Source organism: Triticum urartu, chromosome 5, assembly GCF_003073215.2.
Source record: "Triticum urartu cultivar G1812 chromosome 5, Tu2.1, whole genome shotgun sequence".
Taxonomy (NCBI): domain Eukaryota; kingdom Viridiplantae; phylum Streptophyta; class Magnoliopsida; order Poales; family Poaceae; genus Triticum; species Triticum urartu.
In genome coordinates this window covers 264,881,345-264,953,433 of record NC_053026.1, presented here as the reverse complement: position 1 = coordinate 264,953,433, position 72,089 = coordinate 264,881,345, and positions in this window count along the sequence as shown.

Here is a 72,089-nt window from a genome sequence, read left to right as displayed (position 1 = left end):
CTAAGGAAAAGTTTCCAAGTGATGCTCATCTCAAAATCCTACACCTACCAATCCTTTTGAGTGAAGCCATTGGAAATCTCATATAGTTCAGTCAATTTCTTCAGTGACAGGGATGAAGATCTTCTGGTCTCTGAGGAATTTGTTCTGACTGAGGAGTTAGGAATTCGCAAGTGCGGATTGCCTACAAGTGAGGAACATGATAGCCCTGAGGAATTTAATAGTCAAATTTCCGACCGTTGCTGTGCTATGCGCCAACTGTCACAAAATATATACCCACCTAATGGTCATATCATTGAAGGGCATTTATGTCTTAGCATGTCGGGCTTCTCCCTAGGCTATAAATAGCCGCCCCCTACAACCACTAGCTAGTTCGCTGCTCTGTGAGAAACTGACACTTGTCATTGAGAGCATCCCATCCTCCGAGGACTTTGATCAAAATCATCAAGTGAGGAAAAACCCAAAAACCCAAACCAAACACCTACAAACCCAAGTGATTGAGCATCACTGAAGAGATTGTTCCTGTGTGGAACCAACGCTTGTTACCTTTGAGGACCATGCATCCTCCATAAGGTTAGGCGTCACAGTCTAGAGCATCCAAGAGGAAATTGTGGATCGCTGAGTGACCGAGTCTGTGAAGGTTTGGAAGTCACCTGAAGACTTACCACGAGTGATTGGGAGAGGTCTGTGTGACCTTAGCTCAAGGAGAATATGGTGAGGACTATGTGTCCTCAGGTTTAAATACCTAGTCGCTCTAACCAGATGTACGACTGTCACAACAGTTGGAACTGGTCTATCAAATCAACAACTTCACCGAGCTACTGGTTCTATTTCCTCAACTCTTTCATTTCCTCATTCAGATACTGTTGTACTTGATCATTACTGTTTGAAGACTTTGACTGAAGACTTTCTCAATTTCCTCAATCCTATTTCTTCAGATAGTTTGTCTTCAGCCTACTTATCCTGTGTTTACGCTACTTGTACTCTGTGCTTGTTTTCATTTCATCATGATGACTGTGCTACTACTCTGTTATGCTTGCATATGGGTACTTATTCCGCTGCTAAGTAGTTCATTGCTTAGGAATTTCTCACCCTGAAATTCCTCAGCGAGGAATTTGTAAAAATCGCCTATTCACCCCCCTCTAGTCGATATAACGCACTTTCAAACATCATTGTGCTAACACTCCCCTAAGGGCTATGAATATGTGCATTATTCTTCAAATCATTATGTTCATAAGTCCTCGAAGAATTTCTCTAGTTATTCATATGCTTATTCTAACCCATCTTATGTGAAACGAAGTGGATTGGCTTCTATGCCACCTTTCTCATATGGAGTCACAGAATGATGAACTCTTTGCCACCCCTCCAGATGTGGGTGGTGAAGAAAAAGAACCAATCTCTTATGCAGGGTCAGGTCCCCAGGCGAATTTAAATGTCTGAAGAATTTGCTGGAGACCTGAATATGCTTGAAAGGACGCAAGCTAATCATGAAGAAATGAATTTTCATTTCTCACGTCCTCATACTGCCATACCTGTTCTATTGCTTGATGAAATTGATTTGATGAATTTGATGTCATATTCTTCACTACTGAAGTATATGAGTTCGTAAGATGCACTAATTCATCTGTAGGATGATCAACCCAAAGCCACTAAGTGGGTCCTCGACAGTGGATGTACAAATCACACGACTGGTGACAGGAACTTATTGATGGACACTTCTTTATCTCCATTGCATCTAAAGCATATCACCTACGCTGACAAAGGAAAAATCAAGGTATTGGGTCTAGGTAAGGTTGCGATCTCAAAGGATCGACACATGGAAAAAGTCATGCTTGTCTAGTCCTTAGGATTCAACCTTATGTCTGTCTCAATGCTTTGTGATCTTGATATGATTTTTGTCTTTAGCAAGTATCATTGTGTTGTGATCATGGAAGCTGACAATTCCGAAGTATTCGAAGGCTTTAGGAGAGGAGACTTGTATATTGTTGATTTCTCTATAGGACCACAACCTGCTACATGTCTACTTGCAAAAGCTTTAGAAGGTTGGCTATGTCATCGACGACTTGGTCATGCTGGCAAGAGGAACTTGCACACGCTCGGGAAGAAGAAGCATGTCATTGGCATCGAGGGCGTCAAATTCCTCAAGGATCACCTGTGTGAAGCTGGAAAGATGACCAAGGCCAAGCATCCCTCAAAGAATATCATGACTACCACTAGTCCATTTGAATTGCTTCACATGGATCTCTTTGGCCCTAATCACTATGCCACATTCACTATTGCTGCATCTTTATATGGCTTTGTTATTATTGATGACTATTCTCGCTATACAGGTGCATATCATCACTTACAAAACTGAAGTGCAGGAAGTCTTCAAACGATTTTCCTCGAGGGCTTCAACAAACTTCGGAGTGAAGATCAAGCACATCATAAGTGATAATGGGACCGAGTTCAAGAATACTGGTCTTGATGACTATCTTGAAGAACTTGGTATTACTCACGAGTTATCTGCTCCTTATACTCCTCAGCAGAATGGCGTCGTGGAGCACAAGAACAGGGCCCTGGTTGAGATGGCTCGCACTATGCTTGATGAATACAAGACGCCTCCTCGCTTCTGGCCAGAGGCAATTGATACTGCGGGCCACATCATCAAGGGTATGTCTTCACAATTTCTTCTAAAAGACCTCATATGAACTCCTCACAGACAAGAAACCCAATGTGAGTTATTTCAAAGTCTTCGATGCTAAGTGTTGGATTAGAGATCCTCATTACAATTCTAAATTTGCACCGAAAGCACATGAAGGTTTTATGCTTGGTTACAGAAAGGACTCGCACACCTACAGAGTCTTCAACACCTATCACCACAAGGTTGTTGAAACTGTAGATGTGCAGTTCGATGAAACTAACGGCTCGCAAAGAGAGCACCTACCTCCTATGCTAGATGAAATGTCACGTAAGGAATCCATTAAGTTCAAGGCTACTGAGGATGTCATTCCTACCGAAGAATCTGCTGAAGAAGTCATTACAGAACGTGAAGAACATCATGCTGATGCACCTGAGGAAAATGGCTCTGAAGAAAATACTGAGCCCACTCAATATCATCAACCCGCCCATCCCCGCATCGCAAATGAAGTGTAGATTGAGAGAATCATCAACGACATCAAAGCACCAGGTCCTCTCACACGCTCAAAGGCTTCACATTTGTCTAACTTTTGTGGGCACTTTGCTTTTGTCTCTATCACAGATCCCACCAAAGTAGATGAGGCATTTCTAGAGCCTGAGTGGATTCAACCGATGCAAGAGGAATTACATTAGTTCGAGCTCAACAATGTCTGGGAACTTGTCAAGCGACTAGACCCGCGCAAGCACAATATCATCGACACCAAATGGATCTACCGCAACAAGAAAGATGAAAATGGCCTTGTGGTGGGGAATAAGGCACGACTTGTAGCTCAAGGCTACACACATGTTGAAGGAATTGATTTCGATGAAACTTTTGCACTTGTTGCTTGACTTGAGGCTATTCACATATTGCTTGCTTATGCTAACCATCATAATACCATCTTATATCAAATGGATGTGAAAAGTGCATTCCTTAATGGTAAGCTTGAGGAAGAAGTATATGTTGCTCAACCCCTAGGTTTTGAAGCTCCTAAGCATCCTGACAAAGTCTTCAGACTCAATAAGGCCCTCTATGGCCTCAAGCAGGCCCCTCAGGCGTGGTATGCTACCTTGAAGGAATTCCTCATGAAGAAAGGCTGCAAACCCGATTCACTTGACCAAAATCTTTCACCAAAACCTATGATGATGAATTATTTGTGTGCCAAATATATGTGATGATACTATCTTTGGCTATACTAACCAAGGATACAGTGACGAATTTGCCTATATGATGAGTGAGGAATATCAAATGTCTGTGATGGGAGAATTGAAATTCTGCTTAGGTCTTCAAATTCATCAACAATGCAACAACATCTTCATATCTCAAGAGAAATACCTCAAGGATGTGTTGAGGAAATTCGGCATGCAAGATTGCAAAGGCGTCAAAATCCCTATGCCCACAAATGGCCATCTATGCACTGATGATAACGGTATTGACTTCGATCAAAAGGTATACTGCTCCATGATTGGCTCTTTACTGTACCTATGTGCATCTAGGACAGATATTATGCTTAGTGTTTGCATGTGTGCCCGCTTTCAAGCTACACCGAAGGAATCACACCATAAGGTTGTGAAGCATATTCTTCGATATCTAGCTCACACTCCAACACTTGGATTATGGTATCCCAAGGGCTCGACTTTTGATCTCATTGGATATTCCGACTCTGACTATGCTGGTGATCGTTTGGACCGCGAGTCAACATCAGGCACATGCCATTTCCTAGGACGATCATTAGTATGTTGGTCCTTGAAGAAGCAAAACTCGGTATCACTCTCTACTACTGAAGCTGAGTACATGGCTGCTGGTTCGTGCTGTGCTCATTTGCTATGGATGAAGCAAAACCTCAAGGATTATGGCATCAATGTGAAGAATGGGCCACTCTTTTGTGACAATGAGAGTGCCATCAAGATTGCTCATAACCCAGTTCAGCACTCGAAGACAAAGCACATCTAGATTTGTCATCATTTTCTTCGAGATCATGTGTGATGTAGGGTAGAGCCCTAATCGCCCGATCTTTCACGAAAGGAGCAGATCCCGCGATGAACACGAAGAACGCAAGGGTTAAACGATGGGAAACACAAGGGAAAACACGGGAGAATCACTAAACCAACACAAGATAGTCACACATGTGCTAGATCCTCGGATACATAAGAGTTCACACAGTACACGATCAACTACGGACGATACAAGGGTAGCCGATCTTCTCCGAAGAGGCCGCGGTCTCTCTCGAGGAGTAGATCCGATGTGGATGAGCAATGCGCTATCTCTCAAATGAGCTAAACCAATGCTAAACCTAGAAAGTTGCACAAGGAGGAGTATATATAGTATTAGTACAAAAAGAGGGGGCGAAGGGGTACATGGGCTGCGGTCCAACACGAAACGGTGCACAGGCGTCGGACGTCCGGGAGTCACCGGTCGTCCGGAGGCTCGCTAGGGTCCGGACGTCCGGTGCGTGTCGGACATCCATATATTCGGCTCGGGTGGTCTTCGGTCGGACGTCCGGTCGGGGTCGGTCGCCCGAGGAGCGTCAGTCGTCCGGGTGGCGTCGGATGTCCGTCTGTTTTGGCTCGGGTGTGGTAGTGTCAGTCGTCCGGAGGAGGCCGGACGTCCGGAGCCTGGAGGTCGTAGGACGTCCGGGGTTCGTCGATCGTCCGGAGCCTGGAGACTTTGAACAGTTTTTCTTCTTCGTCTCCGTCTTCACATCCATCTTCCTCCTCTTCTTCTCCATGATACCTGAGAATGCACAGTGTCCGTATGAGGTAGTAGCCATGTCTCATGTGCATCAAAGTGGAAAAGTGAGAGGAGAGATGTCACCTCGGTTTCAAGGGCTCTTGCATGTGCTCGTGTCATGAGTCCAAGAGGGGTCGTAGGAGATGTAGTTGGGTCCATGGGGATGGCCATGGGATGCTCCGCATCATCTCCCCTCCCTTGTGGAAGATCCGTCCTCAGATCAAATTCTTCATCACCATGGAAGGGAGACAGATCTTTGATGTTGAACATGTCGCTCACGTTGTACTTGTCGCGTGGGAGGTCGATCTTGTAAGCGTTGTCGTTGTATTGTGCAAGCATCTTGAAGGGTCCATCCGCTCGTGGTCGAAGCTTGGATTTGCGTTCTTGTGGAAAGCGATCCTTGCGAAGGTGTAGCCACACGAGATCACCAATGTTGAAGACCATAGGTTGCGTGTTGAAGTTGAGCTTGGTCGCAAGGCGTTGAACTTGGCACTCGATGGTGTTTCTTGTATCTTCATGCACCTTCTTGAGATGTGTCACACGTGCACTTGCATCCAAATTGATGCGCTCTTGGAGTCGTAGAGGGAGAATGTCCAAAGGGGACAAAGGGTTGAACCCGTAGACGACCTCGAAGGGGGACTTGCCGGTTGTTGAGTGTCTTGCTCAGTTGTAGGCGAAGTCGGTGATAGGTAGGCACTCCTCCCACACCTTGATGTTCTTCTTGATGAGTACTCGAAGTAGAGCGGAGAGTGTGCGGTTGGTAACTTCCGTTTGGCCGTCGGTTTGTGGATGGTATGCCGTGGAGAAAAGTAGCTTGATTCCGAGCTTGGCACATAGGGTCTTCCAAAAGTAGCTAAGGAACTTGACATCGCGGTCCGAGATGATAGTCTTTGTCACTCCATGTAGACGCAATATTTCCCTACAAAAGAGATTAGCAACATTTGAAGCATTGTCTATCTTGTTGCAAGGAATAAAATGTGCCATTTTGGAGAAACGGTCCACAACGACAAATACCGAATCCTTCCCATTTCTAGTCCTAGGCAAACCAAGTACAAAGTCCATGCTAATGTCTTCCCATGGTTGATATGGAATTGGTAGGGGCATATAAAGGCCATGAGATTGAGCTTTGGACTTAGCTTTGCGACATGTAGAGCAATGGTTGGTGAAGCGATTGACGTCGCGAAACATCTTTGGCCAAAAGTAGTTCTTCGAGAGCGTAGCAAATGTCTTGTCTCGTACAAAGTGTGATGAGGACATCAATACCATTGTTACACCCACAGCCCCTGCTGCTATACATACTGGACCAATTACTAGATCTCGCGCACGCCAATTAAATTATCAGGTACTTTCCTTTCTTGGTAATGATTCTAATGTTCATGAGAATTTGATGCTACCTAAATTGCATACATTTGTTTTGCTTACAAATGAAGGGCCTGTCACGGATAAGCAGGATGAACACTGGAGCAAGACCAAGCATGGAGATGATGGCATGCGCAAGGGGATCAAGAACGGAGTCACAAGTGATGATTTCAGGACTTTGAAGCCACCATAAGGAGTGCATGAAGCCTTGGATGAAATATACAAGATGCCACTTCATAAATTTCGTCTAGAGGCTATTCTAGGTGCTGCATCACCTTATTATTGAGCCAGGCCCATGTATTTTTGAAATACTTAAGTATAGGCTGTTTTTAGAGTCCGTATGTGTGGGGAAACAAGAGTTAGGGTTGATTCTCCAAGGGCAACGAAATTCCCCCCTTTTCCTCCATATATACAGCCCTTAGGGCGTCGTTTAGACTTTGGGTTTTGTTTAGATTAAAAGTTCGCCATAGCTGCAACTTCGCGTACTTCGTTTGTGTCCAACGACCAGACCAAGACGTCACAGAACCCCACCTTTGATCAATAAAGCTTTCTTCTTATATTCGCAATATCCCGATTGCAATCTCAGTTTCTTGCTTGTTCTTCGTTTGCTCGCAGGAAACAGACCCTCGTGGTCAGGTTGATCGTGCTCCGGCGTGGTCAACAACCCTCGGAAGTTGGTTTAGCGATTGCTAAGGCGCGACGTCTCGCACGTTCGTAGTCGGATCGTCAAGGTCGACTCCCACAGAAAACGATAGCCACCATCTCATCGAAACATCGGGACACCTTAGCCTCTATCAAGTGGTATCAGATTTCCAGGTTGCTCGGTGAGATTTTTACAGTTTTTCGTAGATTAGATCGAGTCTGTTCTTCATACCTACAGTCCACGAAAAAAAAGCCACACAAAAAAATTAGGGTTAGTTCATCATATCCGAACCAATCTGAGCCTTTGCATAATCTTTTTAGGGTTTTTGCTTTGTTGAATTTGCGGTTGCATCGTCGTGTCAAGTTGCTGGTCTTAGAGTCTAGTCTTTTAGAGTTTCGAGTTCTGGTCATAAGTTGTCACGCCGCCGCCGCACCATCATCATCGCCCATCTACCACTTTTGCTTATCCGCCACCGCTCTGAATCCATATCCATATACCACTACCAATCCGTATCCATATACCACCACCAATCTCTATCCATATACCACCACCGCTACCATATACCACCACCGCTGCCATATACCACAACCATATATCCACCACCAATCCGAGTTCTTCTCATATTAGGTTTGTTCTTGAGATCAATCTAAATTCCGAGTCGTGTTTCCTTGCCTGCGTAGGTCTCGGAAAAAAGAAAAAAAAGAGTCTGGAGACCCCCGGGCAGTTTTTAGGCCAAAATTTTCAGGGGCAAAATTTTTTTCCCTATCCTATTTTTAGGCTTTTCTGAGTCTTTTGATCCACGTTCCATCATAGTGATTCTTTGTCGCACTTTTTCGTCGTCGCTGCCCTGATTTCCGAAAAAAAAGTGAAAAAAAAATTTCGTGCCCATCCTATCAGTTTGACGAGGGAAGAGTTTTGAGACACTCGCCATTATAGTGATTTTTCGCAAAAAAAAAGAGGAGCGCAAAAAAAGCGAAAAAAAAAGTTCGAGAGTGTGCTTTTCCCTTATTTACGTGCAGCGCCGTGATTTTGTTAGTGTTCTAGGCTCGCGTCTCTAGCACGGTCTAGCCTAGGACCAGTACAGTATCGTCGTTGAGCGTTTATTCAACTTTGCATCTCTGAATTGATTATTGCTGACCCTTTTTGCTACCATACTATAAGCCTTCCCAGCTCCACATACATCTACGTCGTGCGTTTGACTCTCCCTGGCAATCGCTCTATCCAAGCTTTTGAGAGTTTTTGACTACAATGGTTGCCGATCACCGCCTGCTGCTGGGTAAGAACTGGTAAGAATTTGAGATTTGCTTGACGGATTTGTGACACCCGCCACCACCACCACTTGTTAGTAGTCTGTAGGATCATATTCTTGTGTGTTTCTATTGCTGCTAACCATGCCAGGATCACAAGCCGACGAGACTGACTGGGAGAACATGACGAACAAGGAGCTTCATGATACGAATAAATTTCAGCAAAGGATGACTCTTCATTCACATTCTCATGGGACAGGTGCAAGATGTGAAACAGATTTGAAGAGGCCATGGAGAAGATAGATGGCATGGAGAAGACATTCGAAACAAAGCTCGATAACAAGTTTAATGAATTGCTCGCGCGTCTTCCACCACCACCACCGCTGCCCCTAACACACCTCTAACAACAACAACAACAACAACGTCGCCTTTCCAAACAAGTGGGCACGAAAGCACAGCGCTGTCCCATTGACCCTGGGCAAAATTCTGAGTGCCGCTGTTGATGCTTCTGTCGCTCCTGCTGCTACTGCAGAGGTGGAGGACCATTACGAGGATGAGGTTGATCAAAATCAGAACTACGTGCAACCACCAGCACCACCACCACCAGGTCGTCCTCATGCATATATCATCGCAACGGTAGGGCTGCACCACCATATGAGGTACGAGATCATGACCATCTTCCTAAACTAAAATTGAATATTCCACCATTTGAGGGTAGATATGTTCCTGATATATATCTTACTTGGGAGTTAGAAACTGAACAATGTTACATGTTTACAATATCCTGAGGAGAGACGTGTTCCTGCTGCTGTTTGTGCTTTCACTAGTTTTGCATGTGTTTGGTGGTCTGAACATTGTAGATTATATCCTATTCCAGCTACTTGGGCTGCTTTGAAAACTGCTATGCGTACTCGTTGGGTTCCACCATATTATCAACGTGAATTACTTCAAAAATTGCAGCGTTTAAGACAAGGAAAAAATTATGTAGAAGAATATTATCAAGAATTACAAACTGGCATGATTAGATGTGGTATTGTTGAGGAGAATGAAGCTATGCTTGCACGTTTTATGGGTGGATTAAATAAGAGATTCAGACCATTCTAGAGTATAAGGAGTATACTAATATCACTCGTTTATTCCATCTTGCTTGTAAAGCTGAACGTGAAGTGCAGGATCGACAGGCATTGGCGCGAACTAACTTTTCTGCAGGTCGATCTTCATCATGGACACCACGTGCATCCTCTACTTCCACTACACCAGCACCTCCATCAGGTGCCACCTCCATCCGTGATACAAGAAAGCAGGCACAACCACCAGTATCTGCCAAGAGCACACCTGCCGGGCCTGCGCAGAGCTCTTCTTCTTCCATGGCATCAACAGGGCACACAAGTGATATTATTTGTCGTCGTTGTAAGGGAAGAGGACATTTTGCGAGAGAATGCCAATCACAGTGTGTGATTATTGCTACTGAGGAGGGTGGGTATGAGTCCGCTAGTGACTATGATGAGGAGACTTTGGCTCTTATTACACATGAAGAACACGGTGGAGATGATTCTGATCATGAGACGCAATACATGGCTGCTGAAGATGCTGACAGGTATGAATGTTTAGTTGCTCAACGTGTTTTGAGTGTGCAGGTTACACAAGCTGAGCAAAATCAGAGGCATAATTTGTTCCATACAAAAGGAGTTTTGAAGGAACGTTATGTTCGCGTCATCATAGATGGAGGGAGCTGCAACAACTTAGTTAGCATGGAGATGGTGGAGAAGCTATCTCTCACCACAAGACCACATCCACATCCTTACTACATCCAATGGTTCAACAACAGCGGTAAGGTTAAGGTAACACGTACTGTTCGTGTGCATTTTAGTATCTCTACATATGCATATGTTGATTGTGATGTGGTACCCATGCAAGCATGTTCCTATTACTTGGTAGACCATGGCAATTTGATAAAAAAATATGTACACCATGGTAGAAATAATCAGTATACTCTTGTTCATAAGGATAGCCATATTACTTTGCTTCCTATGACTCCTGAATCCATTTTGAAATATGATATTCATAGAGCTAATAAAGCAAAACAGGAGAAAAATAAGAGTCAAAATCAGATTGTGGAAAAAGATTTTGAGCAACTAATGAAACCTAATAATAAACCATCTAGTGTTGCTTCTGAAATTAAATTGGAAAGTGCATGTTTACTTGCCACAAAATCTGATATTGATGAGCTAGATTTCAGCAAATCTATTTGATATGCTTTTGTGTGCAAAGATGCATTATTTTCATTCGAGGACATACCTTCCTCTTCGCCCCCTGCTGTCACTAACATTTTGCAGCAGTTCGCTGACGTCTTCCCACAAGAAGTGCCACCGGGATTACCACCTATTCGAGGGATTGAGCATCAAATTGACTTAATTCCCGGTGCATCGCTACCCAATCATGCACCATACCATACCAATCCAGAGGAGACGAAGGAGATTATGTGTCAAGTACAGGAGCTACTCGACAAAGGTTACAGACGTGAATCTCTTAGTCCTTGTGTTGTTCCTATTATACTAGTGCCCGAAAAGGATAGTACGTCGCGTATGTGTGTTGATTGTAGAGGCATTAATAATATTACTATTTGTTATCGTCATCCTATTCCTAGGCTAGATGATATGCTCGATGAATTGAGTGGCTCTACAATATTCTCCAAAGTTGATTTGCGTAGTGGATACCATCAAATTCGTATGAAATTGGGACATGAATGGAAAACGGCATTTAAAACTAAGTTTGGTTTATATGAGTGGTTAGTCATGCCTTTTGGGTTAACTAATGCACCTAGTACTTTCATGAGACTAACGAACGAAGTTTTACGTGCTTTCATTGGACGATTTGTGGTAGTCTATTTTGATGATATACTGATTTATAGCAAATCTTTGGAGGAACATTTGGAACATTTGTGTGATGTTTTTATTGCTCTACGTGATGCACGTTTGTTTGGTAACCTTGGGAAGTGCACCTTCTGCACTGACCGAGTATCTTTTCTTGGCGATGTTGTTAATCCATAGGGAATTGAAGTTGATAAAGCCAAGATTGAAGCTATTGAGAGTTGGCCGCAGCCCAAAACGGTCACACGAGTCAGGAGTTTTCTTGGCCTCGCTGCTTTCTATAGGCGTTTTGTGAGATTTCAGCACCATTGCTGCACCTCTCAACGAGCTTACAAAGAAGGATGTGCCTCTTGTTTGGGGTACCGCACAGCAAGAAGCCTTCACGGTATTGAAAGATAATTTCACACATGCTCCTTTCCTCCAACTTCCTGATTTTAATAAGACTATTGAGCTTGAATGTGATGCTAGTGGAATTGGATTAGGAGGTGTGTTATTACAAGATGGCAAACCTGTTGCATACTTTTCTGAAAAATTGAGTGGGCCTAGTCTGAACTATTCTACTTATGATAAAGAATTATATGCTCTTGTTCGGATCTTAGAAACATGGCAACATTATTTATGGCCCAAGGAATTTGTTATACATTCTGATCATGAATCTTTGAAACACATTAAAAGTCAAGCAAAACTGAACTGTAGACATGCTAAATGGGTTGAATTCATTGAGACTTTCCCTTATGTCATTAAACACAAGAAGGGTAAAGAAAATGTTATTGCTGATGCATTGTCTCGTCGTTATACTATGCTTTCACAACTTGACTTTAAAATATTTTGTTTGGAGACCATCAAAGATCAATATGTGCATGATGCTGAATTTAAAGATGTATTGCAAAATTGTAAGGAAGGGAGAACATGGATTTGTGTTTCGTGCTAACAAGCTATGCATTCCAGCTAGCTCCGTTCATCTTTTGTTGTTGCAGGAGGCGCATGGAGGAGGATTAACGGGACACTTTGGCGTCAAGAAGACGGAGGATATACTTGCTACACATTTCTGTTGGCCAAAGATGAGACGGGATGTTGAGCGTTTTGTTGCTCGCTGCACTACATGTCAAAAAGCTAAGTCACGACTCAATCCTCATGGTTTATATATGCCTTTTCCTGTACCTACTGTTCCTTGGGAGGATATCTATGGACTTTGTTTTAGGTTTACCTCGAACAAAGAAGGGAAGGGATAGCATATTTGTTGTCGTGGATAGGTTCTCGAAAATGGCACACTTTATACCATGTCATAAAAGCGATGATGCTGTTAATGTTGCTGATTTGTTCTTTCGTGAAATTACTCGCTTACATGGTGTGCCAAATACTATTGTTTCAGATCGTGATACTAAATTTCTTAGATACTTTTGGAGATGTTTATGGGCTAAGTTGGGGACTAAGCTGCTTTTTAGTACTACTTGTCACCCCCAAACTGATGGACAAACTGAAGTAGTCAATAGAACATTGTCTACTATGCTTAGGGCTGTTTTGAAGAATAACAAGAAAATGTGGGAAGAATGCTTGCCTCATATTGAATTTGCTTATAATCGCTCATTGCATTCTACTACTAAGATGTGCCCTTTTGAAATTGTGTATGGTTTCCTACCTCGTGCACCTATTGATTTGTTGCCTCTTCCATCTTCAGAGAAGGTTAATTTTGATGCTAAAGAATGTTCTGAATTGATTTTAAAAATGCATGAGTTAACTAAGGAAAACATTGAGCGTATGAATGCTAAATATAAACTTGCTGGAGATAAGGGTAGAAAACATGTTGTGTTTGCGCCTGGAGATCTTGTTTGGTTACATTTGCGTAAAGATAGATTTCCTAATCTGCGCAAATCAAAGCTAATGCCACGTGCTGATGGTCCTTTTAAGGTGTTAGAGAAAATAAATGATAATGCATATAAACTTGAGCTGCCTGTAGATTTTGGGGTTAGTCCCACTTTTAACATTGCAGATTTGAAGCCTTACTTGGGTCAGGAAGATGAGCTTCCGTCGAGGACGACTTCATTTCAAGAAGGGGAGGATGATGAGGAAATCAATACCATTGTTACACCCACAACCCCTGCTGCTATACATACTGGACCAATTACTAGAGCTCGCGCACGCCAATTAAATTATCAGGTACTTTCGTTTCTTGGTAATGATTATAATGTTCATGAGAATATGATGCTGCCTAAATTGGATACATTTGTTTTGCTTAGAAATGAAGGGCCTGGCACGGATAAGAGGGATGAACACTGGAGCAACACCAAGCATGGAGATGATGGCATGCGCAAGGGGATCAAGAACGGAGTTACAAGTGATGATTTCAGGACTTTGAAGCCACCATAAGGAGTGCATGAAGCCTTGGACGAAATATACAAGATGCCACTTCATAAATTTCATCCAGAGGCTATTCTAGGTGTTGCGTCACCTTATTATTGGGCCAGGCCCATGTATTTTCGAAATACTTAAGTATAGGCTGTTTTTAGAGTCCGTATGTGTGGGGAAACAAGAGTTTGGGTTGATTTCGGACCCCTCCTCCATGGGCCACGAAATTCCCCCATTTTCCTCCATATATACAGCCCTTAGGGCGTCGTTTAGACTTTGGGTTTTGTTTAGATTAAAAGTTCACCATAGCTGCAACTTCGCGTACTCCGTTTGTGTCCCACGACCAGACCAAGATGTCACAGAACCCCACCTTTGATCAATAAAGCTTTCTTCTTATATTCGGAATATCCAGATTGCAATCTTAGTTTCTTGCTTATTCTTCGTTTTCCTGCAGGAAATAGACCTTCGTGGTTAGGTTGATCGTGCTTCGGCGTGGTCAATAGCCTCTCGGAGTTGGTTTAGCGATTGCTAAGGCGCGACGTCCTCGCACGTTCGTAGTCGGATCGTCAAAGTCGACTTCCTCCAAAACGATAGCCACCATCTCATCGAAAGACGGGACACCTTTGCCCCTATCGAAGTGTCCCATTAAGCCTCCTCCATGAGATTCTTGCAAAAGCAACAAACGAAGAGAAGACTCGGGGATGCAAAGTTTGTTAGCTCTCATAAGGTATCCATCTTTGATGTAATAGCGTTCCCAAGAGGTGTGCGACAAACACTTGGCATAAGGAGTAGCAAAAGTAGGATCATGCTCATACAAGTCTTTGATATGCTCAAAACCAATGACATCCAATTCAAGTTGAGTAACAAGCATGCATATGCGAGAAAGTGCGTCTGCCACAATGTTTCTTTGCCCTTAATGCACTTGATGACATAAGTAAAAGACTCAATAAATTCACTCCATTTAGCATGACGCTTGTTCAACTTGGTTTGGCCCTTAAGATACTTGAGCGTTTCATGATCGGTATGAATGATAAACTCATGTGGGCGAAGATAGTGTTCCCATTCATGCAAAACATGGACTAAAGCATATAGCTCTTTGTCATAGATGGGGTAATTGAGTTGCGCGCTGGAGAGTTTCTCACTAAAGTAAGCTATGGGGCGCTTCTCTTGCGTTAACACACCTCCTATGCCATTACCACTAGCATCGCAATGAATCTCAAAAGGCTTGCCGAAGTTGGGCAAAGCAAGCACGGGAGCATGAGTAAGCAAATTCTTAAGCTCATTGAATGCGGTATCTTGGGATGGTCCCCAAACAAAAGGCACATTCTTCTTGCTCAAAGCATGCAAAGGCGAAGCAATGGTGCTAAAATCCTTCACAAAGCGACGATAGAAACCCGCAAGGCCAAGAAAACTACGCACTTGTTGCAAATCGGTTGGTTGTGGCCAAGTCTTAATAGCATGGATCTTGGACTCGTCAACATCAACACCCTTAGAAGAAACAAAAAAACCCAAGAAAAGGAGCTTATCAGCGCCAAAAAGGCATTTCTCCATATTAGCATAGAGTTGCTCTTTTCGAAGAGTTTGCAAAATGGTTCGAACATGGGTGACATGATCTTTAAGAGATTTGCTAAAAACAAGGATATCATCAAAGTAGACCACAACAAATATACCAATGTAAGGGCGAATGACATGATTCATAAGACGCATAAAAGTACCCGGTACTTCCGAGAGACCCATAGGCATGACTAGCCACTCATGCAAGACAAACTTTGTTTTGAAAGCGGTTTTCCATTCATCACCCTCTTGTATGCGGATTTGACAGTAACCACTCTTGAGATCAATTTTAGAAAAGATAGTGGCACCACTAAGTTCATCAAGCATATCGTCAAGGCGTGGAATGGGATACCTATATCGAACGGTGATGGCATTGATATGATAGAGGCAAAGGTGTCCCGTCTTTCGATGAGATGGTGGCTATCGTTTTGGAGGCAATCGACTTTGACGATCTGACTACGGACATGTGAGGACGTCGCGCCTTAACAATCACTAAACCAACTCCGAGAGATTATTGACCACGCCGGAGCATGATCAACCTGACCACGAAGATCTGTTTCCTGCAGGCAAACGAAGAACAAGCAAGAAACTAAGATTGCAATCTAGATATTGCGAATATAAGATGAAAGCTTTATTGATCAAGGTGGGGTTCTGTGACGCATTTGTCTGGTCGTTGAACACAAACGAAGTATGTGAAGTTGCAGCTATGGCGAACTTTAATCTAAACAAAACCCAAAGCCTAAACGACGCCCTAAGGGTTGTATATATGGAGGAAGAGGGGGTGGATTTCATGGACCTTGGAGGAGGGGTCCGAAACCAACCCTAATTCTTGTTTCCCCACACATACGGACTCTAAAAACAGCCTATACTTAAGTATTTCGAAAATACATGGGCCTGGCCCAATAATAAGGTGACGCGGCACCTAAAATAGCCTCCGAACGAAATTTATGAAGTGGCATCTTGTATATTTCGTCCAAGGCTTCATGCACTCCTTATGGTGGCTTCAAAGTCTTGAAATCATCACTTGTAACTCCGTTCTTGATCCCCTTGCGCATGCCATCATCTCCATGCTTCAACTTGCTCCAAGGTTCATATTTCTTGTCCAAGCTAGGCCCTTCATTTGTAATCAAAACAAATGTATCCAATTTAGGCAGCATCATATTCTCCTGAACATTAGAATCGTTACCAAGAAACGAAAGTACCTGATAATTCAATTGGCGTGCGCGAGATCTAGTAATTGGTCAAGTATGTATAGCAGCAGGGGCTGTGGGTGTAACAATGGTATTGATGTCCCCATCATGATAGGTCTACATTCACAGCACATGCGAAAGCTACCGTCTCGTTTTGGCACGAGAATGACCAGGACGGCATAAGGGCTCAAACTTTCACGCACATGTCCATGGTCTATGAGATGCTTTACTTGCCTTTGTATTTCTTTCTTTTCTTCGGGGTTGACGCGGTAGAGAGCTTTGTTCAGAAGTGGTGCTCCGGGGATGAGGTCGATGCGGTGCTCAATGCCTCGTAGTGGAGGTAGTCCCGAAGGTAGCTCGTCGGGGAAAACGTCATGAAATTCCTGCAAAAGAGAAGACAACACTGGAGGAAGAGTGTGAGAAGTGTTAGTTTGTGGTGCATTGTCCTTGCACACAATGACGTAGTGTAGGACACTAGATGGGTTCTCACACACTCCTCTTATCTCGCTTTTGGTGGCAAATAGGACTAGGTTCTTCTTTTCGCTCATCATTGAGGTGTTCGATTTAGGCTTGTGGCGCTCACTCTCGTTTTGGTGGCTCACTCTCTCACTATGATCTCCACGATGGGTGTCTTGCTTGTCAGCGATCACTTGACTTGGCGACATTGTACGGAGGACGTACTCCTTGCCCTTCATCCTGAAGATGTAGTGGTTCGTTCGGCCGTTGTGGATGACTCCTCTATCAAATTGCCATGGGCGTCTAAGGAGAAGATGGAAAACGGTCACTGGAATGATGTCGCACTCCAAGGTGTCTTCGTAGGCGTCAATTTTAAAGGAGACTTGTACTCGGTGCTCGACTTGGATGGTGCCGGAGTCGCTAAGCCATTGCACTTTGTATGGATGTGGATGCTTCGTCTTGGGCAATTGGAGCTTGGAGCAAAGTTCTTCACTTGCGAGATTATGACAACTCTCTCCATCGATGATGACTTTGATGGATCGTCCATTGATCCGGCCTTGGTGTGGATATGTGGCATCATTGTTCTTCTTCTTGGTGATGTTGGAGAGTCAAGACCTTGGAGACAACAAGGGCGGGACTTGAATCTTCATCGCAAAAGACTTGTTCCTCTTCATTGTTCACTTGCCGGTGCATGGCGACTTTCTCGATGGCGTCCATTTCTTCTTCACTCATTGAGACGTAAGTGCCATCGTCGTTGAGGATCATGGTCCGCTTGTTGGTGCACTCATAGGACTTGTGGCCTCGGCCTCCGCATGTGAAGCATTTGAAGAAACTTGTCTTGACGGTCTCATCGGTTGGAGTGGATGATGACGAAGCTCTCGGCTTGAAGTTGCTCGTAATAGGAGAATGACTTGGAGTTGACGAAGCTTTCTTGGAACTTGACTTGTCGATGGTGCTAGTAGAAGGCTTGGTAGTCGGTGTTGTAGTCGTTGAAGCTTGGTTGTTGGAGAAGCCGTATGTCTTGGAAGAGAACTTGGCATACTTGAAATCATCTTGCACTTGGCGTTTCGCTTTGGTAGCTTGATGCACTAGCTCGGTGAGATTCGAGTATGGTTGGAAGTCGGCGATCTTCTTGATAGGATGGTTGAGTCCATTCAGGAAATGTGCCATAGTTTGCTCATCATCTTCCGTGACATTGGCTCGTATCATGGAAATCTCCATCTCCTTGTAGTACTCTTCAACGCTCTTGGTTCCTTGCTTGAGTAGTTGGAGTTTCTTGAAGAGGCCACGGTTGTACTAGGTGGGCACAAAACGTGCTCTCATGACATCCTTCATTTTCGCCCAAGTAGTGATGGGTGGTTCACCTCTTGCCTCTCGGCGCTCTATGACTTGTTCCCACCAAATGAGGACATAGTCTTGGAACTCAAGGGATGCCATCGCGATCTTCTTCTCTTCTTCATAGTTGTGCAAACGGAAGATTTTGTCGACCTTCAATGCCCATGAAAGGTACTCTTCGGGATCGTTGTTTCCATTGAACTTGGGCATGGTGAACTTGAGCTTTTCGTAGCGCTGTTCTTCATTGTGTTGGGGTCATGGATGATGACGTCCATGTTATCGATGGTTGTCAAGCTCGTGTCGCTCTTGGTGAGGAGGGTTGTCAACCTCGTGTTGCTCTTGTCGTGGAGGATTTCCAATGTCGTCATTCTCTTGATGAACTTGATGTTCTTGGCGAGCTTGTGGAGGAGCTTGTCAAGCTCGAGGAGGAACTTGAGGAACTTGACGATGCACGCGAGCTTGAAATCTTCGTTCTTGAATTTCTTCATGAAGTGCTTCTTCTTGTTCACGAGCTTGTCGGCCTCGGTCGGCTACGACTCGACTTGAATCTTGGAGGCTTGTTGCGCCGCAAGTGCTTGAGCTTCACGGAGTTGTTCTTCTTGGCGTTGTGCCTCAGCATCTTTTGCAACTTGGTGTAGACGCGCTCGCTCTTCCTCTTCATGTTGGCCTTGGCGTTGCCGTTCTTGTGCTAGCGCAAAGGCCTCTTGAGTTTGACGTTGTGGGCGCTCTTGAGAGGCAGTTTCGCGTAGATGATTGAGACTTTCTTGGCGATCGTTGCGCGCGGCACGGCATAGAGTGTTCGAAGTCTGTGTACTTGAGCCGGAGAGGGTAAATTCGGAGTGTCTACTTGAGCGGGTCCTTCTTGATGAGGATGAAGTGGAAGAAGAGCGGTTGAGCAACAAAGCGCGAATTTCGTCCATCCTTGCGTCATTCTCTTGCTTGTGATCGTCGAGCTTGTGGTCGAAGTTGTCCCTTGTACGTTGCTCGGATAGTCGCAAGTCGGCGGCGAGGTTGTCGATGCGTTCACTCATGGCTTGTTGCTCTTGATGCAAAGCACGTTGTGCACCAAAGAGGTGACTCTTGGTGACGTAGGAGTTCATGTCGGTGTCGTGCTCAATGAAGAGTGGGTTGGTAGAAGTGCTTGGCCTATCCATCATTCCAAGATAAACAATGTGGGTGGTAGAAAGATAAGAACGAATACCAAATGTACCTTGACCGAAGTTGAAAGTGGATCGATAATCACTCCAATGTAGGACAAGGAAATAGCACAATTGGTACTAGTTCTTGTCGGTTTCTCACACCTACATAAGTAAAATCTTTTGGTGGAGCTTGGTTAGGATGGTGGCACAAAATTTCATGCAATTGTAAGTGAGCTTCAATAATGTTGGAAAAGATTCGCAAGATGCAATGTAACAAGTAGACGAAGCATATAAGGTACACGGAAACACACACGCAAAAAGATAAGTGGGGTTGGGCAACCAAGGATGAGCCAAAATGTGGAATCCACAAAAATGCTCTTGTTGCGCAACACTAGAGAGACGCTAGCACGATTGCACAATAGGCGGATACAAGAACTTGTGCACAACCTACTTAGCAAAAATGCAACGACTTCTATCCCAAGTATGCTTTATGCAAGGTGTTTCTATGATATGATTCAAGATGATCGAGTATGACAATCTTAATGTTGTATGATTCTATGGTTCTTGCTTAAAAGCTCTTTGCTTATCTTTCCTCTTTTCTTAAAAGCTTGTTTGGCTCTTTGATGTTGGATCTCTTTTCTTATGCGATGCTTGATGAACCAAGATAGCAATTGTGTATGCGAAGACAACTTTGTGACACAAGAGATGATACCAATATATGTAACAATGATGTATGTATGCTATGGGAAGTATGATCACTAATGTGCACAAGTCTCATTGCCAGCAATACTCAATGGCTAGTCTCGATGGGTAAGCGACACAAAGGAGTAAGGCTATGATGGCTATCAATGTAATGGCAAGAGTGATATGTCCAATACCAAGACGAGGTTACCGTTCTTGCTTACGGTATGGTGTCAAAATGGTGGACCGAATACCAAGATGTAGTCGAGGTGGTCGGTGTTGATGACGCGTCCGTGGCAAAGATGAGCGGTGGCGATGTTGATGTCGAACCGTACCTAGGTAGCCGAAACACGAAAGGATACGGAACCGCAACTCAAATTCTCAAAGCTCGAAGTGGCAACACGTGTCGTAGTGCGAAACGGTCCAAATGGTGGTGGTGTGCGGAAGTGGTGATGGTGTATCGGTGGTGGGAGTCCGCATGCGGAAATGTGGGGCGGTGGTGGTGACTTCACTGAAAAAAATTCAGTTTCGTCAGGGTCAGTCGGACGTCCGGGCTGGGCCGGTCGTCCGGTCGTCGGACGTCTGGGCTGGGTCGGACGTCCGGTGCCTGGGCGAATTTCGGGCACGGGATGAACTGCACGTGTTCGTGATGGGGATGTGGGAAATCGTCAAATCCGAAGGATTTTGTGGATGGAAAGGGTGAGGGGAAGGGGGCAAAAGCAAGATCCACTCAAAACAAAGCAAATCCATGGATCCAAACCAACAAAATCTCAACACACTAACAAATCACAAAAAAAAATTTGGGGCTATTTTTCTGGAGAAATTTTAGAATTAGGACGAAAAACAACAAAACAAGGCTAGCAACACAACGGGGAGGCTTCGAAATCGTGATCAACGTGGCTCATGATACCAAGATGATGTAGGGTAGAACCCTAATCGCCCGATCTTTCACGAAAGGAGCGGATCCCGTGATGAACACGAAGAACGCAAGGGGGAAACGATGGGAAACACAAGGGAAAACATGGGAGAATCACTAAACCAACACAAGATAGTCACGCATGTGCTAGATCCTCGGATACATAAGAGTTCACACGGTACATGATCAACTGCGGATGATACAAGGGTAGCCGGTCTTCTCCGTGAGGAGGTCTTGATGTTCTTCTCCGCGAGGAGGTCTTGAATCCAAAGGGATCTTCTCCGAAGAGGCCGCGGTCTCTCTCGAGGAGTAGATCCGATGTGGATGAGCAATGCTCTATCTCTCAAATGAGCTAAACTAATGCTAACCCTAGAAAGTTGGACGAGGAGGAGTATATGTAGTCTTAGTACAAAAGAGGGGGGCGAAAGGGTACATGGGATGCGGCCCAACACGAAACGGTGCACATGCGTCGGACGTCCGGGAGTCACCGGTCGTCCCGAGGCTCGCGAGGGTCCGGACGTCCGTACTTTCGGCTCAGGTGGTCTTCGGTCGGCCGTCCGGTCAAGGTCGGTCGTCCGAGGAGCATCGGTCGTCCGGGTGGCGTCGGATGTTGTCTGTTTTGGCTCGGGTGTGGTAGTGTCTGTCGTCCAGAGTAGGCCGGACGTCCGGAGCCTGGAGGTCGTCGGACGTCCGGGGTTCGTCGGTCGTCCGGAGCCTGGAGATTTTGAGCAGTTTTTCTTCTTCGTCTCCGTCTTCACTTCCATCTTCCTCCTCTTCTTCTCCATGATACCTGAGAATGCACAAAGTGTCCGTATGAGGTAGTAGCCATGTCTCATGTGCATCAAAGTGGAAATGTGAGAGGAGAGATGTCACCTCGGTTTCAAGGGCTCTTGCACGTGCTCGTGTCATGGGTCCAAGAGGGGTCATAGGAGATGTAGTTGGGTCCATGGGGATGGCCTTGGGATGCTCCGCATCAATGTGTTGAAGGGCGACATCTCTATCGACCACGTGAAGACTGAGAATAGCTAACCGATATCTTCACAAAGCCCTTGGATGAGAAGAGATGTAGCAAGTTGTGGTTTTATCTAAATATCTTAGAATCTTCTAATGTTCTTTGAAAAAGACATACATCCTAACACTTATGCAAAATTGATTACATAGATGTGCAACACACGAAGTAACATTTTTGTTCAATCAATGAAGACTAACCCTCTAAGTGTGAAGAAATTAATGAAGAATTTGATTCTCGGAGCCCTACGACAATTGTACGTGGTGTCTGAAATCATCATTCTTATATGGTGGGTCACGCCACCAACAAAAGTTGAAAATCTTCAATTTGAGTTTTTCTTCAATTTTTTAAATTCCTCGGTTGTTCAAATTCTTCAAATTGCAAGTCGTCACTCTTTCCGACTTTGTTCTTCATTGACTATATATATATATATTTGAGTTTTTTGTCCTCTATAGCATTCACTTATTGCTAATTCTTCAAGTTGACTTTTCTGCTAAGTGAATGTGATCGGACCCTTCCCCCTCTATGCTAAACTGAACCCAGTCTGTTCACAAATTCTTCATGTGCGTTCTATTTGAAACCCGTTTAAAATCTTCACTGTGTCCTTGTCAGCTGAAGAATTTGCGAACAAAACTTTAAAATATTCTTATTTAAATTTTCGGCTTTTGCCACTCAAACCGTTCCACATCCCACGATGAGATTATTATATTCACCCACGATCTCCACTTCACAGTACGTGGGTGACACATGTCGCTAGGATGAGAAGGGTTAGGGGCTCGTTCGTCCATTTTCCTCGAACGAGCGGTTTTCACCTTAGCTATAAATATCCCTCACCCTCCTCACACCGCATTTACCCCGCTCGATCTCACTCCCCTCGTTCGAGTTCTATGACCTAGCGCCGCCGCTACTTCCATCGTTGCCGGTGAGGAAGAGCTTCACTACCTCGACCTCGTCGCTATCATACTCGCGCCGGCCGCAGAAATCTTCACTCCGCCGCCGCCGTAGTTGTCTTCCGCCGCCAAGTTAGGGCATGGAAGATCTGAACGGACAAACTTCTCAACTCCTACTCCCAGTTTGTTGTGTTCTTCGTCAAGGGTAAATAAAATCTATTTTTACTGCCCTTGTTGATTCTGATAATGTCCACAAAATCTTCAAAAGGTGTTTATTCTTCAACTTCCACACTCTTAAAACACCTCACCTGCATCTGTTTCTTGATTTGTTTCCCTAAGAAACGTTTTTCTTCAATATTCCTTAACTGTGTGGATTTAAAATCTATACAACTCTGGAACCTAAGTCAAAGACCGCTTAGTGAAAATTCCTCAAGACACTCCTGGTCAAATTCCTCAAACTTGATTCTTTTGACAAACTTCTGAGAACACATATGACCTCTCCAAATTCTTCGCACCTATACTTTGTTCATAGGTACACATGCCCACTGCTGAATCTCTAGGTTCTCATCAACTTAACTCATTTTCAGCGTTCCTCGAAGACAGATTGCATACCTCGTTAGAGAATACAATTGTTCAAAATCCTCAGTTGAAGAAAATGGCTGATGGCAACATACCTCAGAAGGGAGGCAAGAGACCAGAAGTGAATACTACTTTCGAGATCCCTGATGACATTTATGAGGAATACTGTACTCCTGATGAATCCAAACTTGGCAAGGAGAACAAAAATTAGCGCAAGGTGCACATTCAAAGGATCGAAAGGAGATGGGCACGTGAATGGAGGGAGTACAGATATGTGACTCCAAAATACATGAATAAATTCGCCTTACACCCTCCTTTCCCAAGACCTCCATTGGCACCTGGAGAAAAGGCCGATCCCACTAGCCTCAAGCGCGATGAGGACTTTCCTGATGAATGGGCCAAGTGGAAAACCAAGTTGGCCAAAATGGCCAAAGAAGCAGTGAGGAAATTCAATGAAGATTCTGCTGCTGCCACTGCTGAGGCCTCTGCTAGCAAACTCAAGAAGGCTATGCCCAAGAAGCCTGCACACAAGCCCAGTTCCTCGGCAATGCCCTCACGAATAAGCTCATCAAAGCCCTCACGGCATATTCCTCAAGCAGCTCTAGTCCCCACAGTTACAAAACCTTCAGCTGCAGCTGCAAAGTCGTTGGCACCAGTGCATCTCGCCTCTTGCCAAAGGACCACACGCATCTCTATTGCCTCAGGAGCATCTACAAGTTCTTCAGCTCCTCCTCAGTCCTCAACAGGCCCAACTCTACTGAAGAAAAAGGCCACTACTGGATGAGGCACAAGGCCAAGTCCTCACAATAAGCAGGTTGCCTTCCAAGTGCCGTCTAGTGAAGACGAAGCTGATGATGAGGAATTAGCAGAAATCATGAGAGACAGACAGCAAAGGGCCGCAAGAGCCAAAGGCAGCAATGTGCCACTGATGCTAGATCCAAAGTTGATCCTCGACTTCATTGATCTATGGCACAAGGACCCCAATACTCCTTTACCTGAGCTGAACCTCACTCCTGGCCAAAGTCATGTGTTGACGGCCTTCATTGATGAGGAGAAATGGAAATTTGAACAGGGGAGGAAAGTGAAGAAAGCCCAGTAAAAGAAAGAGCGCTTTTTGAAGAAAAATGTTCTGAAGATATCACCTGATGAACTTGTAGCTCTGCAAACATAAAACAAGGGACTCAGTGATGAATTTAACTAATACTATGCTGATTGGCTGGGAGCCAAAGTCAGATTTTTCAAGCTGACCAAGACCTTCGCTCCAAATGTTGCAGCCTCGTCGCAACATGAAATTCCTCAGGCTGAAGCATCTGCTCGGCCTACTAAAGAACATGCTAGCACAGCTGATGAAAACTAGGCCGTTGATGATTCTGAAAGCACCAGGGCTGATGATGATATTCCAGCCGCTGAAGAAACTGCCAGGGTAACCTCTGTTGCGCCTGAAGAACAAGCCAGGCCAGTTGAAGCATCTGCTACTGCACCTGAAGAAATTGAACATGCCAGGGCAACTGCATAAGTTGCGCCTAAAGAAACTGCACCAATTTCCTCTGCTCCTCCTGCACAGATGACAAGCATCAACCTTCCTTCCACATCAGAAGCGAAGAAAACCAAAGCTGCAAAGCAAGTAGCTATGAAGAAAAGGAAAGCATCTGCATCCTCAGAGTCTTCAGCTCCGAAGAAAGTGAAGACTTTGACAAGCTCCTATGCAAATCCCATAGATGTTGTTCCTATATCAAGCATGCCATCAAAGGAGATTGTTCCCTTTGGTGAGGAATATGTGATTCCAAGTGAATCAGATGAAGAAGATCCTTATGCTACTACGTTAGAGCAGTTGGATGAAGAAATCAAAGTGGATGTTATCCCTTCAACCCCGTTGGTATCCTCGCCCATGCCTCAGTTCATAGCTGAAGCGGCAGGCGTTGAAGAAATAGATGATGAAGATGAAGATATGGATATTGGGTCTATAACTCCTATTCTGAATGATGACTACTGGGAAAGTCATCACCCCAATTACCACTCTACACCCCTCCGCAACAGATTCCTCAGTCCCTGTTCAAACTGAAGAAATTCACACGGGCTCTGAAGAACGACAAGCTTCTCTTCTCACTATTCTTGAAGAAGTTCCAGCCACTAGTGCTGATGTAAATGTTGCTGAAGAAATGGAGGCCAAGGCTGCTGCTGAAGAAACTACTCCTGAAATTCCTCAGCCTGTGGCTCCAGAGGTTGTGCGTCAAGAGGCTGTGAAAACTTCCACTGCTAATCTTCAGCCCAAGCCACAGAATCCTCACTCCACGAAGCAGAAGTTCAAGGCCGATGACTTCTTTGCTGAGCACATTTTCTTCACTGACTACAATCCTTATGATTCTACTCGACTTCGACACAAGTGCATTTGGACTGCTAGCCAAATGAGCTTCTATTCCATGCTGCAGTTTTATAAAGACAAGATCTTTGACCATGAGCAAATTCCTCATGTGGACATGGAGTCTCTACCGTGCTTCACCCTAGTCCTCAATGTTCTTCATGACGCTGGGCTGCTCAACTTCTGCACCGACATCTGCGACTAGAATGAAGAACTCATTCTTCAATTCTATGCCACGTTGCACATCACTAGCAACGTTGAAGATGTGAATTCATGGGTATTGGACTGGATGATAGAAAATACTCACTACAAAGCATCAGCCTCTGAATTACTTCATGCCATCCCAGTCAGTCCTCCCGTTGAAGGTGCACGGCTCATCTATGCTGAACCTGAACTGTCAGATCATCTGATGCAAGTGCTGATGAAGCCTTTGAAGCCATGCTAAGCTCCAAGGACCAAATTCCTCATCAAGTAATTGCTCTATGTGCCAATGACAGTGTACAGGATATTGACCAAAACCCTCAGTCCTATCAAGGGCCACAACTCTGATGAAGAAGAGGTTGTTGGCATCATGAAGAATATGCTTTTCAACATCATACATGGTATTCCTATCAACTACCACGATTTCTTCATGAGGACTTTGGCCAATGTAGCTCTTTCACCGTTTGAATTGAAGCCTTACGCTCCCTAGATCATGAGATTCATAAGATCAAGGTATTCAATCAACTATAAGGCTGATTGTCAAAGACATCTCAGCTACTTGCCCCCAATTGAAGTCCTGAAACAGACTATTTCCTCAGCTGATCAAAAGGGCAAGGCTGCTGTTATAGATGAAGTCACTTGTCCATTGGATGGATAGTTTCGCAAAGCTGCATCTTGTCCCACCAATGATGACTCTGCCACACATGATACTGCCGTAAATGCTTCCAATCAATTTCCTCAAGCCACTGCTCCAAGGGTGATGACTGATCGTGAGCTTCTCCTTAGTCTTTATCAGAAGGTCGATCACAATCACAAGTGGGTCAAGCGACAGTTTGGTTCAATTCTTCAGAACATGACAATCACGCAAAACACTATGAATAAGAACCACTAATACTTGCACGAAGTATTTGAACGCACCTGGGCTGTATTGTCTCACCTCTACGGTGATGAAGATCTCAAGCAGATGGGCTTCAAGCAGGACTTTGACTGGTCTCCGCCACCTTCGAAGAAATTCAAGAAGGTCAAAGTTCCTCACTTGGTTGCCAATTCATATTCTTCATCGCGCGAGACGGATGAAGCCAAATATTTGAACGACACTGCGGCGGGCCCTACATCAACGGACGACCCCAACAACGTTGGCGCTCCTCCATCAACATCATGATGATATTCTTCAGGGGCATTAGTCCTCATTTTTCGTCTCTTTTGGTCATTCGATGACAAAGGGGGAGAAATTTGAGTTAGTCTTCAAGCGGGTCTATTATATGGGCATTTTCTTTGCTAAGTTACAACTCCCGTTCTTCTGAAGTATTTGTTGGATCGAGTTGTAAACTTAAGTACTGTAGTGGTGTGATACTTTTGCTTTGTTGTTCTGCATGCTATTTCCTCAAGTATGTTAATGCACGCATGCTGAATTACATCAGACACCGTATTTCATCATGCATTTCAAATTCTTCATATCATATGTTAAATGCGTGTATGAATTACAAGATATAGGGGGAGATCTCCATGATTCCACTCTACAATGTGCATTTGCTACCCAATGCAAATTCCTCACATATGCACATCTTCAGGGGGAGTTCTTCTATATCTTGCAGTCAAATTCCTCAATATCAGTATTTACACTTCATATGTTTACACCCATTGAAAACCTAACCTATATTGTCATCAATCACCAAAAAGGGGGGATTGTAAGTGCATCTAGTGCCCCTTAGTGATTTTGGTGTATTGAAGACTTATAGGTTAAGGGACTAATGAGTTTGTGAGTGTACACAGGTCTATAAGTCTATGAGGAGTTTGATATTTACGATGAAAGTTGACCCCTAAAAATGAATGTCTTCAGTTGAAGACTTTGTTTTTCTTGAAGACTTTGAAAGTGAACAAATTAGTGTGACCATGAAGACCTAATATTCATGCGAGAAATATGAAGTGTGAACAATTTTGTTTTTGTTGTTTCGTTTTTCTCTTCTTGAGTCATAGGAAACACCGTACTATTAAAGGGGTCGAGGTAAAACTAAGGAAAAGTTTACAAGTGATGCTCATCTCAAAATCCTACACCTACCCAATCCTTTCGAGTGAAGCCATTGGAAATCTCATACAGTTCAGTCAATTTCTTCAGTGACAGAGACGAAGATCTTCTATTCTCTGAGGAATTTGTTTTAACTGAGGAGTTAGGAATTCGCTAGTGCGGATTGTCTACAAGTGAGGAACGTGATAGCCCTAAGGAATTTGATACTCAAATATCCGACCGTTGCTGTGCTATGCACCAGCTGTCCCAAAAATCTACCCACATAACGATCATATCATTGAAGGGCATTTATGTCTTATCATGTCGGGCTGCTCCCTAGGCTATAAATAGCTGCCCCCTACAACCACTAGCTGGTTGGCTACTTCGAGAGAAACTGACACTTGTCAATTGAGAGCATCCCATCCTCCGAGGACTTTGAGCGAAAATCATCAAGTGAGGAAAACCCAAACCCAAACACCTACAAACCCAAAGTGATTGAGCATCACTGAAGAGATTGTTCCTGTGTGGAACCGACACTTGTTACCTTTGAGGACTGTGCATCCTCCAGACGATTAGGCGTCATGGTCTAGAGCATCCAAGAGGAAATTGTGGATCACCGAGTGACCGGGTCTGTGAAGGTTTGCAAGTCACCTGAAGACTTACCACGAGTGATTGGGCGAGGTTTGTGTGACCTTAGCTCAAGGAGAATATGTCGGATTACGGGTTCCGGCAAACCCTTGAGAGGTTCGAACTCTGGGGTGCGCACGAAGAGCACTCTCTCCCCAGCTCGTGCGCTCAACGATTCCATGGCCTAGCTCGAAGAACCCAAAGAACAAGATACACAGGGGTTTATACTGCTTCGGGCCACCTCACGGTGTAATACCCTACTCCATTATGTGGTGGATTGCCTCAGGGGGCTGAGGATGAACTAATACAGTGGATGAACAGCCTCGGGAGGTGAGGTGTTCTTGAGCTCGATGGGCTGGTGAGTGTGAGGGTGGCCTGAATGATCCGTCTCCCCTCCCACGGTGGTGGCTAGGTACTGTTTATAGTGGCCTTGGTCCTCTTCCCAAATGTTTAGGCAGGAAGGGATCCCACAAAAGCCAAGTTTGAAGGGGGACAACTAGTACAAGCTATCCTGACAAAAGTAGTCTTCGCCTACCAAAGGCTCTGGTGGTGACGCTGTTGTGGGCTCCGTGATGACCTCCGTCCTACTGGTTTTGGTCTTGTTGCACCGATATGGAAACCTTTGCCTGATGCCTCGGGACTCCTCGCCTGCGTTTGCCTCCTTAGCACCAAAGAGGAAACTGGTACACTGCGCCTGCTGGCGCCCGCCTGGCCTTGGTCATCATGGCTCACATCAAGTGAACCTCGCGAGGTGCCCCATGCATAGATATCTCTGCTCCTCGGGACCCAGCCTAGTGAGGCTGCCCCCAGGGAGGTCTTGGTGTCATATGCCTCGCGAGGCTTGGCCCCTCGCGAGAGTCTTGATTTGTCATTGCTGAAGCTTGGTCGTACCCGGCCGTTGATGGAGCCATGCTCGTGGGCCGTAGGCAGGCAAGTCTGGGCACCCCCGTTCCCAGGACGCCGACAGTAGCCCCCGGGCCCAAGGCATCCTCGAGCTTGGCTTCGGGGCGAAGCCAAAGGGCAAGTGCGGAGCGCCACGGGCTCCAATCTCCTGCGGCCTTGGTCGACGTGTGGCGATTGATGGGACGTGGGCGCCTCCACTTCCCCATGCTCCCTCGGCAACCGTTCGACTTGACGAGACCCTGCTGCATGCAGAAGAAAATCATCATTACGCGCGATCGAGGAGGCCGACGGTTGGCCTCCCCCAGGCTATAAATGAGGAGAGGCGCGGAGCCCTCTCGCTCATCTCTTCCTTCTTGCCGATGGCTCCTTCTTTTTCCTCCTCGCTTCGCCATCTTGCCGCTACCCCATGGCGCCGACGAAGAGGTTTTCGGCCGTGGAGAAAGGGAAGGTTCGCCAGGAGGGTCCCGGCTCGCCACCTCCCAAGAGGGGGCGTGGCCGCCCCCGTAAGCACGCTGCGACCCCTGCTGTGTCTCCTCGGGGGCGCGGACGTACTCCTTCAGGGACCGGCATCGTCCTTGGTGGCCGCATCGGTGCCTCCTCCCACAGTGGGGCTGCTCTAGGGGAGCAGTGCTTACGCCGAGGGGAGGTGCGCCATGGTCGCCCGACCTCCTCGGCCGCCCTTCCATTTGGCAGAGGTGCTCCCGAAGTTTGTTGTGTGGTCGGAGCAGCCAGCTGGCACCTGGCTCCAGCTTCCGTGCTCCTTCGCCGGTGAGCTGTCGGCTGTGGGTCTCGACAGCTTCTGGCTGCAAGCGGACGGCTGCTGCAGCAAGGCCTCATGGGCCACGGTGGAGGTTCCTGCCGTAGGCAACGCAGTCCTGGCCCGCGGCTGGCAGACATTTGCCCGCGCGCGCGGCTTGAGCAGGAGGTGCACCCTCCACTTCAAGTACGACGGCGTCACGACCCTCTACGTGAGGGTAGTTGGGGAAGATGGTCGCCGCGCAGGGTGCTGCCCCAAGGACAATGGCAGCGACGACGAGCTTGGCCTTGATGATGGCCGCGACGACACCCTTGGTGACGGACGTGGCGGCTCCTCCTCCAGCGAGAGCTCCAGCAGCGGTGGCTACGACCAGCCGCCACGCCGCCGGGCTCGCTTTGGGGATGGTGGCGGGTCATCCCGTCACCGTGCTCCGAAGAAGCGCGAGGAGGGCTCCGACTGAGTCGGAGGGGGGGCGCTGGGAGCCGACCCTCGTGAGCTTCCGCGGTTGTGTGTGCCGCTTTTGCTCGTCCTTTCCTTTCTTCTTGCATTTCAAAAAACAAGCATGGGGCCCTACGAGGGCGTGTAATTGTCGGCGTTCTGGGAACGGGGGTCCCCAGACTTGCCTGCCTGCGGCGTGGCTCAAGTGGGGCCCCAGCACAGCCCATCTTCATCAGCTCAAGCTCAAGACCCTCGCGAGGGGCCAAGCCTCGCGGGGCGGACGACGGGAAGCTTCCTCAGAGGCAGCCTCATCAGGCAGGCTCGCGAGGAGGCGGAGAGATCAAGGCGGGGGTACCTCGTGAGGAGCCCGTGACGCAAGCCATGACGATCGAGACCAGGTGGGCACCAGGCGGGCGCCAGCCTGCGCAGTGTCCTTGTTTCCCCTTTGGTGCAAAGGGGGTAAGCACAGGCGAAGGCATAGGGCAAAGGTTACCATTCCAGTGCAACGAGACCAAGACCAGCAGAGCGGCAGGACGGAGGTCACTGATACGTCTCCAACGTATCTATAATTTTTGATTGCTCCATGCTATATTATCTATTGTTTTGGGCAATATTGGGATTTAATATCCACTTTTATATTATTTTTGGGACTAACCTATTAACCGGAGGCCCAGCCCAGATTTGCTGTTTTATGCCTATTTCAGTGTTTCGAAGAAAAGGAATATCAAACGGAGTCGAAACGGAACGAAATCAACTGGAGAAGTTATTATTGGAAGGAAAGCCAGCAGATATACTTGGACTCTACGTCAGAAGATACGGGAGATGGCCACGAGGGTGGGGGGCGCGCCCCCCTACCTCGTGGGGCCCCCGAAGCTCCACCGACGTACCACTTGCACCCATATATACCTACGTATCGTAAAACTTCCAGAACGGAGATTAGATCGGGAGTTCCGCCGCGAGAAGCCTCCGTAGCCACCAAAAACCAATCCGGACCCTGTTCCGGCACCCTGCCGGAGGGGGGATCCCTCACCGGTGGCCATCTTCATCATCCCGGTGCTCTCCATGACGAGGAGGGAGTAGTTCTCCCTCGGGGCTAAGGGTATGTACCAGTAGCTATGTGTTTGATCTCTCTCTCTCTCGTGTTCTTGAGATGATACGATCATGATGTATCGCGATCTTTGCTATTATATTTGGATCTTATGTTTCTCCTCCCCCTCTACTCTCTTGTAATGACTTGAGTTTCCCCTTTGAAGTAATCTTATCGGATTGAGTCTTTAAAGATTTGAGAACACTTGATGTATGTCTTGCGTGGGATAACCGTGGTGACAATGGGTTATTCTATTGATCCACTTGATGTATGTTTTGGTGATCAACTTGCGGGTTTCGTGACATTGGGAACCTATGCATAGGGGTTGGCACACGTTTTCGTCGTGATTCTCCGGTAGAAACTTTGTGCACTCTTTGAGGTCCTTTGTGTTGGTTGAATAGATGAATCTGAGATTGTGTAACGCAAATCGTATAATCATACCAACGGATACTTGAGGTGACATTGGAGTATCTAGGTGACATTAGGGTTTTGGTTGATTTGTGTCTTAAGGTGTTATTCTAGTACGAACTCTAGGGCTGTTTGTGACACTTATAGGAATAGCCCAACGGATTGATTGGAAAGAATAACTTTGAGGTGGTTTCGTACCCTACCATAATCTCTTCATTCGTTCTCCGCTATTAGTGACTTTGGAGTGACTCTTTGTTGAATGTTGAGGGATAGTTATGTGATCCAATTATGTTAGTATTGTTGAGGGAACTTGCACTAGCGAAAGTATGAACCCTAGGCCTTGTTTCCTATCATTGCAATACCGTTTACGCTCACTTTTATCACTTGCTACCTTGCTGTTTTTATAATTTCAGATTACAAATACATTTATCTACTATCCATATTGCAGTTGTATCACCATCTCTTTGCCGAACTAGTGCACCTATACAATTTACCATTGTATTGGGTGTGTTGGGGACACAAGAGACTCTTTGTTATTTGGTTGCAGGGTTGCTTGAGAGAGACCATCTTCATCCTACGCCTCCTACGGATTGATAAACCTTAGGTCATCCACTTGAGGGAAATTTGCTACTGTCCTACAAACCTCTGCACTTGGAGGCCCAACAACGTCTACAAGAAGAAGGTTGTGTAGTAGACATCAGTCACCGTGGAGCCCAAGACGGCGTCATCACCAGTGCTTTTGGCAGCTGAAGACCACCTTTAGTCAGGATAACTTGTACTAGATGTTCCCCTTCAAAATGGCCAATTGTTGGCGCCCTTCCCGCTCATTATTTGGGGAGAGGCCCAGGGCCTCTATAAATAGAGCTAGCCACCACAGAGTAGGGGGGATAGAAGGATGGATGGATAGAGAGATCGAGAGACATCTAGAGATCTGATAGAGCCCTAGCAGAGAGGGAGAGAGGCGACTGAACTCACCCAAGCAGTTCATCGCACCAGCTCAAGAACACCTCTCGCGAGGCTGTTCTTCCCTTGTACTGTTCATCATCTGCCCCTGAGGCAATCCACCACGCCACACAATGGAGTAGGGTATTACACCACAATGGTGGCCCGAACTAGTATAAACCTCATGTCCCTTGTGTTGTTCGTTGTTTCCAGCTTAGATCACGCAAGGAGATTGGACGTAGATCGGTAGGGGAGAGATCTCCACGCGCACCCTAGTGTTCGAACCTCAAGGGTCTGCCGGAACCCGAAATCCGACAGTAATGAACCGTGATTTTATGCCGCTATGCTATGTTTATTGTTTCTGTGTTGTGTTGTGACATTCGTGCTCCAGAGCCCCGCTCGGCGGCATCTCGAAGGTGAAGGAGGGAGGAAGGAGAATCCAAGAGCTCGGAGGCATGGCGGCGTGGAGCACGAGCTCGCGAGTGGAGCGCTCGGCGTGGACTCCAGGAGGAACGACACGCACCACCCTGACTCGCCAGCGTCGACGGCGGCACCGTCGATGTCGCTCGACGCCTTCTCCTCTAGGACCAACGATGCGGGCGTACAAGGGTAGTGGAAACCCAGGCGGCGGCCGCTCGTACCAGGGCCTCGATGCCTCCTGCTGAGCACCCTCATCTCGGTGGCAGAGGACCAGCCGCTTCTTCGGCGGAAGTGGGTCAGGACCCTCTCGGGGGGCCTTTCCCTTCTCTTCTGCAGAAAACCGGCGGATTGGTGCCATTGGCGTAAGGAGGAGCAAGAACAAGGAAGAAGAAGGAAAGGAGCAGCAGGAAGGGATGGAATGAAGGGGCTCACGCAGCCCCATACTTATAGCCGGAGGAGGCCAACCGCCGAGCACCACGATCGCAGGTAATCATGACCAGTTTCTCTGCATGCAGGGACTTGTCAAGTCATGCGGTCGCCGAGGCGTCGTGGGGAAGCGCATACGCCCACATCCAATCAGTCGCCACGCGGCGCCCAAGGCCGCAGGCTATTAGGGCCCGTGGTGCTTCACGCTTGCCCCTTTGTTTCCCTGCTAGGCCAAGCTCGGGCACGCGTTAGGCCTGGGGGCTACTGTCGGCGTTTTGGGAACGGGGGTCCCCAGACTTGCCTGCCTGCGGCGTGGCTCAAGTGGGGGCCCAGCGCGGCCCATCTTCATCAGCTCAAGCTCAAGGCCCTCGCGAGGGGCCAAGCCTCGCGGTGCGGACGACAGGAAGCTTCCTCAAAGGCAGCCTCATCAGGCAGGCTCGTGATGAGGCGGAGATATCAAGGCGGGGGTACCTCGCGAGGAGCCCGTGACGCAAGCCATGACGATCGAGACCAGGCGGGCGCCGGCCTGCGCAGTGTCCTTGTTTTCCCTTTGGTGCAAACGGGGCAAGCACATGCCAAGGCATGGGGCAAAGGTTACCATTCCGGTGCAACGAGACCAAGACCAGCAAAGCGGCAGGATGGAGGTCACCGTGGAGCCCAAGACGGCGTCATCACTAGTGCTTTTGGCAACCGAAGACCACCTTTAGTCAGGATAACTTGTACTAGATGTTCCCCTTCAAAATGGCCAATTGTTGGCACCCTTCCCGCTCATTATTTGGGGAGAGGCCCAGGGCCTCTATAAATAGAGCTAGCCACCACAGAGTAGGGGGGATAGAAGGATGGATGGATAGAGAGATCGAGAGACATCTAGAGATCTGATAGAGCCCTAGCAGAGAGGGAGAGAGGCGACTGAACTCACCCAAGCAGTTCATCGCACCAGCTCAAGAACACCTCTCGCGAGGCTGTTCTTCCCTTGTACTGTTCATCATCTGCCCCTGAGGCAATCCACCACGCCACACACTGGAGTAGGGTATTACACCACAACGGTGGCCTGAACCAGTATAAACCTCGTGTCCCTTGTGTTGTTCGTTGTTTCCAGCTTAGATCACGCGAGGAGATTGGACGTAGATCGGTAGGGGAGAGATCTCTGTGCGCACCCTAGTGTTTGAACCTCAAGGGTCTGCCGAAACCCGAAATCCGACATTTGGCGCGCCAGGTAGGGGTGCGCCAGAATCTTTCTTCCGCTGTTCGCGTGTGATCTTCCGTCGTGTCCATGGCTGACGCTCGTCGGGCTCGCGCCGAGCGCCGGGCTGCTCTCGCCACCCGCGTCGCCCAGACGGCGCCCGTCGGTGGACGCCCTCATCATTCCCCGTCGCCTGCCGCCAACGCCGCCACCGACCCAGCGGGGAACGAGCAGCAGGCCTCGTCCCAGCATCCTTCGGTGCGGCGGGAGGGCCGCACCGCCACACCGTCGCTGACTCCAGCCGCTTCCTCGTCCCACGCACGTCGCGCCCCCACGGACGCGCACGCCACGCTGCTCCTGGCAAGAGAGCTCCTGCACTACCGCCCCGTCGACGACCTCTACGAGGACTGGCTCGCCCGCATCACCGAGCTCGTCAGTGCCGCAGGGGGCTCCCCCTTGCCGTCCTTCTCGCTGCCTCGCCCTCCATTCCGCGCAGGAGGCGAGGATCAGGAGGTGCCTCCACCACCTCCTCCCCAAGAATGCGCCCTGGCTCTGAGGCGCGCAACCCAGGGCGAGACCCTCCGCGTCCGGCACCTGCACAGCAAGAAAGGAGCTGCCAAGAGATCCCTCATCCCCAAGAAGGTGCTCGCGCGCTCCCAGCGCCGGCGCGCCAAGATTGCGTCCCTGCACCTCCACGCCAAGACCCCTGCTGCTCCAAGCGGCGGCGCGCGGTAATCCCTAGGAACAAGCCCAGCACCAACAAAAGGCGCCGGTGGCCACGGCATGCTGCCGCGCCCTCACCCCCGAGCTACGCGGCATCGCATGGCCAGGCAAGTTCAAGCCTGACCTGCCCCCTCGCTACGATGGCACGGCGGACCCCGCGGAGTTCCTACAGCTCTACGAGCTATGCATCGAAGCCACCAACGGAGATGAAAGGGTCATGGCGAACTGGTTTCCAATGGCGCTCAAGGACGGGGCCCACACCTGGCTCCTGGCACAATCTCCTCCTGGGACGAGATGCGCACTCGCTTCATCGCCAACTTCCAGGGCACTCACGACCGGCCCCTGGCCGTGAGCGATCTGCACCGCATCAAGTAGCAGCAAGGGGAAACCCTGCAGAAATACATCCAGCGCTTCAACAATGCTCTCCTCAAGATCCCCAAGGTGACTGAAGAAGCCATCATCTCGGCCTTCTCCGATGGCGTACGCGACATCAAGATGAAGGAGGAGCTAGCAATCCATGAAGACCTGTGCACATCCCTGGAGCTGTTCAACTTGGCGACCAAGTGTGCCAGGGCTGAGGAAGGGCGCCTTTCCCTCCTCAAACTCCCAGCTGCCGATCCAGAAGAGAAGAAGTCCAAGGCCAAGGACGTGAAGCGCAAGGGGGCTGTCGTGCTTGCAGCGGAGCCAGACACCAAGCGAGGCAGGGATCAGCCTAAGTCATCCAAGGGCAGCCGATACTGCGTGTACCATGACCTCCACACCCACAACACCAATGAATGTCAAGAGCTCAGGGCCGTGAGAGATGGACGTGTCGGCCGACGCCCCGAGCGCAACGACAGGGGCTATGGCCGAGGAGGAGGAAGAGGTGGCGGACGATGGGAAGACCGTGGCCCTCGCCAAGGGTGGCGTGACCGACCTCGCGAGGATCGCTGGCAGGACCATCCTCGCGAGGGAGGCTGGAGAGATCAGCCTCGTGAGGATCGCCCGCACGGCAATGCAGACCTTCCTCCTCTGATGCCACCGCCAAGGAGGAACGAAGGCCAACATCAAGACGAGGGGGCTGGGGGCTTCCAGGAGCCGCGCGCGATCGCTTGCATCTTGGGTGGCGCGCAGGCCCCAGCCTCACAGCGCATCTTCAAGCAGTTTGCTTGCGAGGTGAATGCAGTCATCCCCAAGCTTGAGGCCACGCGCCCTCTTAGGCCATCTGCGTGCGCTATCATGTTCAGCTCAGCGGATCAGCTCAACTACGCACAACGGCTGGAGTCCTCCCGATGCTTTGCTCCCAGTCATCAGCAACGTGCAGGTCACCAGGACCCTCATTGACGGCGGAGCAGGAATCAACGTCCTGTCCGTCGAGATGCTCGACAATCTCCAAGTGTCGTACGATCAGCTTCAGCCAACCAAGCCCTTCTCAGGAGTCACTGACGGTTCCACTGTTCCAATAGGGCAGGTTCGCCTTCCAGTCACCTTCGGGCAGCGCAACAACTACCGTACCGAGCTCATCGACTTCGACGTCGCCCACATCTGTCTGCCATACAATGCCATCCTTTGGTACCCAGCCCTGGCCAAGTTCATGGCAGTGACTCATCATGGATACAATGTCCTCAAGATGCCAGGAAGCGGTGGAGTCATCACCGTACCCTGTGAAGAGAGGGACGCAGTGTGTTCACTTGAGGGCGCGTTCCAAGCCGCAGCAATCGAAGACCCGGACCACAGGAACGGAAGACTTCCCGAGGCGACCCTTAAGAAGAAGAGGGTTTCGCCTGGCCCGAGCCATAAGGAGGCAGGCGATTCTGGAGGTGTTGCGTCAGGATCTGTGCCCAATCAGGGAGCGCCACCCTCTCTCGCATAGTAAGGCGCGCCCGGCGCCCTCCTCGGGCAGGGCTTGGGGTCTCTTTCTTGGAGAGCCACTGACTTTGCCAAGGTCACGAGGGAGGCGCTCGGGCACCACTTGGAGGGGTGCTTCCAGGAACGTTTCCCTCGGGAAGGTACAAGGCAAGGAATACCAAACCCACAGGAGTTCATCGCAAGAAACACCCAGGAGCTACAGGAGTCGAGTGTCATGCGCGGCAGCCACCGCTTGCCCGCCGTGGCCCCACATCCAGGCGAGGATGGTGGGCTGCGCGTCTGCATCGACGTGCCAGGGCTCAACCGAGCCGCGTCTCAGGAGCGCCTCTAGCCTTTGCGCATGGGGCGTTGCGAGGGTCCACCTCACAGCTACGTTCGCATGCCTTTCAGCCTGCCGAACGCGGTCACCGCTCATCAGCGCCTGCTGAGGAGCATTCTGGAGGCTCGGGAGGTCCGGCATTGTGCGGTCCTGGCGGAGATGGAGATAGCCCTCGAAGACCCGCCTGAGCCCCCAGGGCCTCCCGAGGCTTCTGGGCCTGGGGGCTCGTGAGGGTCGACGTCATCATCGCGCATCGCCCACTTCTTCACCTTCAACGGCACCAGGTGACATCTTTCTAAGTTCTGTTTTTAGCTGGGAGCGCCCACAGGGTCGCATCATTCCCAGGTCGCGTGGGTCCGTCCCTGCGGCATGTATCCATTTTGCTTATGCTCTTTACTTACCTTGTTGGGGGCGCCCCTCGGGCTGCATCATCCCTGAGCTGCACGGGCCTGGCCCAGCGGCGTTTGCTTTTCTCATGTCTATTTAAAATGAATTTCCTCCTGCGTACTTAACATACCCGACCTAATCGCCTGCTCGATTGATGCCTACCTATGGAGCCGCTCGTTCTGGCACGGCATTTGCGCACGGGTCCGTCCCTGCAACGCCGATAAATCTGAGTGGTCGAGCTCTGGCCGCGGCAGCTCCGCAAGGCGCCACCTCACCAGGCCCTCAGTGCCCCAATCACTTCCCCGGAGCGACCAAAGGTTGGCTGGCAACCGTAACAACAGGTCTTGTTTCTCTTCATGATTGGTGTGCAGGACCTACTTCAGGAGCAACGCTAGGGACGTCACGAGCTACCTCTCCCTCTCTCCGGCATGGACCGCTTGCACGTTAAAAGGGCGGCGCCTGAGCATCGCGACTCATGGGATCCTACTGGCTCTCCAGCCCTCACCCCCTGGCCTTGACCCACGGCATCGCGACTTGTCATACCAGCGGCAGCTGAGCTCGCTCGAGGGCCGGGACCTAAGGACATAGAGCATTAAGGAAAGTGCGGGGGAGTGGGAAGAAGCTCGTGAGGACCTAACCCAGCAGCGCCTCAGCTGCCACCACTCGGGCCGGGCGCTTCGTTGAGGAACTACACCAGACTCAAGAGATAAGTCACGCCCTTACAGGAGTTGGACCAACGCAGCGCAAAACCCTCGCCCAGTGCGGCTCTGTCATGGCGATGTTGCCTTCCTTTCTCGCCCAGCGAGGGCTGCTTGAGCGCTAAAGGGGACCTCCCGAGCATCGCGACTCGGGGGCTCTTACCGGACCTCGGGCCGCTCACCTCCTGGCCTTGACCACGGCATCGCGACCTAGCATACCAGCGACGGCTGAAGCCTGCCTGGGGACTGGGACCTGTCGGCGTAGAGCGCTAAGTCCTCATGAGGATAGAAAGGGGGAGCCGAGCCAAGACAGGACAAGCACCTCGCATTGATTCATATTAAGACATAATGTTCGCAAAAGACATGGCAGGCGCCTTACATACCCCCACAGGGTGTTGCTTTGATTCCTCGCAGGGAATAAGAGTACTAATCCTAAGGAACACTAATCGCCCGCACCTCCGCAAGGGACGCCATCATCAACAGTGGGCTGCCCAACGCCCGCGCCAACCCCATCCAGATCAGTGGCGTCGGCGGCTGGACGCAGCTGCCCCGCTCCGAGCACGGCGTGAGCTCGGGGGCTCGTAGCTGTCGTCGCTCGTCTTCGGGGTCGCGAGGAGCTCGGGGGAGCCGCTGGATTCCTCAGCTCCTCCGCTGTTGCGTGAGGAGCTGCTGGAGGGCCGATGGGCGGGCCAGGTCCTCGCCAGTTCGGTGCCCCTGCCGCTCTCCCTGGGGCAGCACTCCAGCCGGCGTCCTTCAGCATCTAAGACCTTGAAGAACATCAGGGAGGTGCCGTCGTATTCAAGTTGAATTACGAGGGCACCTACCGTCCGGCAGACCCGGGCGATTTCGCCCCAGCCCCGGGTCATGAAGACCTTGCCCATAGCGACGACCGCGACCTCCGCTCCGGTCGCAAGGGTACTACAGTCAGCGTGCTGCAGCCAGAGCTCCAGAGCCCCGCTCGGCGGCATCTCGAAGGCGAAGGAGGGAGGAAGGAGAATCCAAGAGCTCGGAGGCATGGCGGCGTGGAGCACGAGCTCGCGAGTGGAGCGCTCGGCGTGGACTCCAGGAGGAACGACACGCACCACCCTGACTCGCCAGCATCGACGGCGGCACCATCGATGTCGCTCGACGCCTTCTCCTCTAGGACCAACGACGCGGGCGTACAAGGGTAGTGGAAACCCAGGCGGCGGCCGCTCGTACCAGGGCCTCGATGCCTCCTGCTGAGCACCCTCATCTCGGTGGCAGAGGACCAGCCGCTTCTTCGGCGGAAGTGGGTCAGGACCCTCTCGGGGGGCCTTTCCCTTCTCTTCTGCAGAAAACCGGCGGATTGGTGCCATTGGCGTAAGGAGGAGCAAAAACAAGGAAGAAGAAGGAAAGGAGCAGCAGGAAGGTATGGACTGAAGGGGCTCACGCAGCCCCGTACTTATAGCCGGAGGAGGCCAACCGCCGAGCACCACGATCGTAGGTAATCATGACCGGTTTCTCTGCATGTAGGGACTTGTCAAGTCGTGCGGTCGCCGAGGCGTCATGGGGAAGCGCATACGCCCACGTCCAAACAGTCGCCACGCGGCGCCAAGACCGCAGGCTATTAGGGCTCGCGGCGCTTCGCGCTTGCCCCTTCGCTTCCCTGCTAGGCCAAGCTCGGGCGCGCCTTAGGCCTAGGGGCTATTGTCGGCGTTCTGGGAACGGGAGTCCCCAGACTTGCCTGCCTGCGGCCTGCGGTGTGGCTCAAGTGGGGGCCCAGCGCGGCCCATCTTCATCAGCTCAAGCTCAAGGCCCTCGCGAGGGGCCAAGCCTCACGGTGCGGATGACAGGAAGCTTCCTCAGAGGCAGCCTCATCAGGCAGGCTCGCGAGGAGGCGGAGATATCAAGGCGGGGGTACCTCGCGAGGAGCCCGTGATGCAAGCCATGACGATCGAGACCAGGCGGGCGCCGGCCTGCGCAGTGTCCTTGTTTTCCCTTTGGTGCAAAGGGGGCAAGCACATGCCAAGGCATGGGGCAAAGGTTACCATTCCGGTGCAACGAGACCAAGACCAGCAAAGCGGCAGGACGGAGGTCACCGTGGAGCCCAAGACGACGTCATCACTAGTGCTTTTGGCAGCCGAAGACCACCTTTAGTCAGGATAACTTGTACTAGATGTTCCCCTTTAAAATGGCCAATTGTTGGCGCCCTTCCCGCTCATTATTTGGGGAGAGGCCCAGGGCCTCTATAAATAGAGCTAGCCACCACAGAGTAGGGGGGATAGAAGGATGGATGGATAGAGAGATCGAGAGATATCTAGAGATCTGATAGAGCCCTAGCAGAGAGGGAGAGAGGCGACTGAACTCACCCAAGCAGTTCATCGCACCAGCTCAAGAACACCTCTCGCGAGGCTGTTCTTCCCTTGTACTGTTCATCATCTGCCCCTGAGGCAATCCACCACACCACACACTGGAGTAGGGTATTACACCACAACGGTGGCCCGAACCAGTATAAACCTCATGTCCCTTGTGTTGTTCGTTGTTTCCAGCTTAGATCACGCGAGGAGATTGGACGTAGATCGGTAGGGGAGAGATCTCCACGCGCACCCTAGTGTTCGAACCTCAAGGGTCTGCCGGAACCCGAAATCCGACAGTAATGAACCGTGATTTTATGCCGCTATGCTATGTTTATTGTTTCTGTGTTGTGTTGTGACATTCGTGCTCCACGTAGATGTAGATGGATAACTTAGATTGATACTCCCGGGGTAGTTTCCTGTCTCGTGAGGGCGCACCTTCTAGCATCTGGTGACGCCTCCTTGCTGCCGACTCGGGAGCCGTTGACCTCGGGAGGTGTTGCAAAGCTGCAGAATTCATTAGGACATCTGTTGGGTGCCTTGCTCTTCCTTGGGCGAGCCCTCAGGCATGGGCTAATCATGGTCTAGTGCACCACGTCGCGGTACCCGTGGGGCATAGACTTAGGAGGGTGCGCCAATCACGATCTCAATCGAGGGCGCCTTGCGAAGATCAAGGGAGCCGAAGCTCTAGGGCGACAGGGCTTTGGCGAGGTGTGTCTGTGGTTTCGGCTAGCCCAGCGCACGCACACACCTGAGCAGCCCACACGCGAGGCGCATGAGGGAGAGCATCGGGCAACTGCCGTCCTCCCTGACGCAAAACAAAGAAGCAAGCAAAGAAGTAGAGGAAAAGGGGACTCAACCAAGCAAGCGAGAAATGCCAGAACTCCAAATTTCACTAAAAGGTTGTAAACCAACTACAGAAAGGAAATGAACAGCCATGTCCGGCACCTAGTCTAGTCTTCTCACCGGCACGGAGCTAAGTGCTGCCACTAGGACGTGGGAGGGAGCCCCCGAGGCCTGAGGGCAGCACTCCAGAGACTCCGGGGTGTGTACAGCCCCACACATTATTACGTGAGAGTGTCACGAGCGGAGACCTTCTCAGGCACTAGGCCTTGCTTCCTGTGTCGAACTTTTGGAGGTGCTGGATGTTCCATGTGTTTCGGATGGGGATCCCGTCCTGCGTCTCCAGGCGCGTGGGGCTAGGCCTAGAGACACGTGCAATCCAAAACAGGCCCTCCCACATGGGTGAGAGCTTATGCAGCCCTTCCCTGGAGAGCACCCGCCTCAGGACGAGATCGCCCACCTCGAACGTCCTGGAGCGGATGCTACGACAGTGGTACCGTTGCAGTGCCTGCTGGTACCTTGCCACTCGGAGTGAGGCTTGGCGGTGGCGTTCCTCCCCAAACACGAGGTCCATCCCCCGCATGGCGTCTTGACATGCCTCGTCAAACGCCAAGACCCGCGTGGAGCAATGCTTGACCTCATGAGGGAGAACCACTCCGGCTCCGTAGACGAAGAAGAACGGAGTCTCGCCCGTTGGCTTGGTGGCGGTGGTGCATGCAGATGGACCACAACACAGACTGGTGCTCATCATGCCAGCCCCTGCTACAGGCCCCAAGCTTCTTCTTGAAGGTCCTTGTCTTGAGGCCTCTCAAGACCTCCGTGTTGGCGCACTCAGCTTGGCCATTGCTTCTAGGGTGTGGCACTGCGGCATAGCATATCTGCCTTCCAAGATTAGCACAATATGTTTTGAAGAGCTTGCTAGTGAACTGCGAGCCGTTGTTGGTGATGATGCAATTAGGGACTCAGAAGCCGCTCACTAGGCCCTTGATGAACTTGACTATGGAGCCGGCTGGGATGGTGCAGACGGCTTCCACCTCCGCCCACTTGGTGAACTTGTCGATGGCGACGTAGAGGTAGTGGTAGCCCCCGGGCGCTCGAGGGAATGGACCCAGGTTGTCCAGCCCCCAGACCGCAAATGGCCACGAGAGTGGGATAGTCGGGAGGCCCTAAGTAGGCTGGTGGATTTGCTTGGCATGGAACTGGCAGGCTTCACGGGATCTCACCAGCTCGGTTGCGTCGCTGAGTGCCGTGGGCCAGTAGAATCCGCTGCGGAACGCCTTGCCCACCAAGGTGCGTGATGACGAGTGATCTCCGCAATCCCCTCCATGTATATCGGCTAGCAGCTCACACCCCTACTCCTTGGAGACGCATCGCAAGGAAACTTCGTTCGGTCGTTTTCGGTATAGCTCAACTTGCGCTGTAGCTCGATGTTCCACTCGGCGACCCTGGTGGTGTTGAGCTCCAGCTGGAAGGCCTGCAGCTCGATGTTCCACTCGGCGACCCTCCCCACTGCATTGGGGCTTCAAAGTACCCTTTCCAGTGGGTAAGCTGAGACGACCTTGATTGGGTGGCCTTGGAAGTAGTGGTGCAACTTGCGCAAGGCCACGAGGAGTGCGAGGAGAAGCTTCTGCGACACGGGGTAGCGCGCCCGCTCGTCTCATAACACCATGCTGACGAAGTACACCGGGTGTTCGACGGGGGTGCAAGCGTTGGTGGAGTCCGGGATCTCCTGAGGCTGGGGCGCCTCCTGAGGCCGGGGGACCTCAGGAGCTTCGTTGCCCATCGGGGCCACCCGCAGCCTCAGGAGCGCCGTCTTGAACATTAATGTAACACTCTTTATTGTTGCTATGTAGCCTAGGATTGCATATTTAGACATTAAGTACAGTGCATGCTACTATGTAGCCTTAAATATATTACATATGGCCCTAGTTAACCTAACAATAAATGGGTTGTAGATATATTCAAGTTAAAAGTCCGATTCACCGATTAGTCCCTTATCAGTCGTCGGCCTATATGGTACCAGCTATCGATATCCTGAACAATGAGCAGATATAAGCCATGGGATGAAACTAACCTCAATGGAAAACAACAGTTGTTCCCAAAATTGTCCTGCGTAGGTACATCGAGAAGCATGTTAAGCACAACAGTTCATACTTGCACATATAGAACATCACATTGTGAATAACTGGAATAAACAAGGCATACTACGAACAACCAAAGATAGCATTTGAAACTGGACATATACTAACTACAAACAACCCAACAATCAAAAAACTTTAAAAGGGGCGTATGCTAGCTATAACAGGCTTAACAGCAAGCAAATATATGCATTCCTATCGGTATGTTTAAAACTAGATTGATGAAATGTGCTGCACAGTAAATAATTGCACATATAAAGCATCACATTGTGAACAACTAAAATAAACAAGGCATACTACAAACAACCTGATATAGCAATTAAAACTAGACATATTCTCACAACACTACAAAAGTGTAACGCCCCAAGACCGGAGCTTCATATGCCTTCCATGTTTTCCGAGTTTCGTCGGGTGATTTGTTTTGTCTGTTGCATTCATCTTTGCATCATGTGCATTGCATCATGTCATCATGCCATTTCATTTTAAAAAAAAAACTCAACTAAATAAAATACATAGATCTTTGATCTATTTAAATTGAGGGAACTCACATGGTGATTTCTCTATATAACATATCCACCCAATATTAGGGAGCTATAATAAACATTCCATTCTTTTGGAATTAACCATAACACACGTGCCAAACAAATCTTATGCCTTTTCTGCTTCAAGTCGATCTCTCTAACCTTGCCAATAATTCATTTCCCATTTATCGAGGCTCTTCTTAAATTCCCAACATTTTTGGACACTCTGAAATCCTAGACTCCATTCAAACTCCTTTGGTGCAAGTTAAATTGGATTTAACTTCCCTGATTTTGCTGGAACCACTTTTGTTGGGTTGGAAATATTCCATTAAGCCCTACAATATATGTCCCACCATGTAATTCTTGTTCATGGTCTTTTCTCTTAATTATTTTGACTTCTCTCTATTTTTTTCTTCTTCTAAAAGGAATAAGGGAGAGATAAAGAGCTCATCCATGCCTCTTGGGCCGCCTGTAGCCGCAGGCCACTCAGGCCCAGCAGCAGTTGACCTGACCGACTAGGCCGGCCCTTTAGGACCACCTAATCCTAATCTAACCCTCTCCCCTGCCCGATCCCATCTCTCCATCTCCCTCGTCTCCACCCCGCCGCCAGAGAGCCCCACGATCGATTCCCATCTCCCTCTCGATCCCTCCCTCGCACCTGAGCGGCGCCGAACCCTCGCGCCTCGACCCGAACCCCATGGCCCGACTCCCGCACCTCCTTCCCGCCGGCCGCCTCCGTCGCCATCGTGTCCGCGCCCCTGCTGCTCCTCCTTCGTCTCGCCATGTTTCGCCGCCAGCCCGCGTGAGTCGAGCGCCGCCCCGCTCCCGCTCGGCATCCTTCGCCGTCTCGCCGCTCGAGCTCGAGGGCCACGTCTCCCTGCGTCTCCCCATCTCGCGCTGTCCCAGCCGCCATGGTCCACCGCCGCCCCGACATCTCCAGCGCCTCCGCGCCCCTCTGCTATCCCGTCCCCGCGCGCGATGGCGCCCTCCAGCTGCGTCGCGCCCGTCGACCACCGCCGCTCCGGCCGTCTTTGCCGGAGTACCACCTGGAAGCTGGGCCCCTGTGCGCCTTGCCTCACCCTCCGAGGGCCTCGCACGCGGGCTTAACCCCGAGCGCGCTTGATATGCTCTTCCTCCCACTGGCCTCCTCCATGCGCCAAGCCCCTCATCCGCATGCCAAGTTCTCGCCGCCGCCGCTATTCTCGCTCGCTCCACGTTCGTGGCTCTGCTGCTGACCCTCACTGCCGAGAGCCTCGTCGATGGCCTCCTCCTTGCCTCTACACCTCCGGATCCTGTTGTTGTTGCATGCGACTTTGTCATGATGAATATGCCAAGACCCCAAGATCGACTTCACGGACTGACAGGTGCCACGACGTCGCATAAATTTCTTCTTGAACGTGTACGATTACTGTAGACCCTGGATGGCTGCGAGTCGTGTACCTCTACATCCAGTGTGCTTTGCGTCAAGTCCGACTACGACATAAACGACTACGCGATGACCCCGAAGGACATGAAAACGTCGAGCTCCTCCCAAAACGAACGGGAACGACTCCTGTCGCCGAAGACCTGTGTAACGGAACCGTCAAATTCGACTACCTTCGTGCTTACTTCTACTTCCTTCGATGACCGTGTACAACTACCATCCCGTGCATGTCGCCAAGTGCCACGACGCCCAGAGCCCTCGGACTCGTCAAGTTCCACTACGAGATGTACCACTACCGTCACCGTGGATCCAACGTAACCAAGTGTACAACTACCGACGCCCCGAAGACGTTGGTTTCGTCAAGTACCCCTCTGAAACGAACGTGTACCACTACTCCACTACCATCGCGAGAACGACTACTTCCCTCAGCGAACTCGGCCCGCTTCGAAAATGCACCCTTGGAAGGTATAACCGCCGGAACGACGCCGTGATGTGTTGTATGAGACGCCCGTGTTTTGCTCCGTGTCCGAGTGGTCGCTTGCATGTTCCTCCTCGTTGCCATGCCGTCAACCTGTGGGAACCCGATAATTGGGAGAACCCCACCATCTTGCTCAAGTTGCTCATGCCCTTTCTTTTGCCACTGACATCTCAATCGAGTTGCCGGATCATTGGAATGTTGTTGTGGCACCATTTACTTATTGACCACCATGGCACCATTTCCGTTTCGTTGTCGTGGCACCCTTTCTTTCCACCATGGTGACAAATACTTCATTATGCTCATGTCTACTTTTAACGAAAATTGCATAAAACTTGCACATGTCATCCGCATCATGATAATAACATTTAAAATGTTTAAAATTGTTGTTGCATTAAATTGCTAATGCACATGAGGATTTATCAGAATTGTTGTTTGATGTTTCCGGCCTCATTTAAAATGCCTAACTATGTATTTTACTCATGTTTCACCTCTTGCCACGTTTGACAACATTTAATATTGTTGGGTACATAAACAAGAGTCAACTAAATAATTATTATGAAGTTCCGTCAATATGCAACTCGTTGCATATTGAGCTCGGCCTTATGCCTGGTGTTTTGTTCCACACTTGTCGCCCTAGTTTCCGTCATACCGGTGTTATGTTCCTTGATTTTGCGTTCCTTACGCGGTTGGGTGTTATGGGAACCCCTTGACAGTTCGCTTTGAATAAAACTCCTCCAGCAAGGCCCAACCTTGGTTTTAACATTTGCCACCTAAGCCTTTTCCCTTGGGTTCTGCAGACTCAAGGGCCATCTTTATTTTAACCCCCGGGCCAGTGCTCCTCTGGGTGTTGGTCCAAACTAGAGCACCGTGCGGGACCGTCCCTTGGCAACTTGGGATATGTTGGTACCTGTACGCTTAGCTTATCCGGTCTGCCCTGAGAACGAGATATGTGCAGCTCCTATCGGGATTTGTCGGCACAGTCGGGTGGTCTTGCTGGTCTTGTTTTACCATTGTTGAAATGTCTTGTAACCAGGATTCCGAGACTGATCGGGTCTTCCCGGGAGAAGGAATATCCTTCGTTGACCGTGAGAGCTTGTGATGGGCTAAGTTGGGACACCCCTGCAGGGTATAAACTTTCGAGAGCCGTGCCCGCAGTTATGCGGCAGATGGGAATTTGTTAATATCCAGTTGTAGAGAACTTGACACTTGACTTAATTAAAATGAATCAACCGCATGTGTAGCCATGATGGTCCCTTTTCGGCGGAGTCCGGGAAGTGAACACGGTCTTGTGTTATGCTTGAACGTAAGTAGTTTCAGGATCACTTCTTGATCACTTCTAGCTTATCGACCGTTGCGTTGCTTCTCTTATCGCTCTTATTTGTGTATGTTAGCCACCATATATGCTTAATGCCTACTGCTGCTCCACCCCATTACCTTACCCTACCCATAAGCTTAAATAATCTTGATCTCGCGGGTGTGAGATTGCTGAGTCCTCGTGACTCACAAATACTTCCAAACAGTTGTAGGTGCCGATGATACCAGTGCAGGTGGCGCAACCGAGCTCAAGTGGGAGCTCGATGAAGATCTTGGTCGTTCTTTTGTGTCTTTTCCGGTTGATCAGTAGTGGTGCCCAGTTGGGACGATCGGGAATCTAGCATTTGGGGTTCTCTTCTTTTATTTTGGTTCCGTAGTCGAACCTTGATTGTACTCTGGATGATGTATGTTTAACAGTGTTATTTGTGTGAAGTGGCGATTGTAAGCCAACTCTTTATCCCTTTCTTATTCAGTACATGGGATTGTGTGAAGATTACCCCTCTTGCGACTAAACCACCATGCGGTTATGCCTCTAAGTCGTGCCTCGACACGTGGGAGATATAGCCGCATCGTGGGTGTTACAAGTTGGTACATAGAGCCATCCCTGACTTAGGTGCCCCCTGCTTGATCGAATCGCTGGCGTTGTTGAGTCTAGAACAAAATGTTTTGAGTCTTAGGATTATATATATCGGAGAGTAGGATTCTTTTTACTCCCCAGTCCCTTCGTCGCTCTGGTGAGGCCTCGTGACGTAGAAGTTTTGACTTTTCTCTCCTCAAATTTTACGAAATGTTTTTTGGGATCACGCGGGTATCTTGGAATCGTTCCAATAGTCTTGTGACGAGAACATTGTTCTTGGTGCCTCCTGACATTTAGGGGTTGTGGCAGTGTCCCGGGGAGTTGAGCTCCGAGGTGTTGTCGTCACTATTTTATCGTTGCAGTTCTGGAATACCTGAGTTCGCCAACATCGAAAATCTCTTTTATGCAGTTGTTGGTGAGATAACCTCGACGCCACCTAGTACTGGGGCGGGAGTTCGGGAGTATTGCCATAACTCGTATGTGCTCGAAATGGATTGTGCCCCAATCACGGATTCATCACGTGATTGGGATATAATCACATCTTGGGCCCTATATGTATGTACGTACGTGGCCGTATTTTTTGGCATGTGGCTGTACGTACGTGTACACGGTTTAGAAGGGACTACCTGAACTACTACGTCGGGGGCTCTACTACTACACATGTTGCTGCTTGCTTGGCCATGGTTCATCGTTGCAGAGAGACCGATCGACCTGTATGTATGTACATGTTCGCGGCAATGCTACGTACGCTTCGACCGGGTGGGTCCCAATTGTCAGGGAGGATAAGGACACACTTCCTTACGTGCGAAGATATAACTGGTGGGTCCTAACTGTCAGGGCGAAGAATCATTTTTTGCCCGTAATATGGACGCACTTCCTTGTGGGCGAAGATGTAGCTGGTGGGTCCATCTGTCAGCCTCACCATGTAGAGTCCTCTTCCGATGGTTGTCATACGTTGACCACGTTGACCAAGCCGCATGGACAACACCCAGATGGTGGACGACAACGAGGCCTAGGGAGGGAACGACGCGAAGCTAGGGAAGATGAGGCAGGTGGATGCCCACGCAGAGGGGAGTACGAGGGTTCACTGGTTCGGCTATGGTGTGAGGTTGCCGTCGCAATAGGAGGTGTTGGTGAGTAGAGGAATGGCCTGGCGGCAATGGGAGTAGGGTGGGCTGGTGAGTCCTGCGCGACAGCACAGCCGGCCACAAGAGGCGGTACCGCCAGTGGTGGTTCGGCGGCTGAAGCAAGAATATCTGAGATTGAAGAAGCACGACATTTATTGGATGGACATCCAATGGCCACTGCTGCTAGAATCGTGTGTTGACTATAAGTTGACAAAGCCTTGCGTACGCATCAACTTACTAGGCCCACAAGTGTGTGACGGAGAACATATAGCCCATTTGTGATTTGTAAAATGTACATCCCATTTTTGAGTTCTAATGGAATTTACTATAGCCCATTTACAGTTTATTAATATTGCAGCCCATTTTCTAGCCAGGAAAACGATTAATTATTTCAAGCAACCACTCATAACATAATTCAATAAAATTTCTCACATTTTGATGGGATCCGAAATATTTTTATCCCAAAATTTCGAGTCAGATTAAATATATTTTTAAAATAAATTTGTATTAAGTAAAAATCCAACGAAATATTGCATGCACAACAAGTAATGAAATTAAAAATTTCAAAATCCAACAATAACTTTTTAACTAATTACGTGTTTGTTGCATATTTTATAGTTACAACCCAGTTTTTTTAGTTACATCCCATTTATTATTTATCAAATCCCATTTTCTTGTTATGCCCAATGCATCTCTCCTAGGAAAGATTTGCAGCCCAGCGAGGCGGAGAATAACAAGTTGGCCTGGGCTAGGAATTCCTCAGAAAAGACTATAGCTGGGCTAGCCATTTTCACCTTGAAAAAAATTAATATCTGGGCTGGATATTTGGTCGACATAAAATAATAGCATGGGCTAGATGGGCCACAGCCCGCCCAGTTGATACCCTGCTCCTCTGAACAACAACAAAAACATCGCTCAAGAAAATCTCTGCTCTGCCACTAAAAAAACTCTGCTCACACCTCAAAAACACAAATACTGCTCAAGGTGCTGGGTCCTAGCTGTCGGCCGCTCCTTGTGCAATTCTCTTGTTTATTGACTATATAGGTTGACAGTGGTGTGGGACCTTGATGTCAGGAAACCAGGAGGAAGCAAAAAAAAATTATAATTGTATATAATAAGGAGGCACTTGGGTACGTGCGACTATGGATCTGGTGGGTCCTCACTATCATCCTCTCCAAGTTAAGTCATCTCCTAATTCCTCATGTTCGTTTACCATGTTGACAACGCGAGACGGCGGTGCCACGGCGAGGGCAACAACTCGAAGGACGATGGAAAGGGCCTCGCGGGCCCTACGGATGGTCTGGTACAGCACCCGCTTCTCATTCAGGAAGCCAGGATCATAGGGCCACATGTCTGCGACGTCATTGTCGTTCGCTTGTTCGCCAGTGATTCGTCCTTCCGCGAGCCGGTGCTCATTGAAGAGACGGAGGTTGCAGCACAGGTCCGCCTGCGCTGGTAGCTCTTCCGCCATTAGGGCGTCAAAGTGTTGCCGCACCTGCTCTATGGTGAACACGACATGAACCGTCTTGGGCGGTGGCGCCGGCTCCTGGTTGGAAGCAACGTCCATCGTCTGATTGTCGTCGTTGAGCTTGGCGAGCTCACTGGTAAGCCAACGTGTCCGGCTGCTGGACTGGACCGCTACCAAGCATGATTATGACCGCCCTAGCCCACCTAGACCCTCTCCCTCGCCCGCACGCTCTTTCCGCACGAAACGGTCCGCGCCGCTTCCCGGTGCAGGCGATTGCTCCACGTTCAAATGACACAAGTGTCGTCTGTCCGTCCGTCAGTCTGCCACCCACATTAATGATACGCGATTGTCGAGGAGGCTACTCCGACACGACCCGTCCGTCACTTTGCCACCCACCACTGCTATATAAACTGTTGTGCCAGCCATAGCCGCAGTCATCTGCCTTCGTTCCCTTTCTCCTATCCACAACACTCCCACCATGGATTCCTCGCGCTCCAGTGCTCATCAGGATGGGAGGACGACAGACCAGAATGATATGGCAGCCATTGTTGTCGACTGGCTGGCCAGAGGAGAATGATGTCCCAATGGATAACATGGTAGTCGACAATCCAGTGCCAACCCCCTCCTCCGCGCCATCCTCACCGGTGCATTGCACCATGACCATCGGCGAGGCCCATGCCCAGTACATGGACATGGTGAGGCAGAAGCGTGAGGAGCAGTTCCGGGAGGTGCAGGCCGACGACGCCTACAACCACCATGACATCCAGGAGCACCTCCAGGCGGAGGAGCAGATCACCATAGAGCAGGCGGAGCAGGAGGGGCTGCTCGAGTCATACCGCTCTCCCCGTGAGAGCCGCCTCACACGCTAGTGGTACCTCATGCGGGTGGCAGAGGTTGCGACCGCCTACAAAGAGGGCGATGAAGTGGGCGAGGCGCTGTTTGGTAAGTCCGACGACGAGGCGGAGGACAATGCCGGCTCCGCCGAGGCCCCGCCCTACCGGCACCGAGGCGGATGACTTCACCGGCTTCGGCGAGGCCCTGCTCCGTCGAGGCCCCGCCCTGCCAACAGCGAGGTAGAGGACATCGCCGGCTCCGCCGAGGCCCCGCCCTGCCGGCAACGAGGGGGATTTCCCCGCTCCATCGAGGCGTCGCCCTGCCGGCAACGAGACAAAGGCCATCACCGGCTCCGTCGAGGCCCCACCACGCTGCCAAGGAGGTCACGCCACACAGAAAACGAGGAAGAGTAGAACACGGTAGGTCGCCGCCGCTCGGGTCCAAGTAAGGCCACCACTGCTACCCTCAGGTTGAAGCCAAGCTTGGAGGGTTAAACATTGATGGACGATTAGCTTCTTGGCGGCGACATGGAGGCGGAGAGCTGAGCTGGAGAAGAAGCTTCTGTTTGACTCAGCCGGACACGGGAAATGGGCGCCAGAGATCATAGATTAGGTTAATTAATTATACCTCCAGCGCTCCCCTTTTTAGTTGAAGAATGTTTGAAATGTAATGAAATCTAGCATGTGTATATTAAATACGACCATGTATGAACGAATTTAGTTTGATTAGTTTGAATTATTGTATCACTGGCATTGGATGAACATGCAAAACAATACATACTAGCATTATTCTCAGGACGCACAGTGATCACCTCGTTTGCAGCAGTTTCAGACGTATAAAAAGTTTGAGCAGCTTTTTAGCGTGCCTTTACATTGCAATCAAACTCACAGGCCTGGCAATTCATAGAAAACATTCAAAACAATCGATGATTATGCATCTCAGTGATTCACATGTTAGAGCCAATATTTACTTCACAACTAAAGAAAAAAATCGATCGATTTTGCTGACAGCAAAGGACGTCCCATTTGAAAATATCAAACACATGTCTTTTTGCTGACATCAATGAGCAAAATTTGACAAGGTTGTGCCATTCCAAAATATCAAATGCGTGTTTTGCGTATATCAATGAGCAAACTTCGACAAGGTTTTCCCATTCCAAAATATCAAATGCCTATGATTGTGGAATGGGCGGGGTTTGCCATCAGTTAGGACATTGACATGTCACCACGTGCTAAATAAACCATCTGTTCTTTTTGTGTAGTTGCACTAAAATCAACCAACTTCGCTCTTAGCTTGTATGATGTCGCCTTTGTATGTTGCAACCCCTTGAACATATCTGCATCTCCTTTCTTGTAGATAATTTTGTGGTTGGAGTTGGAAACAAATGATTAGAGAACATTCGATGTGTTATGCATGATGAAGTATAATGGAGGGCACGAACCATCAGAACATTTTCTGCAGTTCCCATTGAAATCAAACTGAGCATCCCTGTTTGCATAAATACAAATAAAGTGATTAGTATAAAGCAAACTATACTATGAATTGATAGTTTAAATAGGCAACCTACATGATCCATCCCAAGCACACATTTAAGAAAACAGAACTCATCAAAAAGAATCCTAAAACAACATTGTATTGGCCATCACAGCAACAAAGATGGAGATCTGTGAGTCCTTCGGAGCCGAAGTTAGTTTGTTCTTGTGGGCAGTAATGTAACCATCCTTCAACTGGTTCCTTCTTATACGAAGAGGATGATCCTGTTGTGCAAAGACAAGAGAACAACTAAATGCTAGCATCCCTGTTTGCTAAAAAAGGAAATGAAATATTTAAAACATCACGGATGAAGCACTTCTCAAGGACAATACCACTTTCTCATGATAGTAGCTAAAATAGTAGCACAACACCAATAGAGAAGACAAAGCTCAATCATATGGATGAAATCCGTGGGCCAGTACCAACCTTTGTCAGAAGGCTTATTGTGTAGAGCATACAGATGAAGCACTTCTTAGGAACCATCCGTTATTATCTACTCTGGTTTCCATGCTTACTATATACTCCTCGATTAGTTTAATGTTTCCAACATCTTCTTGTGCAGTTGCACTAAAATATATGTTATCTTTAAAGAAGATCCCTGTTTCACAAGTAGAGATAATTACATATTACATTAAGAGTGGCATCAAATCAGTGGCAAAACAATTGCTCGTTCTAGCCATAGCAATAAATTAAGATGCAAAACTATATCATTACTTGTGTCATCACAGTTCCAGTGCTTCATTATAGCACCAGGAGTTGATTTTTGTTTTTATTTTGCTTGTTCTTCCCCTTCATCACTTGGTTCAATAACAGACAAGCTTCTCCTTCAATGTAAGATTTGGCATATCAATTAGGGAGCACAAGTGTGGCACTAAACAACGACATTAATTTTCTGATGACAGTAGAAAAATACATGCCAACAGTTGTGAAATGTCATTATCTTACCTCAAAGGGATATTACGATGCACATACAGATTGGAAGTCTGGTCTCCATTTGTGCAGTTCAGTCAAATCAAGCAATACTACCGTATAAGTAGCACGACATATGAAAGCACACGGCACAATCATGTGAAAGAAGGCCAGTACTGACCTCTCATGACGCAGAAGTCAAACAACTCACAAGAAGAAGATCTGAAACAAATTTGCCAATACGGATAGGAAGTCAGATCTCCTCTTGTGCTATTCCAATTTTAAGCAATCAAGCAAAGTTTTCGGTGTGACATTTTGGTTGAACTGCACAAAACACTCTTAAAACAAAAGTGTTTTGTGAAGTGCACCAAAAGGTCACAATAGCAACAAGGTGATGTAGATAACCCTGTTTACACAGAGGTGCAAAGGAAACAATTACTGGTCAATAACGGTGGAAGACACAGAAGCCCACAAAAAGAAGCATTTAACTTATCTAAATGGGAAAGAAAGCAAGAAATTACCATTTCTCAAATAGAGGCATTGATTCATATTAACAGAGAGATTATATTAACATTAAAATTTGTTAAACATGTAATTTTCTTTTAACTGTGGCGTTGCTTCAATTTTCCAGCAACATTATTAGATTAACAATAGCTAAAGAGTTGTTGGGGACAGTGGACACACAAGCACCATGTGCATCTACCGATGTATAAAGGGGTGATGCACAGTGTCGTGGTTTTGTCACAGCAGATGCCCTTGTGAAAGGACTTAGGTGTGGATCCATCGTAACGTAGGTTAGCTCGAAGGAGTTGAAAGGGACAAAGGGCACAAATGATTTACCCAGGTTCAGCCCCTCTCAACAAGGTAAAATCCTATGTCCTGCTTCTGGTTGTATTACTAAAGTCTCGATTACAAGGGAGCAAATACGCTTGACCTAGTTCTCAATTGATTGTTCTTGAGTTAACCCGCCGCCGGGTCTCGCCTTTATATACACAGGTCGAAGCCCGGCGGCTCACAAGAGTCCGAACCGGATCACACAACATGAACGGTCTGGTTTCTAAATTGCCTTGCCTTAACAGACAAGTCACCATATGGTGGTCCACATGTCTGGGTCTTGGGCTTTCGCCAGGCCCACCCCTATGAGCCACCATCTTCACACTTCGTCTTCTTAGGCCTACTTGGGCCTTCTTCATCTTAAGACGCCAACGGTGTAACCCGGCCCCTCTTGGGCGGGACACCCCTTGGATTTATATCCCCAACATTAGGCCCCAGATTGATTTGTGTTCATGTCAATCTTCATCCTTTGGCTGGCGAATCTCTTAAACTCTTTCACTATGTAAACTGACAAGCCTTCATAGCTCGCCATAACAAAAGGTGACATCATGTCCTCAGCCTTAGAAAAATCTCATGACATCATCATGAATCCTTGCATTAATCATCTATTCCAAGAATCGAGGCACTTCCGCTGTCAAGATAATGATGATGTCTCCTTGATTTCCGTGCTTTCCGTTCACTGTTTCACTTTTTCCTTATAAATAGGCACAAGGGGGTTCATTTTTCACTTTTACCCCTGCCTACTTCTCTTCTTCTTCCTCGCGACAACTGACGTCGCTGGAGCTCCGCCGCCCCAGTCAACAACTTCATCTTGGCCGCTGCATCAACTTGATCTCGACCAGAAAACTATAGCGCCCCTTTGCGGCCCATCAGCATCACCAGGTACGCATCTTCCTCTGCTTCCAATCTACATTAGGGTTCCCCAGTTCTTCCTTGTCCGTCAGTGTTCGTCACACTCATTGGTAGTTCATCCTTCCTACTGCTTAGTTGAACCCAAACGCAACACAGAAGTCACTCTTGAACCACTTTCGTATTCGCTATCAATCATAGATCTATTCCTTCTTTCTGAGATTCACTCCTCAACACAGTAGTTCGTCCGCCATGTTTTAGGTTTAGCAATTTCCACCCGTTTTTTCAATTGTCGTAGATCCAAAATTATAAGTAGGACCCATGAAACTTGTTTGTTTAGTACTTAGTGAAATCCTACTCAATTCCAGATCTGTAGAGACCATGTTGATCACTGACACATAGGCGGCTCAAAGCAACACATTTTGTAACCCGCCAAATGCCAGCCAGCTTACTCATAAATGTTTAAGCCTCCAGTATCTTCTCAATCAGTAACCATGACCACATAACATGTTGGTGCCTTGCCGGCTTAACCATGCTTATTAATCTCCATCGCTCATAAAAATCAATCTTGTATGCCCTACTAGTTTTGATCAATAAACTTGTTTGTTTAACTCTCGGGCGGTTTATCATCATAATATCAATCTTCCAATTCTTCATTCTCGGGTTTTAACTTGGCAAAAAATGACTAAGACCACCACCTCATGCGATTGGGCCGCTTCCACTATCACTGAACAGTCTCTGAATGAATATGTTGCCATGGGTGTCTTGCTGGCAAAGAACGCCATCCATTGGAGAGTTCTAGGGACTGAAACTAAGCCTCTCCCCAAGGAAGGCGAAGTCATAGTTTTTGCAGACCACCTCCTCTGTGGTTTCTCACCACCTGACTCTAAGTTCTTTCGAGATGTTCTGCACATTTATCAGCTACACCCTCAAGACATCGGCCCCAATTCGGTGTCCAACATTTGTAACTTTCAAGTGTTCGGCGGGGTGTACCTTCAAGAAGAGCCCAGTGTTGACTTGTTTAAAGAATATTACTATTTGAACTGCCAGAACGAGATGACAGACATGCCCTGTCTCAAACTTGTTGGAATTTCGATCCAGAGATAGGAAGACGTCGTCTTTCCTGCCGCTGCACTACCCAGTCATCCCAAAGACTGGAATCAAACTTGGTTCTATTGCCAAGACACTTCTCCGGCAGGTGAAAAGCATCTACCTGGTTTCCGCACTTTCCCGCTCTAGCCGAGACACCCACTCCCTGACCGGATCAGCACCGCAGAATGAGCTAAGTATGCGCCAACTTTTCAAAAATAAGGGCCTTGTTAGCCAATGGCTTAACTGGAGTTGACCTGGTCCGATGGTGGGTTGCCTGGAGAATCTTTCCCTTGAGACTCCTGATAACAAACAAGTGTAGGGGATCACTTGTAGCCTTCTTCGATAAATAAGAGTGTCAAACCCAACAAAGAACTAAAGTCAGAACAAATATTCCCTCAAGTTCTATCGACCACCGATACAACTCTATGCACACTTGACGTTTGCTTTACCTAAAACAAGTATGAAACTATTTGGCAAGAATAAAACTACGAGTACTTTGCGAGAATAAAACTACGGATAAATTGCAAGACAATAAAAGTGGATAGCTTTTGTCAATAAGAAAGTCATTTGTCCCTAGGCAATCGATAACAAGTACATGTAATCATTCTTGTAATTTTATATGAGGGAGAGGCATGAGCTAACATACTTTCTCTACTTGGATCATATGCACTTATGATTGGAACTCTAGAAAGCATCCGCGACTACTAAAGGTCATTAAGGTCGTCAAACCCAACCGTAGCATTAAGTATCAAGTCCTCTTTACTCCCATACGCCATAACCCACTTATCCGCGTTTAGGCTACTGTCACCCCCGCAAAACTGACAATAAGCAAACCATGAACATATTGCAACACCCTACAGCTAGGGCCACTCACATTTGCGTGAGACGGAGGGCACCGTAGGACAGCACCATAAATAAAATATACAATCATACCAACCAAGATCATGATTAACCCATAGGACAAAATGGATCTACTCAAACATCATAGGATAACCATAGATCATTGGGAAATAATATAAGGAGTTTAGAACCATGTTTAAGTAGAGATTACATCGGGGAGAAGAGGTGTTACACTGCTGCATAGAGGGGGAGAAAGTTGGTGTTGACGGTAGAAATATTATTGATGTAGATCGTCGTCACGATCCTTGCCCCAGCGGCACTCCGGCGCCACCGGGAGAGAGGGGGAGAGAGCCCCCCTCCTTCTTCCTTGGCATCCCCCCAAGATGGGAGGAGAGTTCCCCCTCTGGTCCATGTCCTCAATGGCGGCGGAGGGGCAGGAGCCCCTCCGAGATTGGATCTCCCTCTCTGTTCTCTTCTATTTCGTGTTCCCCAGATTTGGCCTAAAACCGTTTCTTATATTCCGGGAGATCCATAACTCCGATTGCGCTGAGATTTGAACACAATTTTTTTCCAGATATAATCTTCCTTGCGCCCTAAGTAGTGCTCCAACCGACGTTCGAGGAGGGCACAACCCACCACCATGCGTTAGGGGCCTCTGGCACACCCTGGTGTCTTGTGGGCTGTGTGGGCCTCCGTTTGCGGCGATTCTAACTCCCAAAAATCACATATATTCCAAAATAATTCTTTGTAAAATTTTATTGCATTTGGACTTCGCTTGATATGGATACTCTCCGATACAAAAAACATGCAGAAAATAGAACTTGCACTGGGCACTGGATCAATAGGTTAGTCCAATTAATCATATAAAAAGTTGCCAAAAATATGTGAAAGTTGTATAATATTGGCATGAAATAATCAAAAATTATAGATACGACGGAGACGTATCAGCATCCCCAAGCTTAATTCCTGCTCGTCCTCGAGCAGGTAAATGATAAAAAATATAATTTTTCATGTGGAATGCTACCTAGCATAAACTTGATCATATATCTAATCATGGTATGAATATTAAGACATAAGTGATTCAAAGCAATAGTCTCTAATTTGACATAAAGACATCTATACTTAGGCATCCCAACGAACAATCATGTCTTTCAATATATCAACGCTAAAGAAAGCTAGCCCTACAAAATCATATAGTCTTGTCATGCTCTGTCTTCTTAACACAAAGTATTTATCATGCACAACCCGGATGACAAGCCGAATAATTGGTTCATACTTTTTAACGTGCTTGAGCTTTTTCAACCCTCATGCAATACATGAGCGCAAGCCATTAATATAGCACTACTGGTGGAATAGAGTATGATGATAGAGGTACATATAAAGAAGACAAAAAAGTAAGTAAGTCTCACATCAACGTGGCTAACCAACGGGCTATGGAGATGCTCATCAATTGATATCAATGCGAGGAGTAGGGATTGCCATGCAACAAATGCACTAAGAGCTATAAGTGTATGAAAGCTCAATATGAAAACTAAGTGGGTGTGCTTCTAATCCTATAATGAAAAATTCCCACTAGTATATGAAAGTGACTGTCACACCCTAGCTGGTTCATGCATTAGAGTGTTGCATCATGTCTATTTTTACAGAAACTTGAAATGGGGATGACAGAACCCCCAGCACCCCCTGGAAACAACTAGGGTTTACTAAACTTATTTTCAATGAACCCAAAATGCCGTTCACAAAATGTTCATCATTTTTGGATTGGGTTAAAACCCCTGGCAAAAATGGTGCACTCTTTTCTAGGACATTCTGGATTTTTTGAATTAAATCATAAGTATTTGAATTTGGGCATTTAAATGCTATAAAATATTTTAAATGCCCAAATAATTCTGGATTTAAGTGAGGGCTGTTAGGAATAATCCCAACAGAGCCCACAATTAATTTCAGGATTTTAGTAAGTGCCTAAGTATTTTTAATTAAGCCCTAAAGTTACAGAAAAATAGAAAAAGAAAACAAAACAGGAAAGAGAGAAAGAGAAAGGCTTACCTGGCGCCACCCAGCAGGCCCACCTGCCGGCCCAGCCCAGCCACCGCTCCAGCGAGCTGCTTGGCTTGGCTAGGCAGGCAAGCAGCTGCTCGACAGCGAGCACAGCATGCGTGCCACGCAGCTGCCCGCCGCCTCGCCGCTCCCCTCGTCGAGCTGTCGACGTGGGACGAACCCCCTCTCTCTCCCCGACCTCGTAGACACTCGCTCCTCCCTCTGGCTCCTCTCTCTCACCCTCCCCGATGTCGCCCGAGACGTCACCGTCGCCACCACTCGCCGCAGCCACGTCCAACACCGTCCCCGCGCCCTCTCACCGTGTCCGGACGGTTCGCCATCGTCGACTACGTCGACTAGCCAAGCCGCACGACGCCGGAGCCCCTGCATTGTCCCCGCCGCCGTCATCTTCAACCTCGGGCCGCCGAGATCGCCGTTGCCGTTCCGACCACACCGAGCCTTCCCCGAGCACGCTGACCGTCTCAGCGGCTTCCCAGTGAGCTACTGCTCCTCCCCCTTCTCTCCGCGTCATCGCTAGAGCTCTGTAGCCGCCGTGCCTTTTCCGTCCGAACTCACCGCCGCCTGAGCTCGTCGCCGACGTAGCTCCGGCCACTTAGCGGTCCCGCTGGCACATCCAACGTGCTCACCGCATCGCGTAGATGCTGTAGGTGCTAGCGCCACGCGCACGAGCTGACCCGAGCTTCGGCCTCTGCCAAGCTCGTCGCCGACGATGCTCTGGCCACTCCCCGGCCAAGCCATCACCATGGCTGGATGCGGGCAAGCACTAGCTGCCCGTAGCTGCTCTCCACGTAGCAAATGGTGCCCTGTGGGCAAATCCCGCAGCACGCCGCCGCGTCTGGCCTTGCCAGCGGCTAAATGCCGGCAGGCTTTGACCTGCTGACCGGCGAGTTGACCACGTCTGACCCGTGTGGGCCCAAGTTGACTTCCCCCCTGAGCCTATGACAGATGGGGGCGACCTATTAATTAGTTTAGCATTAGTGCTAACTAATTTTAGTTTGTTTAGGTCACTGACATGTGGGCCCAGGCCCCACTGACAGTTAGTTAGTATTAACTTAATTCTGTTAGTTAGCTGAGACACTGACAGACAGGGCCCACCAGTCAGGTTTGACTGGCCCTGGCGCCTTTTACTCGCTGACATCACAGTGACGCAGTGCTGACGCAATTATTCATTTTCTGGATTTATTTTTATATAGGAAATTCCAGAAAATAGCCAAAACTTCTAAAAATCATAGAAAATCAACCATAGCTCCAAATCAAACAAATTATATATGAAAAATGATCAGAAAAATTCAATCTATCCATCTGTAATGGTTTCATGCATGACAAACCACTTTAACCTTGCTGCTTAGGTGAAACAAGCTAACACACTTATTATGCATAGGAACTTTAAATTCCATTTGAATCTTTGGTTCAAATGGACCCATTTTAAATTGTTTCACATTGCGTTAGGCAGGACACATCATTTTTCCATGTCATAGCATGCATCATATTGTTGCATATTGTCATGTGTTGATTATGTTATGTGTGTCCTTCGTGGTAGGTCCTGCCTCCGAGGATATCTCCGAGTATCCAACTGAAGGGCAGTACCCTACTACCACTCCATCAGGCAAGCAGCCCCATTTATCATATCGATACAATCCCATGTTCTCGCCTCTGCTCTCATTTACTGCATTAAGACAACAACGTTTCAAACTGCTGCGTGCTATGGTAGTTGAACCCTTATCCTCTGCATGACCTGTCATTGCCACAGTAACTAGATGAAACCCACTAGCATGTGTAGGAGTTGATTGAGCCATGTATGTGTTTCCTACCTTTCTATGCCTGCTATGCTTAGAGTTGTGTCAGGTCTGGTTCATCTGGGTGATGGGCTAGAGTGAAATGATTATGTCGGTAATGTGAGGAATGTGTTGAACATGATTTGGTAAAGGTATCGATTAGAGGCCATGTAGGAGTACATGGTGGGTTGTTTCATTGAGGCCGTCCATAAGAACTGAGATCTGTATGTGTGATTTAAGATTCAGTTACTACCATACATTGGGCTCAAAACCAATGGACCCTCTCGACTTCTTAATCACCCTAGTACTCTTTCCAGGAGTTGCAATTAGTTTCTGGTGTTTGTAGGTTATGTGTTGGCGGTCGTGCGTAGCGCTGACCCTAGGGGTGGGCTATGTTGCGGTAGATACACCGTGGCACGGTGTACCGAGTCACCCGTTTGGTGTCTCGGGAACCCTGTTCACATCGTTCGGGGCTGTATTTGGAAACCTCGGCCGGACTCCCTGCAGATGGAACCTGGATAGGCGATAAACCTGGACTAGAGACTTGAGTGTTTAGGTAGGTCGTGGCCGACACCCTCGTTGGGCTTTCGCTTGAAGGTTGCCGAGTACATGTCGTGTAAACGGCGGTAAGTGGTGAGAGCGTGTATGAAGAAGTACACCCCTGCAGGGTTAACATCATCTATTCGAATAGCCGCATCCGCGGTAAGGGACTACTTGGTTGCCTATACAGTTCATAGACAAGTTAATGGATACTACTAAAAGACTCAAGATAAGTGTGAGTACCGAGGATGGCTCTCTCGTAGGATGACGAGGGAGGATCTCCTGTGGAGTATTGTGTTGGTGATTAGTGGACTCGGGTGCGAAAACTATTTGACTAGTGGTGTCCCGTAGGATAGCTTAGCCAAGAGTTAAAGCTGTCTTGCTGCAATAACTCCACCACCTTCTTGAGAATGAGCATGTATAGTAGGTTCTGATGTAAGACTTGCTGAGTACCTTTGTACTCATGTTTGCTTAATTACTGTTTTCAGACGACAACACCACCCCCTCCGATGGCTTTTATGTAGATCTCGACGTTGATGAGTGACTTGCCACCCAGGTGGTGATCTTGGCCATGGAGGGCCCTATGTAGATAGACAAGCTTCGAGAAGCCTTCTTGCTTTCTAGTGTCTGTACTCAGACTATCTGCTTCCGCATGTGCTTGTATGCTTGTATGACTTGAGTGTCGGGTCATGTGACCCCTACCTGTATGAACATGTTATGTATGGCTCTCTGGAGCCTTTAAATAAAGTACTTGAGTTGTAGAGTTTTGTTGTGATGCCATGTTGTATTTGCACATATCGAGCATATTGTGTGTATGATTGAAATGCTTGGTATGTGTGGGATCCGACAATCTAGTTGTTTATCCTTGGCAGCCTTTCCTATGGGGAAATGTAGTCTAGTGCTCCTTGAGCCATAGTAGTCCGCTATAGCCCGGTTCACCGGAGTCCTGCTAGCCCAGCACTACTGCTCAGGACACTTGACTGGCGGACATGTGTTTCACTTTGTTCCTATGTCTGTCCCTTCGGGGAAATGTCACGCGGTGACTTCCGGAGTCCTGCCTAGCCTGCTACAGGCCGGGTTCCCCGGAGTCCTGTTAGCCCAATGCTACAGCCCGGATTCACACGCTGATGACCGACATGCTCGATGTGATTCATGTATGCATGTCCTCATAGGTCTGTGCCACTTTGGGTTCACGACTAGCCATGTTGGCCCGGGTTCTCTGTCATATGGATGCTAGCGACACAATCATATACGTGAGCCAAAAGGCGCAAACGGTCTCGGGCCACGGTAAGGCGACACCCGTGGGGATACCGTGCATGAGGCCGCAATGTGATATGAGGTGTTACCGGCTAGATCGATGTGACTTGGAATCGGGGTCCTGACAGCATTGGCATTAGAGCCGGATTGCCTGTAGGTTCGTTGAGCCAAACTGGTCGATGTCGAGTCTAGAAATGCTTTAGTTATATGTAGGGGAATTGATTGTGGGAGGGAACGTAAGGCTCATTTACTCCTTTACCTTGTGCCCTTTGATCTGAGACATTCTCTTCTCATTCAACATGGGTTAAGTTCTAGGCTCTCTTCTTCTATCAGGTTCACGTGTTACTAATCCGTAGTAGCTTATAGGATTGTTTACAAGCCTCAGTACAGTTTCTACTACTTTTAGTATGTTGCTAGTTGAATCAGAACCTTGGTATGATGTTGTTGAGTGGTATTGCAAACTGTTGTGGATGTCTCAAATCTTTTTCTGAGCATTTACAGCCATTATGCTATCCGATTTCCCCTAGAAAATTCTAATGCCTTTGCATTATTCTGTGCTTTCAGATGGCCACCCGTTCGCAGAACCAAGTGGTTCGTCTGACCCGGTGCCTCGATGTGCCCGGCCACACGGCCATGTTGGTTTGAGTGATGGTTGAGTCAGGCTATCGGCGGTATCCGGAATATACCATCGAGGATCAGTTCAGAGACTTCAACCAGAGCCAGTACCTATGTACCGTCAGGATATATCCCTCTTATCCTGGAGCCACTGAGCCCCTTCACTGTTCCTATGGACTTGGGGTCACTATTGAGATGTCTGTCCAGGATGCAGCCTATTCAATGATGAATATCATTCGAGCCAGGACTGCCTTGCTACAGAACACCGATTTCCGATACATGCCAGCCTCACTTCCCGGAGCATAGGGGTACTATCAGGCCTTGTACTATGACTCTACACATGAGGAGTCACTACTCCGCACCACTGCCGAGATGCTCGAGGATAAGGACCGCGAAAATCGGGCCTTGCGTATGGAGCTTTTCCACACTCGTTCTGATCATTGGGCCACTTTGACTCGGTTTGCACCTGCGGTGCAGGCAGGATACATGGACATGAGGGATCTTTACCCTGTACGGTCTGGATTGCCAGATTGTATGGAGTGGCGCGATGTAGGAGGCATCACCCCTCCTCGTGGTCCCCGTCTGCCACCACCTGTGGGACCAAGGCCACATCCGAGTCCCTATGGTCCGCAGGCTCCGTAGGACCGTCTGTTCCCAGATGATCATGTTCCACTTCCAGGCCTTGGTGGCGACTTCTATGAGAATTACTACGGAGCCGTCTGAGCTAGTAGTAGTATCACTAGTACTATAATAGTTTTATTCTCCACAGACCTATGTGACCGTGGGATACGACTTGGTGTGTATCACGCTCCGGAGGTGTAGAAAAATAATGTATAGGAGCTTGGAATGCCTTCGATGAGATGTAATGTCTTTCACCGTAGTTGTACTCTAGACTAGGCTTGTACTAAACTAGGTACGGTGTGTATGACCAATGGTATATATATGGCAGTTTCTATATTACCATGTCGTGCAATGAACATCTTAGCGTTCCATGTTATCCATTACATTTTGCACTTCCTTGCTAAGTTTGTGCCATCCTTATCTAAACTGTTGTCTTGTTTTCTCCTAGGATGGTCAACACCCGCAGCAACCCTGCTGCCCCGGCGCAAGGGGAAGCCAGTGCAGTTAGGGGTGAAAATCTGCCTCACCCGCCTTCTCTGGCCGAAGTGATGCTGGAGGCGGAAAGAAACAAGCGTGAGACTAACCGCTTGCTGGAGCGGATTGAGCAGAACACTGCACGCCATCAACGAAATGACTTGGTGTCAATCAATGACTTCATCAAGTTGTACCCACCAAAGTTTAACCATTCCATCGAGTCCCTCGACGCGGATGACTGGCTTCGCAGCATCACCCACAAGCTACATTCTGCCAACGTAGCCGAAGCTGATAAGGTTACCTATGCTGCCTATCACCTCGAAGGCCCTGCTAGCCTTTGGTGGGAAAACTTTGAAGCTATGCGCCCGGTCGGCCAAATCACTACTTGGGCTGAATTCAGTTAGGCTTTCCGTGAGCATCACATCCCGGAAGGTCTCATAGATCGCAAGAGGGAAGAGTTCTACAATTTCACCCAAGGAAGACTAACTGTGGATGCATATAGTCGTGAATTTGGGAATCTGGCACGATATGCTCCTGAAGAGGTATCCACCGACGCTAAGAAGCAGACAAGGTTCCGCAAGGTACTTAACCCTGAGCTTCACCGCGATCTTCGTCTGCACGAGTGAACCTCCTTTCAGAAGTTGGTCAATAAAGCCATCAGTGCTGAGACAGGCCAGTCTGACTATGACGCTTCATGCAAGCACTCTCGTGATTTTGGCTCTTCATCCGGCTCTGGATCTCAGAAGCGCCGAGTGTGGATTCCAAGCACGGCACTGCCACCCAGGTTCATTCCGAGGCCATCCTTTGAGGAGCATCGCCCCAACCAGCAGTTTGCACCGTCTAAGCCCTATGGTGGCCCCGCTGCTAATGCTGCTCCACGCCCCAATGTTGTGACATGTTTCAAGTGTGGAGAGCCGGGTCACTATAGTCGAGAGTGTCCCCAGAACAACAACCCCAATCAGTCTGGAAAGTCCGTTGGTCGTGGTAAGCCAGCGGGAAAGACATTCTACGCCAAGCCGGTCACCACTGCACGTGGCCATGTCAACTATGTCTCAGCTGAGGAAGCTCATGATGATCCTAACGCCGTCCTTGGTACGCTCCTTGTTAATTGCCATTCGACATCTGTTCTTTTTGATACTGGAGCATCTCATTCATTCATATCTGAGAACTATGCTCGATTGCATAACACGACATTCTGTGACATGCCCATTTCCATGGTAATTCAAACTCCGGGTTCCAAATGGCAAACTTCTAGAGTAAGCCATGGGAACGAAATTCTTGTCGATAGACTTGTCTTCCTTGCATCTTTAATAGCTCTCAAGTCCTCGGACATAAACATCATCTTGGGTATGGACTGGATGTCGGCTCATTATGCCAAGATTGATTGTGCCACTAGAACCGTTCAACTTACTCACCCATCGGGCAAGATAGTCAATGTCTTAACTCAAGTGGCCAAGCGCCAGCTTTACTCCCTAAATGCCAACCCCCTTCCAGACCTTGAAGATATTCCGGTTGTCCGAGACTTCCCAGATGTCTTTCCAGAAGAACTGCCAGGTGTTCCACCTGACAGGGATGTCGAGTTTGTGATAGACCTTGTTCTAGGAACCGTTCCAATTTCTAGAAGACCCTATAAGATGGCACCCTTAGAACTAGCCGAGCTTAAGAACCAACTCGACGAGTCCTTGAAAAAGGGTTTCATCCGTCCTAGTTCCTCTCCTTGGGCTTGCCCCGTCCTCTTCATAAAGAAGAAGGATGGAACGGATCGGATGGTTGTAGATTACCGACCTGTCAACTTGGTCACTATCAAGAACAAGTATCCGCTTCCCAGGATCAACGATCTATATGATCAGCTCGCTGGATCCTCAGTCTTTTCCAAGATGGATTTGAGGTTGGGCTACCATCAAATAACAATCAGAAACGGGGACATTTCCAAAATAGCCTTCGTTACTCGTTATGGCCAATATGAGTACACCGTTATGTCCTTCGATTTAACCAATGCCCCAACCACTTTCTCTCGGTTAATGAACTCAGTCTTCATGGAGTATTTGGATAAATTCGTCGTGGTATACCTCGATGATATACTCATCTACTCCAAGAATGAAGAGGAACATGCCGAACATCTAAGGCTGGTATTGACGAAACTTCGAGAGCATCGCCTTTATGCCAAATTCTCTAAGTGTGGATTTTGGTTGCCAGAAGTGACCTATCTAGGCCATGTAATCTCTGGTAAGGGTATTGCTGTCAATCCCGAGCGAGTTCAAGCCGTCCTTGATTGGACTCCACCTGAGACGGTCAAGCAAGTTCGGAGCTTCCTTGGCTTAGCGAGCTACTGCCGCCGCTTCGTCGAGAATTTCTCCAAGGTTGCTAAACCTTTAACTGAACTCCTCAAGAAAGATAAAAAGTTCGAGTGGACCCCACAGTGCGAGTTCAACTTTCAGGAACTGAAAAGACGCCTGACATCTGCTCCCATACTGGTACCACCAGATTTCTCCAAGGACTTTATTATCTATTGCGACGCCTCGCGACAAGGACTAGGTTGCATACTCATGCAAGATCGTCAGGTAATTGCCTATGCTTCACGGCAATTACACCCACATGAGGAAAATTATCCCACACATGATCTATAGCTTGCAGCTGTAGTCCATGCACTTAAAACTTGGCGACATTACGTCCTCGGTAATCGTTGCGAGATCTTCACCGATTACCAAAGTTTGAAATATATCTTCACCCAACCGGATTTGAATCTCAGGCAAAGACGTTGGGTCGAGTTGATCTCGGATTACGACTTAGGAATAACTTACACCCCGAGCAAAGCCAATGTGATGGTTGATGCACTAAGTCGTAAATCCTATTGTAACAACCTGATGTTACAACAAAGTCAACCACTTCTCCATGAGGAATTTCATAAGCTTAATCTTCACATTATTCCTCGAGGATTCCTATCCACCCTGGTGGCAAAACCTACCCTTACGGATCATATCATCAAGGCACAGAAGGTAGATCCGGGAATCTCCCGTATTAAGAGAAACATTAAGAAAGGAGTCACGAATTGTTTCTCCGTTGATGATCAAGGTGTCGTATACTTTGGAAACCGCTTAGTGGTTCCCAAGGCACGAAACCTGAGGCGGCTGATCCTTAAGGAAGCTCATGAATCCCCTCTCACCATTCATCCCGGTAGTACTAAAATGTATCAAGACCTACGCCAGAGGTTTTGGTGGACTAGGATGAAGAGAGAAATTGCTCAATACATTGCTAGTTGCGACGTCTGTCGTCGTGTTAAAGCAGAGCATCAACGGCCTGCTGGCACCCTTCAACCTTTGGCTATTCCTGAGTGGAAATGGGATAAAATCAGTATGGATTTCATCACTGGGTTTCCCAGGACCAAGAGAGGGAATAATGCCATATTCTCCATGATCAACCGTCTTTCCAAAGTAGCCCATTTCCTACCTGTTCGTGAGAGTATCACCGCTAGCCAGCTAGCTGATTTATACATCTCCCGCATAGTGTCTCTTCATGGTGTCCCATTGGAAATTAACTCTGACCGTGGGAGTCTCTTCACCTCTCGATTTTGGGGAAGTTTCCAAAATGCTATGGGAACTCGTCTCTCTTTTAGCACCGCCTTCCACCCTCAATCAAGTGGTCAAGTAGAGCGAGTCAATCAAATTCTGGAAGATATGCTCCGAGCTTCTGTCATCTCATTCGGAATGGGTTGGGAGAAATGTCTTCCATTCGCGGAGTTTGCTTATAACAATAGTTATCAAGCTAGCTTGGGCAAAGCTCCTTTCGAAGTTCTTTATGGACGAAAATGTCGAACGCCTCTTAACTGGTCAGAAACCGGGGAAAGACAACTCTTTGGCCCGGATATGATTCAGGAAGCAGAAGAGCAGGTTCGCATTATTCGTGAGAAATTGTAAACAGCCCAATCTCGAAAGAGCCAATATGATCGTAAACATAAGCTCATGTCTTACGAAGTCGGCGAGAAGGCTTACCTTTGGGTTACTCCGTTAAAGGGAACCCATATCTTCGGTATCAAAGGAAAATTGGCTCCTCGTTACATTGGACCCTTTCGCATTCTTGCCAAACGAGGAGAAGTTGCCTACCAATTGGAACTACTTTCGCATCTTTCCAGAGTTCACGATGTCTTCCATGTTTCTCAACTCAGGCGTTGCTTCGCGGATCCTATCCGTGGAGTGGACCACGAAACGCTTGATCTACAAGATAACCTCTCATATCGGGAATATCCCGTTTGTATCCTTGATCAAGCCGAGTGGACCACTCGACGCCATAATATCAAGTTTCTCAAGGTTCAATGGTCACACCATTCCGAGAAAGAAGCCACTTGGGAAAGGGAGGATCGTCTTTGACTCGAGTACCCCACCTTCTTCCCGGAGGATCCTAAATCTCGGGACGAGATTCTTTTGAGTGGGGGTGAGTTGTCACACCCTAGCTGGTTCATGGATTAGAGTGTTGCATCATGTCTATTTTTACAGAAACTTGAAATGGAGATGACAGAACCCCCAGCACCCCGCTGGAAACAACTAGGGTTTACTAAAATTATTTTCAATGAACCCAAAATTCCCTTCACAAAATGTTCATCATTTCTGGATTGGGTTAAAACCCCTGGCAAAAATGGTGCACTTTTTTCTAGGACATTCTGGATTTTTTGAATTAAATCATAAGTATTTGAATTTGGGCATTTAAATGCTATAAAATATTTTAAATGCCCAAATAATTCTGGATTTAAGTGAGGATTTTAGTAAGTGCCTAAGTGTTTTTAATTAAGCCCTAAAGTTACAGAAAAATAGAAAAAGAAAACAAAACAGGAAAGAGAGAAAGAGAAAGGCTTACCTGGCGCCACCCAGCAGGCCCACCTGCCGGCCCAGCCCAGCCACCGCTCCAGCGAGCTGCTTGGCTTGGCCAGGCAGGCAAGCAGTTGCTCAACGGCGAGCACATCATGCGTGCCATGCAGCTGCCCACCGCTCCCCTTGTCGAGCTGTCGACGTGGGACGAACCCCCTCTCTCTCCCCGACCTCGCAGACACTCGCTCCTCCCTCTGGCTCCTCTCTCTCGCCCTCCCCGACGTCGCCCGAGACGTCACCATCGCCGACACTCACCGCAGCCACGTCCAACGCCGTCCCCGCGCCCTCTCACCGTGTCCGGACGGTTCGCCGTCGTCGACTCTGTCGACTAGCCAAGCTGCATAACGCCGGAGCCCCTGCATCGTCCCCGTCGCCGTCGTCTTCAACCTCGGGCCGCCGAGATCGCTGTCGCCGTTCCGACCGCACTGAGCCTTCCCCGAGCACGCCGACTGTCTCTGCGGCTTCCCAGTGAGCTACTGCTCCTCCCCCTTCTCTCCGCTTCGTTGCTAGAGCTCTGTAGCCGCCGTGCCTTTTCCGTCCGAATGCACGGCCGCCTGAGCTCGTCGCCGACGTAGCTCCGGCCGCTTAGCAGTCCCGCTGGCACATCCAGCATGCTCGCCGCATCGCGTAGATGCTATAGGTGCTAGCGCCACGCCACCTAGGCCACTGCAGCCACGCGCACGAGCTGACCCAAGCTTCGGCCTCCGCCAAGCTCGTCGCCGGCGATGCTCCGGCCACTCCCCGGCCAAGCCATCACCACGGCTGGATGCGGGCGAGCACCAGCTGCCCGTAGCTGCTCTCCGCGCAGTAAATGGTGCCCTATGGGCAAATCCCGCAGCACGCCGCCGCGTCTGGCCTCGCCAGCGGCTAAACGCCGGCAGGCTTTGACCCGCTGACCGGCGAGTTGACCACGTCTGACCCATGTGGGCCCAAGTTGACTTCCCCCCTGAGCCTATGACAGGAGGGGCCGACCTGTTAATTAGTTTAGGATTAGTGCTAACTAATTTTACTTAGTTTAGGTCACTGACATGTGGGCCCAGGCCCCACTGACAGTTAGTTAGTATTAACTTAATTCTGTTAGTTAGCTGAGACACTGACAAACAGGGCCCACCAGTCAGGTTTGACTCGCCCTGGCGCCTTTGACTCGCTGACATCACAGTGACGCAGTGCTGACGCAATTATTCATTTTTTGGATTTATTTTTATATAGGAAATTCCAGAAAATAGCCAAAACTTCTAAAAATCATAGAAAATCAACCATAGCTCCAAATCAAACAAATTATATATGAAAAATGATCAGAAAAATTCAATCTATCCATCTGTAATGGTTTCATGCATGACAAACCACTTTAACCTTGTTGTTTAGGTGATACAAACTAACACACTTATTATGCATAGGAACTTTAAATTCCATTTGAATCTTTGGTTCAAATGGACCCATTTCAACTTGTTTCACATTGCGTTA